The 72,089-nt window shown below is 40.8% G+C and overlaps 1 long non-coding RNA gene across 1 annotated transcript; it reads left to right on the forward strand.

Annotated features, from left to right (window-relative positions):
- The first annotated feature begins 495 nt into the window (after positions 1-495).
- Positions 496-37,773, forward strand: LOC118967626 (uncharacterized). The gene is made up of 3 exons (XR_005054832.2): positions 496-754; positions 30,233-30,374; positions 37,465-37,773. It is a non-coding gene; the product is annotated as an uncharacterized lncRNA (long non-coding RNA).
- The last annotated feature ends 34,316 nt before the right edge of the window (positions 37,774-72,089 follow it).

Here is a 72,089-nt window from a genome sequence, read left to right on the forward strand (position 1 = left end):
AAACACTGAGTCAGCAATGCTGCAGCCAAGGTGGAGGCTGGGTTTGCTTTTCCTCTCCCTTCACATCATTGAATGGCCTCTGCTTTGTTCTTGAATGTCCCCTGAATGTCACTGGAGATTTTCCATACCTAACCTACCTACAATTTTCTTAGGCAAAAATTTTCATAGTTTAATGTAAAATATATGCATACGTATATGTACATACATTCTTGTGTAAAGCTGTGAATCGTCCCAGTCAGACCATAATTTCCTGCCCACTGTAAGATGATGAGAATCATGTCAGTTCTTGGCCACCAAAGCCAAGTCTCATAGAGTCATCCTCTATGTTACTAAGAAATATATTTCTTGGGTTAGTGACAAGTGTCCAGGCAATCCAGTACCCTGAGTTCAAAGTCTAGTTCTGTTTTTTAGTAATTGAATGGCCTTGGGCAATCCCATCCTCTCTTTATGCCTTGGTTTCCTGTTATGGAAATTCTAACTCAGAGAGGCCTCCTACCAACAGCTGCTGCTTAAGGGAAACTTTTACCATGGCAGCTGCAGTGGAAATGCTCTAATACATTAGATCATTTAATCTTCCCAACGGTTTTTTGAGGCAAGTATTCTTATCCGACCGCTGTAGTTCTCCAACCTTGCCCAAGGGCACATGGGGAGAGCCTGCACGAGCTGCAAACGCAGACGCCCCTCTCTGGGCTCCCAAGCCCCTGCATCAGGGCAGCTGTAAGACTGCCTCGCCAACTGGAAAATGTTATCAAAGGTAAGACATTTTCTTTTGGAAAAAGGAAGAAAGAGAACAAGGAAGGTGGAGGGGAGCAGAGAGGACAGGGGACAAGAGAAGGAATCCGGGAGCAGGACTAGAGCAGGGCCTCTTGTTTCTGTGTTCACGCCCTGCTCACAAACTTGAGGGAGGTGTGGGTGCTGGGCAATGCCCACAGTTAGGTGTGTGTGCATGTTCACAGTGTGTTAGGATAGTTTCCTCCAGCACCCCCTGGGCACCTCGGTGGGCAGTTAGCCTCTGTGGGAAGGATACAAAACTCTTCCAGTTAATCTGGATCCCAAGCTGCTGGGCGCCCCCTGCTAGTGTCTGGTCAGTTTGTTGTAAATTGGCCACCTTGGCCAAAAATTCTAAAGATTCTTGCAGATTACTCTATTAAAATTTTCTTGTGATCTGCTTAAATGTTCTTTGCCTTCTTACACTTTACTGATTACAAAGACCCCTACCTAAGTGTTTTCTCTGCTTTACTTCTCACTCCAAAAGGAAGTGGTCCCTTGAAAAGTTATTTCCATTTATAGAAGGGGGGGGGGGATTTTTGTTTCTCTCCATTGCAGTTCAGGACCACATCAGTAATCAAGCCTTAACAAGCTGAGTAATCAATTGTTAACAACTGGGTATTTTCTGTGCACACGGAGGACCTAACTGAACTGCAGCATTTTACAGAGACTAGGAAGTTATCTGACAATAACAACTAATAACTGATATTTATATAATAGTATTGAATTTATAAAACATTTTTACAAGTCTCATGTATTTTTGCTTCCAGAATTTGATATGATTTTAAAAATAGCTAACATTCCATGAGTCTTATTATGTGTCAGTTATATTAAACCCATTCCATGCATTATTTCATGAATCCCCAAGGCAAACTTATGCTTCCTTCATTTCATAGATGAGGAAACCGAAGCTCAGAGGAGTTAATAACTCACCCAGTCAGTCATCAGTGCATGTGGCCTGCTGTTTCTTCACACCCACACTGCCTGCAGAATTCTCTCATTGAATCATTACCCACCAGACTAATTCCCACCTCGATATATTAGGGTTGCCTTGAGGGCAGTGAAGAGTGACAGGCGTCCTTTGCTTGTTTCACCGTGTTCTGTGAACAGTCAGTTCTGCAGGGTGCCAGGTGTTGTTTGGAAAAAGGTTTTGTGGTCAAGAGAGTTGTTGAACTATTTATTGTATTAGATGAAAGCAAACAAGCATTTTTGCTTTTTAAAAAACTTGCTTCTCATGAGAACTCTGGCTTCCCCAAACAATTTGGGTGAATGTAAACGTGATTTATTCCCCAAAAAGAAAGAGGCTCTAAAGGCAGAGCTACAGGGTGAGTTCACTTTGGTCTCCCAGAGTCGGATTCCTCTTTCTATCCTAAAGGATACTTCGAAAAATATGGAAATGAAAGTGGTTTCACTTAAAGAGAGTTAGTTTAAAAAGGTTGCTGCCCAGAACCGTGGGTGCATAGTGAAAGCCTAAGCCAGACACTGCTGCCGTTCCCGCTCCAGCACTGGCCCCAGGGCCCTGGGCCAGAGCTCTCTGCTGACCAGCCCTCCTGGGACCAGCGGGGGGCGCGATGTGGGACGCAGAAGGCCAAGGGCTTTGGGATCCAGTCCCATTTCTACCACCCTCCAGTATAATGACTTTAGGTATGTTATTTACCCTCTGTGCTTCCATTTCAATATCTATAAAATAGGAATAATAATATTTCATATAGTGTTTGTGCAAATTAAGATTATATAAATAAGGCAGCTAGAATGAAGTCTGGCACTGGGCAGGTCATCAATGAGGGTAGCTGTTCTGCCAAGCTAGAAATAGGGCCTTCAAAATAAAAGCTGATCTTTGCTAAGGCCTTGGCCCTGGCATACAAAAGGTTTTAGTAAATATATGCTTTGCTGGCTCCTGCTTGCCTGCAGTGTACTTGGAGTAGCATTCAGCAGTATTTTATATTAGCCACAAATCTCCATATTTTCCCTTAGCCAATAAATTAAAAAATGTAATATATTTCTCCCCTGCCCCCTAGCAGTAGGCTCATAGTGGGAAGTCCTATGGGAATCCTTCTGCATGTCCTTAGCGTCGTAGTGTATTGAAGGGAATGCAAGAGGAATATGAAGTAGAACAATCCCACAGCACCACGCCATTTGTAAGCACTTTCCATTCTCAGAGCCACACCCTACTGGTTCCTTCTACGGAGGTGAAATCTCTCTCCCATGGAGCCTCATCCTACTCAGGGTCTTCAGGGAAAGGCACTGAGCCCTCTCAGGATACACCTTCCCATGTCTGACAACTGTCATGCTCTCCCCACTTGCAGCTAGAGCTCTCCCCCACTTGCAGCTAGGAGGACACCTGGTTATTAGAATGTTTCCTCGCTAACCATCCTACCTCCTGCACTTACACCTTTTATACCTTTTGCCATATTGGAGGCATTTTTCTAGGACAAAGAAAAGCTCTGGCTCTTCTGGATCCCTGTGGCCCACTGAAAGAAAGCAAATCCTTGGCAGAGTCTGCGCAGTTTAGTCACAGCCTTTCAGATTACTCCCTCAGGCCTGCTTCCCCTCCCCCCCCTCAGCCTTACCGACCACAGTAGACTCATTCTTTCCCCTCTGAATATGGCATATATTTTTATGTATTAGTGTTTTCTTCAGGCTGCATTCTCTGACAAGATTATTTTATTCCCCTTTTCTTCCAGGCATACTCCTCTTCATTCAGAAAGCTCAGCTCAAAATTCGTATCCTCCAGCTCTTCCAGGCAGTTATTTGTGTCTTCCTTGTATATCACACCATAGCATATAAACACATCACAGCAGGACGTTATAGAACTTATAACACCCTAACTCAGTGATTTGGTTTGTGATTGGTCTATCCCACTAAATGTGAGCACCTGGAAGGTATGGGCAAAGACTTACTCATCTTTGTACCCCAAGCACTTAGTGCAGTGTCTGGGACAACTTGGTGGATGCTTCATAATTACTTGGTGAATGAATGAATGAAGGGTGGAGGACTGAAAACATCCTTCAACCTCCTTAACTGACCAATTCAGCAGGGGCTGGTCGGTGTCAGCAGAGGCTGATTTGAGACTTGCATGTTCTGAGTGGAATCTTTAACGGTAGATAATTGCTTCCCAGATCTAGCAATACCAGGAGAATTTGTGGGTAGAAGTAAGAAATGAAGGGAGAGGTGATTATGTCCTGTACCTTATCTTTGCTGGCTGGGAGGATGAGGAGGAGGGTCAGATGCTACCATGAGGATGGGTACAGAGTGGTGGCCACAGGAGTATTGAAGCTTTTTGAGAATTAAGACTTTGGGGCTCTCTTATGCTGCACAGCCTAGCCCTGCAAATTTCTGAGGACTTGGAAAGTAAGTGAGCCCCCAAAAGATGAGCCAGACAATCAGAGCAGAAAGCTCACTGACGTGGAGAGGAAGTTACAGGGTTCCCTGCGAGAGGGCCAGTCTCCCTGGGTCGGCGCACCGTGGATCTGCACATTCACCCCAGCAAGTGATCCTGGAATTTGAAACAGCTCCAGCTGCTGCAGAACAAAGCAGGTTTTGAGGGACCCAAGGGCACCTGAAGAAATGAGGAGAAAGCAGTTTCATGGGAAGTATGTAAACAAACTTTCTCATGTGATGAATAGGCATGTCTCCAAGTGGTCAGGCAGGGGGATTTGTTACCTTGGGGGACGCTGTGGAATTTTCTTTCCTGGTGATTTTAACAGCAAGTTACATTTTTATCTGTCTAGAATTGTTCAGTTGTGCGCCATCCTGGAAGCGGAGACGGAGTGGCAGCTAGGAGAGATTAGCCTCCCCTTAATCATGGAAGCTGCTGTCTAGGAGGTCTGAGGGGAACTGGGCATGGTCTATAGATATATTTTTACCACAGGCAAGTTTTCCTTTGGTTAGACATAGAGAAGCAAATCATGTTCTATGATGACTCAGAGTTCTTGGGATTTGGCACATTAAATAAGCTCCTTAATCAGTATCCAGAATAGTACGAGTTCCGGAAGATGAATAGATAGATACAAACCAAAAGAAGTTGCTTTAGCTCATCCTGTAGACTAAAAAGAGCTTTTAAAAAGGCTAAATTGGTAAGATTCTAAACAGGTTGTTAAAATAAGTAACTATATATTTAATGTGAGAGGCAGCATGGAGCCAGACTTTAAGGTTCAAATCTTAACTCACTCATTAGCTGTTTGATCTTGGGCAGGTTTCTTAACCTCTCTGTGCCTCAGTTTCCTCTTCTATAAGAAGGAGAAAACAGTAGTTCCTACTTCATATGGATATAATGGATATGGATATAAGTTTTATGCCTTAGTATAATGCCTGGAATATAAATAGTATGAAATAAAGTAAAACATGTTACATGCTGTTGTTTGCAAAAATATTCATACATACTACCCCTCTAGTGTTTTTTCCCCCTTTTTTGTTGAGATATAATTGACACACATCACTGTTGTAAGTTTAAGGTATACAACCATTTGATGGTTTGACTTAAAAATATTGTGAAATAATTGCAGCAGTAAGTTCAGTTAGTATCCATCATCTCATATAGATATGATAGAAAGAAAAAGAAAAAAAAGAAAAAATATTTCCTTGTGATAGGAACTCTTAAAGATTTTCTCCCAATAACTTTCCTATATGACATGGTAGTGTTAAGTACAGTCAACCTATTATATCCCAGTACTTATAACTGGAAGTTTGGACCTTTTGATCCCCTTCCTCCAAGTCCCCCTCCCTCACTACCTGCTTCTGGTGATCTCAGTGGGATCTCTTATTCCACGAGTTTGTTTTACATTCCACATGTAAGTGAGATCATACAGTATTTGTCTTTTTCTGTCGGACTTATTTCACTTAGAATAATGCCTTCAGGGTCCATCTATATTGTTTAAATGTCAGGATTTTCTCATTTTTTATGACCAAATAATATTCCATTGAATGTATATACCACAACTTCTTTATCCATTCATCCATGGATGGACATTTAGGTTGTTTCCATGTCTTGGCTGTTACAAATAATGCTGCAGTGAACATCTGGTAACAGACATCTTTTAGAGTTAGGGTTTTGGTTTCCTTTGGATATATTCCCAAAAGTGGAATTGCTGGATCATATGGTAGTTTTATTTTTAAATTTTTACTGTTTTCCATAGTGGCTGCACCATTTACATTTCCACTACTAGTGCACAAGGGTTCCCTTTTTTCCACATCCTCACCAGCATTTGCTACCTTTTGCCTTTTGAGGATGGCCATTCTAACACATGTGTGCCTCTATGTTTGTGTGGCCAAATCCAATTTGAGTATATTAGAAGTATGGAAATGATTATCTTAGATTCCTACACTGAGTAAAAAAGTCATCAGCCATGACTAAGTGATTGGTCAAATTTTGGTAAGCATAACTGGTAAGCATTTGTTAAAAAAAGTCCAACATCTTCAAATAAAGCTTCATATCCCATTCCTTCCCTTGTTGCCTTATGAACTTCAGTCTGATTGGGCTGTTATTTTCCAGGTGGCATCATACCCTTTTCTTTCTTCAGTTCTTTTTTTCAGTTTATTCTACCTTGGAATCCCTTCGTCTCCTAACATATTTCTCTGCTTATTAAAATCTCACCTATCCTTCAAGATCCCCTCAAATCTTCCTCCTCCTCCATGTAGCCTTCCCAGATCTCTCCAAGGAAGCAGTTTCCTCTGCCTCCACATCTAATCATCTTTTTATATATTTTTAGGGAAATAAAATATATTTCTTTCTATATTATCTTACAGTTTATTTCTGCATTTGTCTAATTTTTCCTACTAAAGGGCAGAAGCCTGTGCACATGGGCCCAAATGTAATACTGTATCATTCTGGTCAGTATATTTTGACACTGGACATCCAAGTAGGATATAGTCTAGGTTAGTGTCCTGGGGCAATAAAGGGCCTATCTCTTCATTGGATAGAAGGGAATTTCTGGACGTTGGAAATGTACAGCCTCAGTGAAGAAGGCTCTTAGTGCCTTCAAATATTTGAAAAGCCATCGTGGTAATGATGAGGGGATACCCTCTGAGATGCTCTAGAGGACCAAGCTGGAACCGATGCGTGGAAATCACCAGGAAGCAGACTCAGCTCAGGGCTGGAGCGCTCAGCCAACTCCTGCTCTCCATCCGTGGGAGGGGCTACCTTGAGCAGTGGGAAGCTGCCCAAGGGGAGGTTTTTGAACTGAGGCTGGACAATCTCCTGGCTGTGGGAGTACTGTATGGCAAGTTAGGTGTCATGACCTCCAGGGCCTCTTTTACCCCTAAGATTAATTGATTTTATGGAAATCTGTGTCTGTGCAAAGGGTGGTAGGATAAATATCCTGCCTTGTATTGCATGTTGGATGCTGGCTAAGTTAGGGATAAAGAAGTCAATGGCTTATTTCTTTGCCTTTCACACAGAAAGGAATATAAGCTTTCATTCAGGGATTTTATAAAATCCTTTCTAGTTTGATTTTCTTGTCTCATGGCTTAAATACAAGGTGGCACTAGCCAGATTTTCTACTTGGTGGCAGGCTAAACTGTGTTGCCGCAAATTGTTTCCTGTGAATCTTGTTTTCAGTTCATATTTATAGGTTTTCCTTCATACTAAGAATGCTTTCTAAGGCTTGAAAATTAGTGCAAAGATGCTCAGGCTCTGCCTGTGGCGGGAGGACAGAATTGTTTGTAAACTTGTTCTCACCTGAATTGTCTGAGTGACTCGAACGGTTTTCACGCACTTTCTACTCTCCTACAGATAAGACGGATAAGACGTTGCCAGCTGGCTCCCATGCTGTTAATGTATTCATGTGTATTTTGTTTAAGACGAAAAGGAGTGCAGTGTGTTACTGAAGTTGGCTCTTCATTTCCTCGTCCTCGTCTCCCAGACAGCACAAGTCCTTCCTGCCATTGATAAGGACTGGGATTTGCACTTTCAGAGTAATTAGCAGATGATTCTGTTGCATTTTTTTCAATACTGCTTGCAGCTTACTATCACACCATCAGATGCAGAGCTTGTGTTTCTACCTGATATTGACTAAATCATGTACATCTGGAACTCATGAGTCCCACTATAACCTTACTGCCGGACAGTCTGTACTAGACATCTTCCCATTAGCCAGGTTATTGGAAAAGTGGGAAGCATTTCCTAATTCTGATTTAAAAGAAAACCATGTCCCACTCTATCACCAGCTCTGTGCTATCTCTGGGCTCCCTCTTGAGTGAGTACAAAAACAGTAAGAATATTGCAGAAATGCTGGGGGCCTCAGGACAGTCGGAAACAGGAATCGGCTTTAATTAAATTTAAACACAAGCAGTCTGTTGGCAGAAGGGTGTTGCCCTTGCTTTTCACCTGCAGCCATGCAGCATAGCAGACCGACTGCCCCGCCCCCCTTAATCCAGGACAAGCTTTGTTGCTAGCAATGTTCTGATTTAATTGAACTGAATGATCCAAAATGACATTCAGTGCATTTAAGTAACAATGGGGGATATTATATATATTAATAATATTTGTATTAATTTATAGTATATTTAGAAGCTGTTCTCCTTAAAATAATAATTACTGAATTTTATGAAAACAGCTGTTGAACAAACAAAAACACCTCAAACTATAAACCCAGAAGGTTAGGCCGAGGGACCAAGAGCCTGTGGAACCACCCACCGATTACGGCTCTCCGTTCTCTACTCTTCTTGGGAGTGTTTTTCTTTTCCTCAAATTCACTAACAACAAAAATAGGAAGAAAGGATGTTTTTTTCCCCCATCTCCTGCTTAAATTAGTGAATAAAAGTTGCTGCAAGAAACAGGCTTAATTACCTAGTTCTTCCTCAGGATTAGGAGCTAGCCATATAGCACATTTCTTCTCTCTGCACTTACATTTTGTGCTGTACTCAGTGTTTTATTTTGGATGTGACTGATTTCAAATACCCTCAGACAGAGCAGAAAGATCATTTCCCCAGGAGGTCTCCAAGCTATTAGGATATTATTATAGAAACAGTCTGTCAGCACTGACATTCTCACACATCAAAATTTATTTATATAGAAGATGAACTATATAAAATCATCCTGATTGCTTGTTCCCACTAACTTAGCCATTGTCTGATTTGCATTTTGGTGCCATTTGCACAATTATTTATTGCAATAAATTAAAACTGGTAAGTTTCTCTTCGCTTATACATTATATTTGCAGCGTGTACTAATGCAGTCTGCATACAGAAAACTTGAAGAGTCTTGCTCAGCTTCTGTAATGTGATAAGAAGTGCCATTAGTTTCATAAGTGTTGGATTATGTTACCTGAACTTCACTTAGATTTTTATGAACAAAGTTGGAAGCTCAGCATCACCAACTTAAATCCTTGGAGGTCAGGGCTCTCATCCACATGGTGTCAGTGAGTGTTTGGGAGGCAGGTTATCATCTTTGCAATAAAATTCATAAGGCTTTAGAAACTATTGGTTTAACTATAAGCTCAGATTTATATGCTTACTAAATCATGATGGCTTTCCCAGTGTCAATGTGGTTTTAATATCTCTGACTAAGGGAAAAATTCAAAATGAAACTTTGGAAGTGAAAGATGGAGCAGATAAGGGCAGGTGAATTAGGATTTCTACCATCTGGTTTACAAAATCTAAGATGTTTCTTAAAAAGGATGATGTCACTATTCCTTGTTTGCTGAAATATGTTTTTTTCCCAGTGACTTCTCTTAGCATTTTTAGCATGGTACCACATTTTTGGCAATGGATATTCTGCTTTGTGAAAGTTAAGCTTTTGGCAGAGACTGTACAGTAGACAGAAAGAGGGGATCTCAGGGAGAGAATGCTTCCCACTGGAATTACTGGCATACTTAGAACTCTGTAACAGTACCACTCTTTCTGGTTGACATTGACATAACAGCACAAATAGCTAAATATGTCATACACAATAGTTGGGTCAATTTTTCCAATGATCAACTCAAAATACATGAAAGAGAGTTTTTCTGACCCCCATTTCTAAGATGCATATCATCTGTAAGGAAGTTGACACCATCCAGGCCTCATTTAATCCATTTATCCTAAGAGTTTTTGCTGAGAAACTGTCAGCAGTTGCCAAGTGTCACTTTTGCAGTCAAAGTCTGAATTACTTGTTGCTTGAGGTGGGGCAGGTGGTTTTGAGGAACAAAGGATGTCAAGATTAAGACCTTTCATTCTTTGTAGAGTGTGAACACCAAGGACCTTGTAGGTACAAGAAATAATACTAGACATGTGCACAGAGAATGGCTCAGAGAATGTTAGGGAGAGTATATGAGACTAAGAAGGAAAACCTAAGGGATGTCGGAGAAGAGGACCCAGGATACTACAGGTGGGGACAAGCAAAGGAAGGCAGGGCACATCCAAGATAGAGCTGCCAAGGTTTAAGTAGCAAGAGAACTTGGCCCTTGTTTGTTCTCAGTGAGAACCACCCTGCAAGCGGTGATGTCGGCAGTGTTTGTCTGCGGTGTCTCCACCGGCCATTTCCATGCCCTTTCCTTTCTTTGGACTGGGATTCCTCCCTCTGGTGGGCTGTTCCTGGTGTCCCAGTCCAGTGCTGTCAGCTCTCCTCTGCCCCCGCGGCTTTCCTCACACCCCCTGGGGGAGGTGGGGGAGCAGTGAGGAGAGGGACTGGTCTCTGCCCTGCACTTCTTTTCCCACCCCACTCCTTCCCCACCCCTTTTTGTTATGTTACCCTGTTTTGTGAGGAGATTTGGAGATTCACAAATTCTCTAGGAAGCCCTTTCTTGTACCTCTCAGAAGTCCCCCTGTATTATCAGGGCTCTCAAGAGAATAAAACTAATAGGATATTTATTAATTAATTATAGGAATGGGCTCATGTAATTATAGAGGCCAAGAAGTCCCATGATTTGCTGATTGTAAGCTGGAGAAGTTGGGAATCCTGGACACCCACCCTGAGTCAGAAAGCCTGAAAACTAGAAGCCCCCTTGTCCGTGAGCTGGAGGAGATGGTGTCCCTGGACAAGCAATGGGAGTGAATGGCCCCTCCCTGTGCTTTTTGTTCTGTCAAGGCTCTCATTGGATAGATGATACTTGAATTGGTGAGGGCAGTCTTTTTTACTCTGTCTACTATTTCGAATGCTGATCTCTGTGGAAACACTCTCACAGACACATCCAGAAATACTGTTTTCCAGTTATCTGGGCAGCCTAGTCAAGGTTAAAAATTAACCATCACACCATCCTTCCCCTTGAGGTTGAACTCTTTCCTTCAGGGTTTCTTTGATGGGCCTTGTACTTCTTTGATGACTCCAGCAAATTTTTATAGTTCCCTTGTCTAATATCACTTTTGTACATAGTCATCAAGGATTGCAACCTTAGTCTCTTTCCCCACACTTTTTCTGGGCAATCTTTACTACACCGACCATGTTTAGATGTTTTTCTCTTTGGTGAAGATTTCCCTGATACATATCCAACTCCTAGTTCTCTGCTAAACTTAGACCTGTGTTTCATGTTGCTGGGCAGATATACAACAGGTGAATAAATTTGGAAAATTCCAATATTAAACTCTCCAGCTCCCCACCAAAAACTATTTTACCCTAATTCAGTGGCCAGAATCAATTTCTCAGGAACCAGGTAGTCATTCTGGATTCTTCCCTAGATTCTTTTATTCTGGCAATATCTCACTTCTGTTAATTCTAGCACTGCCATGGTTTGAATGTTTGTGTCCACCCAAAATCCATACCTTGAAATCCCCAATGGGATGGTATTAAGGGGTGGGGTTTGGGAGAGGTGATTAGATCATGAGGGAGAAGCTCTCATTAATGGGATTAATGCCCCTAAAAAGAGTCCCCAGAGGATTTAATGTGCAACATAGTGGCTGTAGTTAAAAATACCTTATTGTACATTTGAAAGTTGCTAAGAGTTCTCATCACAAGAAAAAAAATTTATAACTATGTGAGGCGATGGATGCTAATTTGACTTATTGTGGTGATCTTTTGCAATATTACATATACTGAGTTATTGTGTTGTACACCTGAAACTAATACAATATTATATGTCAGTTATATCTCAATAAAACTGGAATGAATTCAGAAAAAAAGTAAAAGATTGAAATAGAAAAAGAACTCTACTGTTTAATATTACATAGATGATGAAGTTAATATTGCCTTATACCATTAATAATGCCTAACACCATTAAAATAAATTGGATCTTTATATATTTTGAATAAATGTATTTATAAGAAAGGCTTAATAAGCTATTACATTTATATAAAAAACTGAGCTAATAATTTTATTAAAAATAAAAAAATAATAATAATAGGAGAAATGTGGGATCAACATATAAATCAAGTACAAAAATCAAACGAATATTCATATTTGACCTGATTGTTTATAGGTCATAATGCATGATCAAAACCGAAAGTTTCTGTGATGAATGCCCTTGTACTGTTCACCATGTAAGAATTTATTCACTATGTAAGAATTAGTTCACCATGTAAGAACTTGTTCGTTATGCTTCAGAAGATTGGAGACTGACGAGAATTAGGCTTGAGATGGATTAATGATTGTACATTGAGCGTTGACCCCCCTATACTGAATTTTATTGTTGTTAACAACCATTTGATCAATAAATATGAGAGATGCCCTCTCAAAAAAAAAAATAAATAAATAAATAAAAAATAACCCCCCCCCAAAAAACTGAGCTAATATCAACAAAAGTTTATAAATATCTTTAACTTTTCACATTAACAATTGTTTTTACAACTTATATAATTGAGCAATGCTTCAAAAGCAATGTCTTAGTTGAAACTACTAAAGCAAAGGAATTTAACAAATAAATGGAATAGTCCATTTATTAACACAAGATGAATTTTTCAAGAAAATATTGCTATATTTGGGATCAGTCTGCTCTACAATATTGTGGGGAAATTTTTTGTCACTTCGTTTATTTTCCCTTTGCTTTCAATTTTTTCTGGCAGCAAAACACTGTTCAGAAGCTCACTATCAGGAAATATTTATTTCTGATCTTTTTCTTCCCTGAATCAAGAAGAGCTTATATGTTCCTCTCTGACATTCCCTTCTCTTAAAGCTCTATTTGTAGCCTCAATTTCCTTACATTTGAATCAGTTTTTCTAAGGCAGAAGTATATATTTTTCATTTCTGCACACATGCAGTCCTTTTCCAATATATGAAGAAGCTCTTTCATTTCATTAACATTTTGGTTGATACAAGGAAACTCTTAATCACTAGCTTTTTTGTTATGAAATTTACAAATTTTTCTCCCTCAGATTCTCCCACTATGTTAAAGGATAGTGGGTCTCTACCTTTATTCTGAAATAATTTAGTATAGTACATTGTTTGTAATAATTCTAACATTGTTTTACTAAGAAGGCTTGGTTGGTACCATCATTAAAATATGAAAAGTGATGTTTACAGGTAGCTGCCCTGTAATGGCTTTGATATTCATTTAGTCTTGATATTTTAATATTTTAAATATGCCTTTTAAGGTATTTCTTTTATTCAGCTTTAAATTATTTTTTGTATTGATAAAGGTGTAAAGCATTTTCTCTTAATTTAAGTAATATACCTCTTGTCTAAAGCAGTTGTAATCTCCTGCCATCTCAGAGTTATCGAAATGAAAACTATTCTAACAGTTTTTGCAGAGAGAAGAATATTTTCAAATAGGCCAAATTAATTTCAGAATGGAAATAAGCTACTACAAACATTTAAACATTCAATATTACTTTTCAGAAATCTGATGAAACCTCAGCAGAGGGGTTTCTCTTTAAACCTCTTCTCTTTAAAAAGTGGGGATATTTAAAATTCTTCTCTAATAATTGGCGGTACTAAATTTTTTTTAATGAAAGGAACATCTAGTGAGGCTTGTTACGATATGTTAAAGATATGCATCTGGTTTTTGCAAAATCTACATCACACAATTACATAAAAATGCTAATGTAGAAGATGCATATTCCTGCAATTCAGTTGGCCTGACCCTTAAAAGCTTCAGGGCTCACTCATTACCAGGAATTTGGCTGAACCAAACTTTAACTGCTTACTTACACCTGGGAGTACATTGATAAGGGCTAAAACTTTCCTTGTGGAAATGCTTGTAATGTTCTTCCTAGGAGTTCCAAGCATGGCCAGATGTGTCTTTCCTCAAATCTTTAGAATATCTATAGAGATGCCTTATTTTATGGTGATACAATATCACTGCAGGGAAACATTTTTAGCTTTGGGTTCACAAAAGAGAGAAGATGCAATTTGTAGCTCAGACAGGGTGGGGCTTGGGATATGACCAAATGAATGTTAAACAGAAAAGGAAGGCAGTGTGTCGAAAAGTGTTGTTAACATTATTTTTATGATTATTTTTACATCAACTCGTGATTTCTTCCCTAAAACTTACTCCTCTCTTCCCTATCCCCACTGATGGACTCCATCTCACTAACACATACATACGTACAACCTTGTTTGAGTTACCACTGTCTTCTTTCTTTCACATCTCAATCTAATTCACCAACAAATCCTATTGCAGTACCTTCAAAATATATCATGAATTATCCATTCCTTACCTCTTCCATCTCCACCTTCCTCGTCACCATAATTGTTTCACCAGGACGACTGCAGTGGCCTCCTAATCAGTATTTCCTATTCCGGCTCTTCCCACTTCCTAGCTTTCTTGTGCCACCCAGCAGCCAGAGTGATTCTTTTAAATGGAATTCAGATCATTTCACTCTCCTGCTGAAACCTACCACACCTTCCCATATTTAGTACAAGGCTCCACATCAGTGGTTCTCAAACAGGATGAGAATCACCTGGGGAATACTGACGAAGTGGGAATCACTGCAAGCCAACTGAAATCAGATCTCTGGGGTTAGGACTTGGACGTCGGTGAATTTCTTCAAAAACTCCCCAGATGTTTCAGAGGCGAGGAGGGTTGGGAGTCTTCTCTGACTGTCTCTCCATCACCCTCCCGTTTGCTCCCTCCAAGGCAATCCCACTGTACTGACTTCCTTGTTGCTCCTCAATCTTGCTAAAGAGACTCATGACTAGAGCCTGTGTACCTGCTGCTCTTCACTCCAGCGAGCTGCGCAGCTCATTCTCTCACTCCGTTCAGATCTCTGCTCCTACACCACCTTCTCAGAGTCCGTTCCTGACCATTCTGTCTAAAACAGATGAACAGAACTCAGCTTACTCTGTTTTATTGCCCTCTTTACTTTTCTTAAGGGAGGTTTCAGTATTGTGTTACAGACTTTTTTCCTTCTGTCTCACCACTAGAACGTGAAATCCAGGATGCCAGGGGATTTGTCTAATTTCTTCATTGCTATATTTCAAGTTTGTAGAACAGTTTCTAGCACATAGACATTATAGGAGCTTGATAAATATTTATTTATTATTTTTACTTTTATGTTCTACTTTTTTTAGTTTGGGGAGTGGTAGGAAGGATGTCACAGACCAGGGATCTGTGGCTTGAGTATCTGACCTTGCCTCCTTCTGTCTTCCTGCTTCATTTTGACCTTTCTCTGGAATTTCCCAATGTCCCCTTGGCTGTGGAGCCAAGCTTCCCCAGACCTGTGTGAGGGAGTCGGGGGTAGGAGTTAGGCCACAGGAAGGACTCAGGAGAAAAGCCCTATAGTTTTAAATCCTGTTGTTGCCCAATTATTTCAAGATACTGTTCAAAATGCAAGGGAGGTAAAATGGAAATTAGTTGTGTTTGCTTATAATGAGGTATAATTGACAGACATTTTATTAGTTTCAGGTGTACAACATGATGATTCCATATGTGATATTGTAAAAGACTAGTTAACATTCATCGCATCACAGTTACAGTATTTTTTTTCTTATGATGAGTGCTTCTAAGCTTTACATTCTTAGCAACTTTCAAATATACCGAACAATGTTAGTCATCATGCTGTTAATTATATCCCCAGGATTTACTTTACATCTGGAAGTTTGTTTCTTCTGTATCTATTAGTTCTTCTTTTTTTTAGATTCCACATATATGAGACCATACAGCATTTTTCTTTTACTGACTTATTTCACGTAGTATAATGCCCTCAAGTTCCATGCATGTTGTCACAAACGGCAGGATTTCCTTCATTTTTATGGCTGAATAATATTCTATTGTAAATACACTCCACAACTCTATCCATTCACTGCTAGGTGGACACTTAGGTTATATGCATGTCTTGGCAATTGTAAATAATGCTGCAGTGAACAGGAGGGTGCATATATCTTCTTGCATTAGTGTTTTCATTTCCTTCAGATAAATATCTAGAAGTGGAACTGCATCATACAGTAGTTCTATTTTTAATTTTTTTGTGGAACCTCTGTATTGTTTTCCATAGTGGCTATACCAATTTACATTCCCTCCAAGAGTGCATAAGGGTTCCCTTTTCTCCATATCCTCACCAACACTAATGTTTAATCTTTTAGGATAACAGCTATTCTAACAGGTGTGAAAGGATCATGAGATTTTGGTTTGCATTCTGCTGGTGATTAGTGACATTGAGCACCTTTTCATGCCCCTGTTGGCTATCTGTATGTCATTGGAAAAATGTTTATTCAGATCCACTGCCCATTTTAAAATAAGATTATTTGTTGTTTTTGCTATTAAGTTGTATAAGTTCTATATATATTTTGGATAATAACCACATATCTGATAGGTGATGTGGAAATATTTTCTCCCCTTTGGTTCATTGCTTCTTGTCTGCTAATTCTAATATCTGTGTCAGTTTTGGGTCAGTTTCATTTGCCTGATTCATCAAGTACTCATAGTGGATTGTATTTTTCTGTTTCTTTTCCTGCCTTATAACTTTTGATTAGATGCTAGACAGTAAATTTTGCCTTGTTAAGTTCTGGATATTTTTGTTTTCCTATAAATATTTTTTATTACTATTATTTCTTAAAATTTTGGTATTATTAATGTACAATTGCATGAGCAACATTCTATGGTTACTAGACTCCCTCCATTATCAAGTCCTCACCACACACCCCATTACAATCACTGTCCATCAGCGTAGTAAGATGCTATAGAATCACTACTTGTCTTCTCTGTGTTGCACTGCCTTCCCCATGTCCTCGACGCCCACACCATTTGTGCTAATCATAATGCCCCTTTTCCCCCTTATCCCTCCCTTCCCACCCATCCTCCCCAGACCCTCTCCCTTTGGTAACTGTTAGTCCATTCTTGGGTTCTGTGAGTCTGCTGCTGTTTTGTTCCTTCAGTTTATTCTTTGTTCTTATACTTCATATATGAGTGAAATCATTAGATACTTCTCTTTCTCTGCCTTATTTCACTGAGCATAATACTCTCTAGCTCCATCTATATTGATGCAAATGGTTAGGATTTGTTTTCTTCTTATGGCTGAATAATATTCCATTGTGTATATGTACCATCTCTTCTTTATCCATTCATTTACTGATGGACACTTAGTTGCTTCCATTTCTTGGCTATTGTAAGTAGTGCTGCAATAAACATAGGGATCCATATGTCTTTTTCAAACTGGAGTGCTGCATTCTTAGGGTAAATTCCTAGGAGTGGAATTACTGGGTCAAATGGTATTCTATTTTGAGTTTTTTGAGGAACCTCCATACTGGTTTTCACAATGGTTGAACTAATTTACATTCCCACCAGCAGTGTAGCAGGGTTCCCCTTTCTCCACAACCCCACCAACATTTGTTGTTGTTTGTCTTTTGGATGGTAGCCATCCTTACTGGTGTGAGATGATATCTCATTGTGGTTTTAATTTGCATTTCTCTGATGACAAGCAATGTGGAGCATCTTTTCATGTGTCTGTTGGCCATCTGAATTTCTTCTTTAGAGAACTGTCTATTCAGCTCCTCTGCCCATTTTTAATTGGATTATTTGGTTTTTGTTTGTTGAGGTGCATGAGCTCTTTATATATTTTGGACATAAACCCCTTATTGGATATGTCATTTATGAATATATTCTCCTATACTGTAGGATGCCTTTTTGTTCTATTGATGGTGTCCTTTGCTGTACAGAAGCTTTTCAGCTTGATATAGTCCCACTTGTTCATTTTTGCTTTTGTTTCCCTTGCCTGGGAGATGTGTTCATGAAGAAGTTGCTCATGTTTATGTCCAAGAGATTTTTGCCTATGTTTTCTTCTAAGAGTTTTATGATTTCATAACTTACATTCAGGTCTTTGATCCATTTCGAATTAACTTTTGTGTATGGGGTTAGACAATGATCCAGTTTCATTCTCTTACATGTAGCTGTCCAGTTTTGCCAGCACCAGCTGTGGAAGAGGCTGTCATTTCCCCATTGTATATCCATGGCTCCCTTATCATATATTAATTGACTATATATGTTTGGGTTAATATCTGGACTCTCTATTCTGTTCCACTGGTCTGTAGGTCTGTTTTTGTGTCAGTACCAAATTGTCTTGATTACTGTGGCTTTGTAGTAAAGCTTGAAGTTGAGAAGTGAGATCCCCCTGCTTTATTCTTCCTTTTCAGGATTGCTTTGGCTATTCAGGGTCTTTTGTGGTTCCATATGAATTTTAGAACTATTTGTTCCACTCCGTTGAAGAATGCTGTTGGTACTTTGATAGGGATTGCATTGAATAATCTGTACATTGCTTTAGGCAGTACAGCCATTTTGATAATATTAATTCTTCCTAGCCAAGAACATGGGATGAATTTCCATTTATTAGTGTCCTCTTTAATTTCTCTTAAGAGTGTCTTATAATTTTCAGGCTATAGGTCTTCACTTTCTTGGTTAGGTTTATTCCTAGGTATTTTATTTTTTTTGATACAATTGTAAATGGAATTGTTTTCCTGATTTCTCTTTCTGCTAGTTCATTGTTAGTGCATAGAAAAGCCTCAGATTTCTGTGTATTAATTTTGTATCCTGAAACTTTGCTGAATTCAGATATTATTTGTAGTAGTTTTGGAGTGGAGTCTTTAGGATTTTTTATGTACAATAGAATGTCATCTGCAAATAGTGAGAGTTTGACTTCTTCCTTACCAATCTGGATGCCCTTTCTTTCTTTGTTTTGTCTGATTGCTGTGGTTAGGACCTCCAGTACTATGTTGAATAAAAGTGGGGAGAGTGGGCATACTTGCCTTTTTCCCAACCTTAGGTGAAAAGCTTTCAGCTTCTGGCTGTTAAGTATAATGTTGGCTGTGGGTTTCTCATATATGGCCTTTATCATTTTGAGGTACTTGCCCTCTATACCCATTTCATTCAGAGTTTTTATCAAGAATGGATGTTGAATTGTGTTGAATGCTTTTTCAGTATCTATGGAGATGATCATGTGGTTTTTGTCCTTCTTTTTGTTGATGTGGTGGATGATGTTGATGGATTTTCAAATGTTGTACCATCCTTGCATCCCTGAGATGAATCCCACTTGATCATGGTGTATGATCCTCTTGATGTATTTTTGAATTCGGTTTGCTAATATTTTGTTGAGTATTTTTGCATCTATGTTCATCAGGGATATTGGTCTGTAATTTTCTTTTTTGGTGGGGTCTTTGCCCAGTTTTGGTATTAGAGTGATGCTGGACTCATAGAATGAGTTTGGGAGTATTCCCTCCTCTTCTATTTTTTGGAAAACTTTAAGGAGAATGGGTATTATATCTTCTCTAAATGTCTGATTAAACTCAGCAATGAATCCATCTGGCCCAGGGGATTTGTTCTTGGGTAGTTTTTTCATTACTGATTCAATTTCATTGCTGGTAATTGGTCTGCTTAGATTTTCTGTTTCTTCCTTGGTCAGTCTTGGAAGGTTATATTTTTCTAGAAAGTTGTCCATTTCTTCAGGTTATCTAGCTTGGTAGCATATAGCATTTCATAGTATTCTCTAATAATTCTTTGTATTTCTGTGGTGGCTGTCGTGATTTTTCCTTTCTCATTTCTGATTCTGTGTATGTGTGTAGATTCTCTTTTTCTCTTAATAAGTGTGGCTAGGGGTTTATCTATTTGTTTATTTTCTCAAAGAACCATATCTTGGTCTCATTGATTTTTTTCTATTGTTTTATTCTTCTCAGTTTTATTTATTTGATCTTTATTATGTCTCTCCTTCTGCTGATTGTGGGCCTCATTTGTTCTTCTTTTTCCAGTTTCAATAATTGTGACTTTAGACTATTCATTTGCAATTGTTCTTCCTTCTTTAAATAGGCCTGGATTGCTATATACTTTCCTCTTAGAACTCTCCCACAGAAGTTGGGGCTTTGTGCTGTTGTTTTCATTTGTCTCCATAAATTGCTTGATCTCTGTTTTAATTTGGTCATTGATTCATTGGTTATTTAGGAGCATGTTGTTAAGCCTCCATGTATGTGTGAGCCTTTTTGGTTTCTTTGTACAATTTATGTCTAGTTTTATACCTTTGTGATCTGAAAAGTTGGTTGGTAGTATTTCAATCTTTTGGAATTTACTGAGGCTCTTTTTGTGGCCTAGTATATTGTCTATTGTGGAGAATGTTCCATGTGCACTTGAGAAGAATGTGTATCCTTCTGCTTTAGGGTGTAGAGTTTTGTAGATGTCTGTTAGGTCCATCTGTTCTAGTGTGTTGTTCAGTGCCTCTATGTCCTTACTTGTTTTCTGTCTGGTTGATCTGTCTTTTGAAGTGAGTGGTGTGTTGAAGTCTCCTAAAATGAATGCATTGCTTTCTATTTCCTCCTTTAATTCTGCTAGTATTTGTTTCACATTTTTAGACGCTCCTGTGTTGGGTGCATAGATATTTATAATGGTTATATCCTCTTGTTGGACTGACCCCTTTATCATTATGTAATGTTGTTCTTTATCTCTTGTTACACTCTTTGTTTTGAAGTCTATTTTGTCTGATACAAGTAGTGCAACACCTGCTTTTTTCTCCCTATTGTTTCAATGAAATATCTTTTTCCATCCCTTTACTTTTAGTCTGTGTATGTCTTTGGGTTTGAGGTGAGTCTCTTGTAAGCAGCACATAGATGGGTCTTGGTTTTTTATCCAATCTATTACTCTGTGTCTTTTGATTGGTACATTCAGTCCATTTACATTTAGGGTGATTACTGATGGATATATACTTCTTGCTATTGCAGGCTTTGGGTTTGTCATTACCAAAGGTTCAAGGGTAGTTTCTTTACTATCTAACCATCTAACTTTAACTCTCTTATTGAGCTATTATAAACATAGTCTGATGCTTCTTTATTTCTCTCCCTTCTTATTCTTCCTCCTCCACTCTTTATATGTTAGGTGTTTTATTCTGTACTCTCTCGTGTTTCCCTTAACTGCTTTTGTTGATAGCTGACTTTATTTTTTGCCTTTAGTTAGTATTTGGTTGCTCTGCTTTCTGTGTTGTGATTTTATTTTCTCTGGTGACATGTATTTAGCCTTAGGAGTGCTTCCATCTAGAGAAGTCCCTTTAAAATGCCCTGTAGTGGTGGTTTGTGGGAGGCGAATCCCCTCAACTTTTGCTTATCTGAAAATTGTTTAATCCCTCCTTCAAATTTAAATGATAATCATGCTGGATACAGTATTCTTGGTTCAAGGCCCTTCTGTTTCATTGCATTAAATATATCATGCCATTCTCTTCTGGCCTGCAAGGTTTCTCTTGAAAAGTCTAATGATAGCCTGATGGGTTTCCCTTTGTATGTCATCTTTTTTCTCTCTCTGGCTGCCTTTAATACCCTGTCCTTGTCTTTGGTCTTTGCTATTTTAATTATTATATGTCTTGGTGTTGTCCTCCTTGGGTCCCTTGTGTTGGGAGATCTGTGGGCTTCCATGGTCTGAGAGACTATTTCCTTCCCCAACTTGGGGAAGTTTTCAGCAATTATTTCTTCAAGGACACTTCCTATCCCTTTTTCTCTCTTCTTCTTCTGGTATCCCTGTTATGCAAATATTGTTCCATTTGGATTGGTCACATAGTTCTCTGAATATTCTTTCATTCCTAGAGATCGTTTTATCTCTCTTTGACTCAGCCTTTCTGTATTCCTGTTCTCTGATCTCTATTCCATTAACAGTCTCTTGCACCTCATCCAGTTTGCTCTTAAGTCCTTCTGTTGATGGTTTCATTCCTGTAATCTCCCTCCGGACTTCATCCCTTAGCTCTTGCATATTTCTCTGCAGCTCCATCAGCCGGGTTATGACTGAATTCTTTTTCAGGAAGATTAGTTATATCTAGCTTGCCAGACCCTATCTCTGGCTTTGTTTGAGTGATTTTGGACTGGAACAGGTTCTTCTGCCTTTTCATGGTGGTAGAAGTGATCCCTGGCAAGTGGCACAATTGTGAGCTGGAGAAACAAAGTACCTTCCTGCTTGCCAATCACCTTGCCCTTCTCTGCTGCTTGTGCTGGTTGCCCACACACAGCAAGCAGTCTCTGGGTTAATCCCCTGAGCTGCTGTGGGCAGGGCGGCCCTCAGGATTGCCTAGTGCACTGCTGGGGGTCGCAGGTGCATGGCATGTGTTCTCCTGTGAGAACAGTGTCCCTTCATGCCTTCCAGACTTTTCCCCAGCTTCCTCTGCCTGTGCTAGGCAGCTGTGTGCCGACAGCAACCTCTGGGTGTGGCCTGATTAGCTGCGCGCTGGGAGAAGACTCTGTGTGGTTGCTGTGGGTGGGGCTGTTCCCTGGCTGGTCTGCAGCAAATGGCGGGTCAGCAGTTTGCTTGCAGTGCTGACCAGGGAGAATGAACAGCAGGCTGCCTATCGCTGCGAGGGCTTTGGAGCTATGTTGCCACCCAGGCGGTTAGGGCACCTGAAGTTCTTTAAGATTCCCAGCCTTCTGGGCTAGGTGTGCTGGGACGATTTTGTCCACTTGTTATACCTTTGTCCCTTTAAGACTTTTAAAGTGCTCTCACATTCCTTTGTCCCAGGGGAGCCGGCTGTGGAGACCTGCTCACAGTTTCTGTTTCGGATTTTACTTTTCCGTTTCTCTAATGTCCAGTACACCATGCAATGTGTGTCTGTGCTCCCGGTGCAGATTACTAGGGCTGGTTCTTTAGCAGTCCTGTACTTCCACTCCCTCCCCACTCTTTCCTCCCGCCAGTGAGCTGGGGTGGGGGGAATGCTTGGGTCCCGCTGGGTCACAGCTTTGTATCTTACCCTTTTTGTGAGATGCTGAGTTCTCACAGATGTAGGTGTAGCCTGGCTGTTGTATTGTATCATCTGGTCTCTCTTTTAGGAATAGTTGTATTTGCTGTATTTTTAAAGTATATATGGTTTTGAGAGAGATTTCCACCACCCTACTCACACCACCATCTTCTACTCTCCTCCTCTTCCTATAAATATTCTTGAGCTTTGTTTTGAGTAGTTAAGTTACTTTGTAACAGTTTGATCCTTTCAGGTCTTGCTTTTAATATTTTTTAGGCTGCATGAGAGTTGTGTTTAGCCTAGTGCTATTATTTCCCTAAGAGGCAAGACCCTTATAAGTACCCTACCAATTCCCTGAGAGTTAGGTTTTCCAGTGTGAGTGTTGGGAATAGACACTATTCCTGGTCCTGTGTGAATGCCTATTCCAATTCTTTCAAGTGGTTCTTTTTCTGCTAGTTTTCACACACACATGAGCTGGTCAATGCTCAAGATTTGAGCTTTTAGACTTCTGCACGAACCTCTCTCTCCTATCTGGTATTTTACTCTGCAAACTCTAGCCTCCCTTGTCTCCCCAGACTCCCACCTCTGTCTCTTAACCTCAAGGAGTCCACTAGACTCCACCCAGGTTCTATGTCTCTGTACCACTGCCTGGAAATTCTCTCAAGGCTGTAAGCTGGTTAATCATAGGGCTTGCTTCATTTGTTTGCTATCTGTCAGAGATTACTGTCCTTTACTGCCTGATGGCCAGTGTCTTGAAAACTACTGTTTATACATTTGCTTAATTTTTTTGTTTTTTTGGTGTGGTTTCAGGTTTGATCACAAATTCATTTCCTCCATCTTAGCAAGAAGAAGTCTATTATTGGTCTTTTGACATATTATGGTATATTGAGATGCACTTCTCATACCTAAAAACTATACCTTGTTATCATACATATATAGCATGTATTGGACTGTGCATATTTACAAAATTATTTCTATGCTGTTTTGACATCCAAATAGAAACATAAAAATATTTGAATTAGATGAAAGTAGTCAGTAGAAGACATAGAGAAAGGTAAGTTGTAGGAATGATCTGGAATTGGCAGTGTAAGAGATGGCAACAATAAAATGATGAGAAGGGAGGAAGACATATTGTAAGGACAATATACAGTGAGGTTGTAATGTAGGAGGAGGAATGGAAATAAAGATGAAGAGGGACATGATTATTCTTGGAAGGCAGTTCTTATGTGATGAATACGTCTTTTCATATAGAGAGAAATAAGGCTTTTGTTCTCTCTCTCTCTTTTTTTCTGTGTTTTTAACTCACGTCTGTACACCCCTTTCCTACATGCATCTACAGGCATACAGCTCTAAATAGAGGATATGACAAATGAGGACAGTCATTCATTCCTTCAGTAAGCAGTTTTTATTATATGCTCTAATCAAGGCACTGGGGTATGATAAAAGGTGTTAAGTTTAACAAGGCAGACACAATTCTTTGTCCCAAGGATGATATAGTCTAACAAGGGGGACAGACACAGGCCATAAAGACAAGAGTTAGTTGATCAGAGTAAACAGGACACTAGCAGAGCCATAGAATGCCACCTATCTTGGAGCTGGGGTGAGGCTACTCAGTGGAAGCATCTCTGAGGTGAAATTTGAAGGATGAAGAACCAGCTGAATAAAGGAGGGAAGAGAGAAAAGGAAGGGTATTCCAAGCAGGACCAGCAACAAGTCCAGCATCAAGAGAGAATGATTTAGCAGAATGGCAACCTCAGTATAGCTGGAACATGAACTATAAGGGGAAAGGGAACTTATTGGGAGGTTTGAGAAATATTGGGATAGATTTGTTCTTTTTCGGGTGTTGGTATGATGGCTACAGACTAAAGAACACCTATACCTAGGGATTCTTGGTTGCATATTTCTTGGATATATAAACCTGTCTGCAGAAGAGGCACAAAGTGAGAGTTGAGATTTCTTCCCTGATTTGTTTTCCTGGGTGAATCCCTCTCATCTCTTATAGCCAGGGTCATGCTTATTACATAGAAAGATGGGAATTCTCGAGGACTGTATTCTGACAGATTGTAAAAAATCAAGAAAGTGCTTCTTTTTGCTCCAAATAGCTGGGTATGTTGCCTGTGACTTTCATAAATAAATAAACAAAATGAAGACCAGGCAGAATGAAGCCATGGAAAGGTAGCTACATCTTGGTAGTTTTATTTTCAGAAGAATATTGGTTGTCTTTTGAGCTTCAAGGCAGGGCAGCTGAGTGCCGTGAACACTTGTGCCTTGATCTGCAGGCATAAAGAAGAGAGGGTGAGATAGCAGCCATGGTATAACAAGCGAGGATGTGTTATAGCGACCCACATTTTGTCATTTTAGAATGTAAACCCAGAAGTTTTTAATTGTCTAAGTACACACAGTGCAAGGAACAGGCTAAATTACCTTCTTCTATCCCTTGAGCAGTTATAAATCACTGATGAAATTTTTGAAGTACTGTTTGTTATTTACAGAAGGCTGATAACTTTTAATTTGCATAATACCTCACAATAGTTCACTGAAAAATGATGCACAGTGTAGGAAGCAATATATCATTTAAATTACTTGTAAGTAAAGCCATTCACCTTCACCAGACCTGTGTTTTATTAGAATAATTTTGCTCATAAAATAGTATTTTCTTTAAGAATACTTGTATGTACACTTTTGTATTTGTTTTCAAAAGATGAGCGGGGGGAAAGGAAAAAATAACTTTAAATTCCTTATCCTTTGGTGTTTGTTCTCCTACACAACATAGAGGCAGTATTTGTGTGATGATCTGGATTCAAATCCCGGCCTTGCAACTCTAGCTGTACAAACTTGAGCAGGTTATCTAAACTCTCTGAACATCAGTTTGCCACCTGTGAGATAATTATCTCAATATTTTGATCATAAATTGCATTGAGAATTTAGCTCATTTATGCTAGTACTAGACACCTATTAAAGGCTCAATAAATGTTGGCTATTATTATTAACCTTTAGGAAAGGGGCTAAATGCTTTGGTTCCTTTTGAAATTTTTATGAAAATTATGAATGCTCCCTTAGAAAAAATTACTTGTATACAGGACATTTTGCATGTATTTTCAGAGTCTCAGCACTCCCATGAGGCTTTTTCATAATTAAGAGCAGATAAGAGGGGGTACAAGAATAAGGACAGTTGATATTTTTGAAAAAATTGGTAAATTGGATAATGGGAGGATATGGAATTTTCTTTTGTTTGCATCTATTTTCTCATTGAAGTAAGAAGCAAAGCCATTGGTTGAGAATGAGGAGGGTAGAAGTATTGGAAGCTTAAGAGGGAAGTTGTGAATTAATTCTCTGGGAGAGTGAAAAAATGAATTGCTTGGAGGAAATGTAATAAGATTTCCAGGTAACACTGGGACCCACTTGAGGCTTATGATTGCAAATTGAATTAGACCTGGCAAGTGCTTGAGCACAAATGCAGAGCAGGATACCTGAGTGTACCTGGTTTGGGTATTACCGGATGAGCACCAAGGAAAGAGAGGCAAGGAAATTGCTGTGTGTGCTACTGTTTCTCATGTGACTTTGTCCCTGTCCCAGCCTCTGGAGAATCATGGGCCGGGCTGGGATGTGGCAGGAGACTCACCATGGGAGAGGCAGGTGTTCCCTCCCCTCCCTTCACCTCCCCAGCCCCTCTTCCTTATCAGGAGCTACAGGACTCACATCTTCTTTTCTGTTGCCCTGTCGGGACGAGGTACCTTCTGAGACGGGGCAGAGAGGGAATCTGTCCTCTAGACACCCCTGCCTCCTTCCACTGCTTACTACCTTAGGACACTGAATTGATTCTGCCGAGTCCATCTCAGGGAGCTGCACTTCTGACAGTAGAGTGTTCTGTTGGATTATTGAAGCATTCTTTGACAATCAAGGTATTTATGCATTTAATAAAGAATTCTCCAAGAAAATTGTACTTTGTGCATAAAAAGTCACATTCATAATGAATTTATGGGGGGAAATATGTGCCTTATTTCCCTTGCCTTAAAGGCAGGAACATTTTTAAAAAAATGAATTTAAGGGGTGTAAGTTTCCTTGCTCTTTTTGAAAACATCTACTAGACTTTCCTACATATATGCCTTCACTCGTAGCATTTCATTTTCTCCGTCAACTTAATTCTGCTAAGCCCTTGAGAACAGGAGTTGCTAGCAATTTCCTTCCCATTACACCCAGAATCTGCATTGTGATGAAACATGACCAGGGAAGCCACAGACAAGAAGAAAGGCCAGTGATTCCTGCCTCCTCTGCCTCCACAGGGTCTGGGGTTCTCCTTGCATGACTGGGTTCCAGGATTTCTTTCACTTATATATAGACCTCTGTTTTTCAAGCAAAAGCTATTTTACCAGCTGGTGTGAGATCCAGGCCAGACCTTACTCGGGCAGGAAGTTAGTAAGAGTACGTACTCTTTTCTGCTCTTTACTGTACAGAGGCAGCAAGAGGTAACAGTGGGAAAACATACGTTTTCAAAGTCAACCAGATCCAAGCTGGAGTACTGAGGCATTGCAAGTTGCAGTAATTTTTCTGAGACTTAAATACAATGGAAGCTTTGAGTTTCTCTTCTTTTGTTTTCTCTCTTCCTTTTCCAGGGTGTTCTATCTATATATGGCAAAAAAAAAAAAAAGAAAAAAAAAAGAAGCTGGTTTCAACTATAAGGGTTTTACTGGTTTTTGAAACTGGGAGCCCTAGGTAGGGTGGCTTCTGAATGACATAGAGTCTGTGGTCCTTGCTCCCTATATTTGTATTTCTTTTTTTTTAATATTTGTATTTCTTTAGCTCTTCTGTCCTTAGTGGATTTACTTCATTCCCAGGTTGGCAGCTGTTCTGGGCCTTGCATCACAAAGAAGAATTTTTGGGGAATGTCATAAATGCCTCCCAGAAAGTGGAGAAGAACTTGTGCAGAAGCCCCGGGGAACCTCTCCCTGGGCTCAGTGGGTCATGTGACAATTTACCGACTCCTGGAAAGGAGGGTGGGGCTCTCATAGACGGTTAAGACCTGCCTTAAGAACTGAGGACGAGGTCGGCTTTCTCTGAGGCTGCATAGGGAAAGAGACGTGGGAAGAAATTGAGATTTTGTTAGGAAAGAGGAAGGAGGGAATGGATTCAGGGCAGACGGCCAATAATCCGATCTGTCCAGAGCTGGTGCGCCACTCTCCTATCTCCTCTCCTTACCTAGAGATAAGCTCCCCAGAGTCCCCTCTGCCGTTCAGAGGAGCATTTCCCGGGAAGTCCCTTCCTCTGCACATATCCTGCCCCGCATCTCGGACTCTCTGCCTTCTTCCTTTGCCACTTTTTTTTTTTAAAGCAAAGTATCTTTTTACTGATACGTTTTATACATTCATATGCCCAAAGCTGTACATTTCCATTTAATTCCCAATTCCCCTTCCCACAACATGCACCAATTGGATACAAACTCTGGGAAACATAAAATGTACCAAACATATAACATTTCAAAAGAATGCATTAAAATATTTTTAAGAATTGTTTATTTAAAAGGTGAAAAAATATAAACAAGGAACTGATTCACTCCCTTACTTCAAGCACCCATCAACTAAATGGAAAAGAAAGTTTAAATCAAGAACAAACTACCACTGCAAGTTTTTGTAGGTCCATTTTCTCTGTATATACAAAGTCCTTAACTACTGAAGGAAAAATAGAGTACAATCTATGGTGTCAGCTGATTTAAAGGGGAGAAACAAAGCTGTCATTAGATGAATATTACATTTTTATACCCATATTTGAGGTGCTTTAAGAAATGTCATCAGTGATTTTGAACTGCTAAATTCACCTCTCCCCTCTGTGATTTTCACTCATTCCTGAAATATGATGTTCCATTAGCAATTGACCCAAACCTGTCCTACTCCTCTTATTTTATACTAAACCCACTAAATGCAGTACTTCTGCTTTGTCACTCATTCTTTCTTTGTGCTTTTGGTGGCCTGGCTGTTCTGAACAGGGTATTTCATTTTCTTTAATTAACCCTCTCTTTGGCCCCCTCCCCAGCTGAGGTTTCCGGGTTCCCATCCTCTATTCCTGTGCTCTGCCTAGCCAACCGTCTCTCCCAGGAACTCCATCAGGTCTTTTTTTGTTACTGACTTTGATATCAGCTTTGGAAAATCTAAAACCCAACTGTGTTTGATTAATTTCCATCCACTATATACCAAATTGTTTCAATTTCCATTTTATTTTCATTGTCATCATCCAGGGGCATGAACTGAGTAGAGGAGAAAATGTAAGGATAGCAGCCTGGTCCTGTTTAGCACCAGCTGCTGTTGAGAGGGACAGTTAATGATTTTTTTAATGCAACAAGAATGTGAAGGGCAGCTGTCATGACTTGCAGGTGGGAGCCTGAGGCTCCACGGCCCCCGTCTGCAGCAGGATGAAAGCGTCTGCCTGCTCTGTTCTGGGGAATTGCTGCCACTGAGAAAAAGGGAAAGTATTATTCCCTTGTAATCACATCTTCACCAATGAATAATTTCAGAGAATTCTAAAGCACAGTCACAATTTTTCAAAAACACAAATTAAAAACTGATTTACAGCAAGGTTGTTTGTCACTCCTGACAGCAACTATATGTCAATCTGTCAAACTCTTTCTCTCCAGGAAGGAATATGGGCTGCGATGAATGAAGAGGGTGAAGTGGGCTCCTTTCCTGTATTTTCTTCCTGAGACAATACTTTTCTTGTTCCTCTGAGGGAAGAGTGGCACTAACTTGGCCCTTACAGATGCAAACTTTAAGACCTTTTATGTATGTTCAAGACTCTTACAAAAGGGTCAAGGATCCAGGTGACATCATTATCATATTAGCCAACTTTAACTGAGTACATACTATGTGCCAAGTATTAAAATATAGTGGCTTATTTAGTTTTTACAAATTGTTATGAACTTAAGTGCTATGATTAATTACCCGTTGAAGCTACAGCCCACAGAGATTAAGTAATTTATCCAAGCTAACCAAGGTGTTAAACAGTAGAGCTGGATTCAGATTTGACATTCTGTCTTTAAAGCTCTTGCTCTTAACCATTTTCACCTTAGCTGGAAGTCTGTTTGCCCCCCTTTTTCAACACATTCCTTGCATGCCAGCACAGAGTGTGACTTCTCTTACTTTGACGGCTGCCCCTTGGTTGTCTCTTTCCTTGGCTTATTTTCTCTCTCTCTGCTTCTCATGATTTCAGTGCCCTTCCCTTGTGCAGGGAAGTTCATGCCAGGAAGAAGAGGCCTGGCCTTGGGGTCTGGGCCTGAGGGAAGGACTGGCCAGGGCTCATCTGATAGATGGATATGGGACTGGATGAATTCCGTGAGTAATAAGTGAGTCCAGGTGGTTGGGAAGATCCCAAGGGCCTAGAGTTCCATGTGAAATGATGCTAGGAGGAGGCCCCTGATTTAAAATTGAATGAGACTTTCGTGGCTGCCTGTGATGGGATGCTATGTTTGTCTAACAAGCCCTGTCTAACAAGACTCTTATGTTCCCACAGTCTTCGGCTGTAGGAGATCTGAGGCAGAAGACTGTAAGAGCAGAGGTTTCAGAGGCAGAGGGCACCTGACCTAAATGCATCCTGACAGCAAACACTGTCTCACCTCCTCACAGGTGCACCTGTGTAGAGCAGCGAGGAGGGGGTAAGTGCTGGGGGAAGGCTGTGGGAGGTTAGAGATTTGCTGCTGCACGTTTTTATATTCTGGTGAAAATATACAATTACATAGTGTGCTGATTTAAATTCATTTTAGCATCACAGGTAAAATTCTCAGAAGTAAGATTATCAACTTGCTTGTTCATTAAAAATTAAGCAAGCTGTGGCTGAAACTTGCGGGTTCTCTCTCACTAACTCAGTGCGTGCGTGCCCTGCTGGTGTGAGTGACACCTGTCTCCCCTCTGGCCTCTGCCCCGCCGGCTCACAGCCGTCATCCATTCTCAAGGGAAAGCTGTGAATGAGAAGGTCGTCCCTTGGAAGCCCGGGACTGATAGTCTGTCCCTTTTGGTCCTAATTCTGAAAAACATCCACGAGTAAACCAAGCCTGCCTTTTTGCCGGTGAAACCAATGTGAATCTCATGTTTTCATTTTGGTTTTTCACCTTACGGAGCCTCAGTTTCCTTATCAATAAATGGAGAAACTAGATTCAGTTTCCTCACAGCTCTAATCTCCTACGGCATCTGCGATCTGACTATTCTGGGTGGAGGACAAACAGAGACCACCAGTGAGTGGAGCACCTCATTTTAAGCAGCAAATGAGTTTCTGAGAAAACATACATGCAGTAAATTAAATTTTAAACATGCCAAAAAATGGTTTTTGAAGGCAATTTTTAGTGACCTTCTTTGGAAAGTTCTTTTCTCCAGCTTTACCTAATTTGATGTGTTTTGATAGCTTGACTTAAACACCTGTTGTTTTCTGTCTATAAAATATGTGCTTGTTTTGCCATGTGCTAGTTAAATGATAGATGTGCCAGTGAAATCCTCAGTCTCCGTGGTGCTGTGTGGAAATCATCTGAAGGGAATGTATAGTACTTGCCTCTGGGACAGTGTGTGATGCAGCCACTGAGTGTATAAATAAACAAAGGACAAAAACCAAGTTAAATTACAATATTTTAATTGAGTGCTAGGAACAGTAAATATATCAAGTGATATATGGGGTGAATTTTTGTGCAGTGGAAGGAAGAAGCCATCATCATCTCCTACAGTAAATTAAAGAGCACAGCTTGAAGGGCATCAGAATTTATAAACCACAAGGGGAAGGGGAGCAGCCACATCAGCTGTGGGAGAAAAAGGCTCAGGCATTTGGTGAAATCTGGAAGACATATGCGGGCTTTGCTCATTTGGAAGAAGATCCAGTTTTCTTTTCTGTAGTAGGTGGAATAATGGCCCTGCAAATGCTCATGCCTAATCCCCACAGAACCTGTGAGTGTGTTGCTACCTTTTGGCCAAAGGGACTTTTGCAGCTGTGATTAAAGTTAAGGACCTGAAACGGGAAGGTGGGCCAGCCTAATCACATGAATCCTTAAAATCAGAGAACCTTTTCTAGAGGTGTGTTCACAGAAAATGGGTCAGAAATGGGACGTTGCTGGGTTTGAAAATGGAGGAAGGGTCTGTGAGCCACGGGATGCTGGCAACTTCTAGAAGGAATGAAACAGATTCTTTACTAGAGCTTCCAGAAAGGAATACAGTTCTGCCAACACAGGGATTTAAGCTGACGAGACCTGTACTGGAGTTGTGATCTGCTGAACTGTGAGATCGTAAACTTATGTTGTTTTAAGCAATTAAATTTTGTGGTAATTTGCTACAACAGCAATAGAAAAGTAAAACACTTAAATTTATACTTACATAAATAAAAACCCTGACATCTCAATGTCAAATGACTTTCCAAAAAAAAAACCAAATCAAAATTTCATGTTATGCTCCAACAAGAAAGTGTTTACATCCTGCCATGTTGGAACTAGATCAAAATAACAAGTGGGTGCTTCTTCAGTTTCTTTGACCACCTATGGTCTTCGCTCAGTGCATACAGGCTGACCTTTAGTTTTTTTGCCCTTTCCTTAGAACACGAAGCTGTCTTTTGGGGATGGTGTTTCTCTGACTTTCGTCATTAACTTGCCCTAAAATCCCTTCAATTTGTACCTTGCCATTTGAATTATTTTTGCTAACTGTTGCAAGATATTAATGGAGAATACAACATTCTGATCTTTTCCTTGAGAATTCCTGCTTTAATTTACGCTTATTATTTTTAAATGTATTTTGAATGACCTCAGTTTGCTGAGCCTTTGTTCTTGCTCTTTCTGACCACATACTCTTGGCTTTGAATATTGAATATTGTATCTGTCTCAGTTGAGAACATTTTGTGTGATTTCATGTGTAAATAACTAGTCATTATAGGGAATCCCAGGTATAGAGGCCTCCAGGCAAGTATTTTCTCCAGCTTTCTTCCAGGTCTACCACTACAGGGAATTTGTGCAAACCCATGTTACCCCTCCCTCTTGATGTAAAACAGGAAAGAGAGCAAACTGCTTGTCCTGACCCAGCTTGCCATATCAACTGAATGCTAGGAGCACGGAAAACATCCATAGGCCATAGAATTCCATTTCTGTGATATACACAGACCATCCAGTTCAGTCACAGCTATTTTATATGGTCTGAATATTTGTGTCTCCTACCCACCAAATACATATGTTGAAATTTTAATGCACAGTGTGATGGTATTAGGTGAGGCCTTTGGGAGGTGATTAGGTCTTGAGGACTGAGCCCTCATGAACAGGATTAGTGCATTTATAAAAGAACCTCCATAGAGCTCCCTAGCCTTTTCTACCACGTGAGAACACAGTGGGAAGTCTGTGACCTAGAAGGGAACCCTCACCCAACCATGTTGCCATCCTGATCAGGGATTTCCAGCATCCAGAACTGTGAGAAGTAAATTCCTATTGTTTTATAAGCCACCTAGTCTATGGTATTTTGTTATAGCAGCCTGAATGGACTAAGACATCGTCTCAAACTATCTCAGTTTTAAAAAGTGATAAGGTTACAGAGACATCTTACAGAAGTCCTGAAAATGCTGAACCTTTTCCTGTCCTTGGAAACACGTCCTTGGAAAGAGCAGGCACTGTGGTAGCAGCAGGGAGCTCAGCTATCAGCCCCTGGGCTTTCTGCTATTTCCTCTCTCAGCGGCTTCCTCTTTGTCTTGCAACAGTCTGAGACTCTTAGCATCCCAGTGCAAATTTCTAGAAGACTGTGATTTCCTCCATCCCCACCCAGACCCCGTGGTCCGTGGGAAGTGTGGAATAAGTGTGGCCATCTAGGGCTGGCCCGTTATCGGGGGCCATGGTTGGGAACAGCTCCTGGAGAAGGTGCTTCTGTTGAGCAGGACACATCTGGCTCACCGATTCACATGACCCACTCCTACTGTTCTCTTTGTACCTTGGCCCATATTTTAGTGTTTTGCCCCTCAATTGGCATATCATTTTTTTCTTTGTTATCCTACTTTAACTCTATCACCCTTTTCAGGATACAACTTCAGATTTTCTCTGTAGCAATTTGTGACCACAATCAAGAGACATCTGGCCTATGTTTCACCTTGGATCATATGTACGAACAGACTGGCTGGCCCTATTTTTGTCCTTAATACCACCAGAACTATAAGGAGCAGGTGACATTTGATTCCTTTGTTTCTTCTAGTAACAGCTCCTCCATTCTATAGGTTATGACCTATTTTGCATCATAAATTGATTTTATTCACTGCTATGTCATGAAGGTAAGCCATAAAGGAACAGGAAACAAAGTAGTGTGACCATCTTAGAGGTTACGGCAGTGATCCAGAGGAGAGGATTTAAATAATCTGTGTGTAATTCCTAAATTTATGACTCCAGCCCAAACATTTCCTTTCAACCCCAGAATCATGTAAATAACTTCCTCAACATCTCAACTTGGGCATTTGCAGGGCATCTTGAACTCTTTACTCCACTTTTTGAGCACAGCTTGATATTTTAGTGAACTTTAAATATTCTCTGTCTTTAGATTATACTGGGACCCTCTCTAAATTTCTTAGACTTTTAGTGATATAATCTCACTGGCTAGGGTTTTACTTTAGCTATTATATGTCAGATTTGGTTCATCCAAGAAATGCTGTTAGAGAGCTTTATTAAAAGTTTCTCATCCAAGGCTCTCCTATAACTAGTCTTCTGAAAGTGTGCTCATGTAGAAGTAATATAATTGATGACATGATGTAGTTAATACCTTCACCAGCTGATTCTGGTAAAATATAAATCTCTTCATTGTGACTGTTGGGGTTGGTAATAGATATTTGATAATCTCATTGTGGGGAAGTAGGGGTTCCTACGGCCAGGATCCTCACTGAACTTAAATCACCTGCTGATGTAATTGGCCTGTTGCTGGGCTACCGCTTCCACACCTTTGTGCAACAAGCTATTATTGCACTATATAGAGAGCTTGGCCCAGTGCTCTGGGTAGAGGCAGAGATGTTAGTGCTCGACCTACTACCGGGAGAACAAGCTGGGTAATAAACCCTTTCACCCCAAAGAATGTTTTACTGTCAATTTCTTTGGTCACATTGAATCCATAGCAAACTTGCCAGGGCTGAAACCCATTGGCCAGACAATTGGCATAGTAGGCAGGGTTCATTGTTGACCAAGGAAAAAGACAGGTGGCCCTTATGGGAGGGGTGCTTCAGCAGGCTGCCCCTGTGAATGGGGAGACAGTGGACTGTCCCCCAATGGGTTTGTGTCTGAGGTGGCTTGCCTCCTAGAGGATTGAGCTCCACCCCAGGACTGGAGGCAAGTGGAGGTGACACCTGAGGCAGAAAGGGTGGCCCTTGGTATAGTAAGTAGGTCTTTTGAGAGACACAGTGCCCGTGAGGCAGCGGGAACTGTGGGTTGACTGCTTCTCACAGTATTAAGAAAGTCTACAGAAGAGAAGGACGTTCTCCTGAAAAAGACACAAGAAATGGCAGCACCAGAATATGAGCTGCAAACTCCTGTGGATTCACTGAAGAAGGAAATGGCATTGATGTGAGAGGAGACAGCATGAGAATGCCAGCAGCAAGGTGCCATTGAAGAGGTAAAAGATTCCTTACAGAATGAGACAGCAGTGCTACCAGGTGCTCTGAAGGAGGAAAAGGCCATCAAGGAAAAAGACAAACTCCTGAGGGAAGCACAGGAGGAGGCAGCACGAGAATGTCAGCTGTGAAGCATTGAGGTGAAGGTCAGAGAGCTGCTGAAGACTGAGCTGGCATTGCTGCAAGGCACTGAAGAAAAGGTAAAGGTTATAGCAGAGGAGGCACTTGGGGGAGTGGAAAGGTGCCATCAGCCCCAGAAATGGAGGAACTGGGGAAGGATGAGGGGGTGGTGCCAGAGTCACTGAACCCTCCTGTATTGACAGCACACCCACTGGTTGTAAAGAAAATAAAGACCCAGCAGCTGAAAGTTCCCCCAGGAGAGGAGCAGCCCCCTCCCAGGTCATGGAGCACTCTATGCTCTGCCCCTCTACTCAGGCTGAGCTGGTGGATTTGGGCTCCCGGTTTAGGCAGAAGCTCTTGGAGTCAATATCAGCTTGGCTCCTGGTCTGTGGGACTTAGGGGTGGATGGAATTGTTCTGTCTGGGTCAGAGATGGGAAAGTTGGCTTCCCTGACAGTGCAGCCCACCTTAAGGTAGCAATTACAAAATGCACATCAGACCCAGGGAGTCACTCCCTCCTCGATTGGCTTATGGCTGCACTTCATGCTGTGTGGCCCAATCTGGGTGATTTACCATCCTCTCCTGCTAGATGGCAGACAAAGGCTGAGCTCCAACAGGTGTTATGAGAGCCACCTATAGTCCAGAGAATCATGGCCCAGATGAAGAGCCTTTCACTACTGGGATGAGAAATATTGTGCTTCAAACAGTTCCCACATCGCTGTTTGGGTCTCTAGTGGCCATTCTTGCCCGTCACTTAGGACAGAACATAAGTGAGGTGACACGTACAGTAGCAGACTTAGGAGAGGGTGAAGCAATGACAACACAGAAAGAAAGAAGGTCTGCTACTCTCAAGAAGAATTTAAAAGGCCTCACGATGGTTATGAGGATGCAAATGTGGATTGATTTAATAGGGGCAGGAGCAGACACAAGGAAATTAGATGTACAGTAGCAGACTTAGGAGAGGCTGAAGCAATGACTACATGGAAAGAAATAAGGTCTGCTACGCACAAGAAGAATTTAAAGGGCCTCACGAAAGCTGTGAGGACACAGATGTGGGTTGATTTAATATGGGCAGGAGCAGATGGAAGCAAATTAGATGGGAAGTCACATAGGATCTTACTAGAGCTATGGAAACAGCTGAAACTAGAGCAGAAGTTCCAATCATTAAGACCAAAGATGCAGAGGTCAGAGACAGAGCCACGAGTCCAGCCTGTGTGTTTGCAAGACTTCCTGCTGGAGAGAGAGCCAACCTCACTTGAGCCCACACAGGAAGGTGATTGGGGAACATGGTTTCACTGAGGGGAAGGTTGAAGTATATGTCCTGAGGGACCAGGGGGGCCTGGAGGCCACATGTTGAAACAGCTATCCACTGGACCCCAGTAAACATACAACATGTCCTGGCTCTGGTGGACACAGGGGCTGAATGTTCACTGATTCATGGTAACCCTGAGCAGTTCCCCAGGACCCCCACTATCATAGATGGATATGGGGGTAAGGCTATCAGAGTGAAAAAAACCCAAATCCCTTTGGGAATAGGGCATCTACCCCCAAAAGAGTATACCATATACATATATCCTATCCCTGAGTATATTTTGGGGATTGATATCCTGCAGGGTCTGTGGTTGCAGACCACTGCAGGTGAGTTCAGACCGAAAGTATGTGTGGTGAAGGCAGTTCTGAGGGGCCATGCTAGGCACCCGCCCATAGCTTTGCCTGTGTCTCAGCAGGTGACTAAAACCAAACAATACAAACTTCCTGGGTGGCATAAAGTGATTGGAGAAACTCTCCAGGAGCTGGAAAGGTGGGTATTATAAAGCCCACCCATAGTCCTTTCAATTCCCCAGTGTGGCCAGTAAAAAAGCCAGATGGCTCCTGGCGTGTGACTGTGGATTACAGAGAACTGAATAAAGTCATACCCCCTGTGCATGCTGCTGTCCCCTCTATTGCAGGCTTGATGGATACCCTCAGCCATGAGTTAGGAACATACCATCATGTGGTAGATCTTGCTAATGCTTTCTTTTCTATTGACAAACCAAGGAAGAATCACTGAAGCCAAGGTTTGGTCACCGGAATATTTTGCTGCCAGCTCCAACTGCAGTGAACCCCAGAGACTCCATTGACTGGACATGGCCTTGGACCTTTCAACACATGGACCAACAATGGCTGGCTCTCCTGGCACCTTCGGGACAAGCCTCCTGTGTATTCCTGGAATAATAGCAGAGAGGCCGCAAAAGGTCACAGTACTATATCCTGAACGTCCAGAAAGTAGGAGCATCTTACTGGTGAGTTTTGTTTTATCATTACGGCCAGTGCATACACCTCCAGTAACACTATATATATAGACCCTTCAGTAACCCCCATAGGGAAAGGAGTAAAAGTATAATATACTAGACCTGGTAGGGACCCCCTTCCTGCTGCAGTCCTATCATAGGACCACTCTCTTGCATGCATTCTACCTGATGGACAAGATTTGCCTATCTTGGTGTCATTAAAACATGTGTTTTATCGCCCCTAAAGTCTTTGTGGATTGAGAATTTCCTCTGGTTTGAGGATTATAATTTTTGTTATTAGGAACCTCCTCTGGCTTGAGGATTGGTATAATTTTTGTTACCTGTATCAAAATCTTGTTGTATCTTAATTTTTGTTATTATCTCTAAATTGTTATCCTCTGTTGCTATTGTGGAATCTGGTTACACTGCTCCAGCTTTCTCGCACAGGGACCATTGTGGAGGATTGAAAGTGTGTAGATTGTAAGGTGAAAATCCTGAAGGGGTGTAGTGTGCGTAATTTGGGGTTCCTATGGCCAGGATCCTCACTGAACTTAAACACCACTTTATGATGTAACTGGCCTGTTGCTAAGCTACTGCTTCCACACCTTTAGGCAATAAGCTATTATTGAGCTATATAGAGAGCTTGGCCCAGTGCTCTGGGTGGAAGCAGAGATGCTAGTGCTCAACCTACTGCCGGGAGAACAAGCTAGGTAATATACCCTTTCAACCTAAAGAACGTTTGCTCTCAATTTCTTTGGCCACATTGAATCCATAGCGAACTTGCCCGGAGCTGAAACCCATTGGCAAGACACTCGTCAAATGTCCAGATCTAGATCTGCACTCAATTTTCCTCTCTTATTTATATACTTTAATATTGAATGAAGTATTTTCATCATGTGAATCCCAGGAGGCAGCATGATTGGTAAGAAGTATTTTTTAAAAATTAATTTGATAACTTTTCTTCATTATAGATGCACCATCCTGTTCATATTTGAATTTCACAAGGCTTAAGTTTAAGATAGATTTCAAAATATGATTCCCAGGAGGCACCCTATTTGCCAATGTTGTGGGGGAGAATCCACATATTCCAGGATTCAAATTCCAGTTCTGTCACTTACCAGTGTGGGCACTTAGGCAAGTTGTTTAATTTCTCTAAGGATCAGTTTCCTCTTCTGTATTAAGGAGAGAATAACTGCTCTTGCAGTGAGGATTAAATCAGTTGGAGTATGTAATAGGCTAGCACACTGTCTGGCACTTGGTTCTTTCCCTTCTTTTTCTACACCTTTGTTTTCTGTGCAAGTCCTTTTATACTGAATTCGTCAAATTTTCATGTGGAGTTTCTTAGAAGATATTTGAAAGTAGGTATCTACTGCCTGCTGTTCAGCACTCCTCTTTTTAAATAGTATCCCAATATTTTTGCCAAATAATAATTAATACACATTTAAGATACCTTGAGTAGAGGGGCTCCAGATTAAATCTAAATTATTTCCCCCTAGGATTCAAGGGGGTTTTGATGGAGCTTTACTTTATCAAACCGAAGACCTCATAGGAAAGAATTCAATCTATGAGCCGGAGAGATGGGGGTAAAGTCTGGTTTCAGGTCGGGGGGCTAGGGCTCCAAGGGGCCAGGAACAAGCTGTGTATGGAGCTGTGCACCCGGAGCTTGGTTTCAGTCAGGGAAGAATTTAGTCACTGCATTTTTTTTAAAAGTTTTTTTTATTAGAAGGAGGGTTTCACATGTCAGAAAAGTTTGAATACTACTTCCCTTTGGTATATAATCTTGGCTCCTGAAGATAATGTAACTCACAGTCAGAATGAATAATCCTTATGCTAATATCATGCTTCTCTCCTCACATGCCTAATGTTTGACAGGATGTAAGACATTTCTTATCTAACATTTGGTAGGATTCTTGTTTCTGTTTAAATTTATAGGTCATGACTAATGTTTTTCAACCAATTAATATGCACACATGACCTTGAAGATAGTTGAGTTCCTGTCCATACTTACATACTTATATGTATTTTTAAAGGGATCATTAATATGCAATCTTATGAAGGTTTCACATAAGCAACACAAACTTACATGTTTTATGATTAACCAATGATATTTACATTTTCATTAGACACTGTTGCTGCGTTAAAATGACTTTCTTGCATGTGCGACAGTTTGTGTTTATTTTCATTTTCCATTATTACTTCTGAGAAAGCATTCTTTTGATGTAATATCTCTACTTATTGTGAAACCATTTCTTTGCTTCTTAACAGTTGCCTGGGTTAAAATATCCTACTGCTTTAGATATCTATTAGAAATATACACAGTTCCTCACATATAGGCCAATGTATCAGATACATACTCAGAAACTGAAAAGATAAATTAGGCTGTACAATGAAATTCATCAGGAGCAGAGGAGGACCTGCATCCTTCAATACTAGCCCTCAAAGCAATTTAAACTTACCAGTTGTATTCACAAAGTGGGATTAAGCAACAGGTTCTCATGTTTCTTTTTCTTGAATGAAATAGAGTCTTGGTGACCTCAGGAGGTGAGCCGTGTTAATTGATATTGACCGAGGTCACCATGTGCCTACTTTTATAAGAAGAAGGGGAAGCAAGGGTTGCATGAGGTCCTGGGAAATCCTAGCTACATGCTTTAATACTGTGGCAGAGTTGTTTCCCTCACTGAGGTCTCTCCTGAGTAGCAATAGTTCTCAACGCTTACGGCCTCCTGTGGAGCTTCTAATCAATACTGATGCTTGTGCTGTACTCTGAGCAAATCAGAATTTAAATCAGAATTTTCCTATATAATCCTAATATGCTGCCTGGCTGAAGGGCACTAAATTTATGGGTTGAATTCAACATTCATTCATTTCTGAAGAGAGCAGGTGAATATAACTTACAGGGCAGCTGGTGGATTTTTCTACATCTAGCCTGGTTGCTTGCCTGAGAAATTCAACATTTTAAGCAGAGATGGTTCCAAACACTTATTAATGGATCTGCTGAAATATTAATTTTAATCCTAAGGAGGGCTGCTGCTAGTAAAACAAATATAATTCATAGCTTTTTTTTTTGGCATCTCATTCACTTGGTGAATTCAGATTCACACCTTTGACCGTTCACCCATACAATGGACAACTGGCGAGAGAAAACTCAAGTTATGTGTTCAGTTAACAGCTGATCTGGATTCTGGCAGTTTCTTCAAGCTGCTCTGGAGACTGCTGTGTTCTGTCACGGGGGGTTTTTCAGCCAAAGATGTTAATTACAGCTCATTAGGAGAGTCAGAATGGGCTGTCTGTTTTGCTTCCACCTTCACTCTCTTGCAGCTCCATTAGTTTTACAGTCACACAGTCTCGGCAGCCAGTTCCTGACTCTAACTTTTGTTTGCTTACCTTTCTGCTCCTGTCTGCCAGCTTCGCCCCAGCGGAAGTATGTGTGCCGCTCAACAGCTCACCGCGCGTGCGCAGCGCTCCGGCCCTCCCCCTCCTGCACTATTTCCCAAACTTAGGACCCCATTCTGCCATTCTTGCTCCTGTTGCTCGCTTGCCGACCTCCTTATCTATCCTGACACTCATCTGTTCTGATGTCCCTTTCTCAAGCCCCAGTTCTGTGTCTATTCCCTCCCTTTACCTCTACCCACCTCTGCTAGCCTCCATTCACTCAGGAGACCATTATCAATTTCTATCAGATTATGTGAAAAAAGGTTGGTTTTCCTTTCCTAAAAGTTATTTTAATTGAGCTCTGGTTTTTGCCATTGCTGTGAAGGCCTTTAATATCTATGCCTGCCCACGTTTTGGTAAAGTAACCCACTGGCAGATAAATGGAAAATTCTCTATCGTGTAACTAGAGTATAATGTAAAATTACATATACTCAGAGAACACTGGGGCTGCACGGAGCAATCAGCATGCAAAATATAACCTGCAATTATAAGTAATAATAATTACATATAGGAGTATTTAATTTTTCATGTCTTATAAAATACAGCAAGGAAAATAAACCTGAAGCTGAAGTGTTAGGTCTGTAAGAAGTTACATCAACCTTAATAAGCATCAGTTTTTGGATTATTGAAACTTCTAATAAAAAGCCTAAATCAATGAACACTTCTGCAGACTAAGTACTATTTTCTGCCCTTCTGAGCATCATTTCTGTCTACTGTACGGCTATATCAAACTCAGGCTTGTGGATAGATTTGAGGAGCTCTGGTCAGACATTTTATCAGGAATGTAATGTGCAGTCTGGCTGAGAGAGGCAAAGGCATGCCTTTGTAGCTCAGATATTGTATATCTGAATTCCAAAACATATTCAATTATGTATAATTGGAATTAATGGCTTTCAGGGAGCTTGAAGGAGCAAGGACATTTGACCATTTAAATTTCTGAGTAGTGAGCATTCACATAATAATCAGAATATGAACCATCATAAAGTAAACCCTTTTTATTTACAGTGATGCAACAAAGTCTGTGTGTCTTTGACTAGACGGATAACTAATAGAATTGGAAATACAGCTTAGGAAAGTTAAAGAATAACCTTTCCAAGGCAAGCTATGGCCCAACATGAATATTAAATAAACCTATTTAAAAGTAAAAAAAAAACCCTCATGTTTTTATAGAAGATTTTCTTAAGCCAGGAAAACAAGGCAAAACCGGGTCCCTTTTGGTACTTGATATAAGGTGAGAACAGTATTGTTTTATTTTGTTTTGTTTTCCCTGCAGGGGTAGACAGATAACAGGGCAGTCTCAGATTCTCAACAGGGACTCTCCTCCAGATAACTGAAAGAAGCACACTCCTCTTTATCCAATTCTCAATCACTCTAAAAGGGGTGTCTTGATTTTTGCTTTGTTGTGATATTAAAGGTCAGTTTAAGGTAGAATAATAGAAGTCCTACAGCCTGTTGATTTATTGCATCATTAAACTATCAGCTCTTGAATGGAAAATGATCATTCACATTTTATTCAGAAGTCTCTGATTATTGGAATTCTTAATAAAAATTCTCTGCCTTCCAGAAACAATTTTCAATGCCTATAGTTTATGATATTAAGTTGTTCTTACAACTTTTTGTAAGCAAGCATAGGGAAATACCTTTTTCTAAGAGCTTCCAGGAAATGGTGGGCAAAACACTTAAAGGTACCAACCAACTGTGGGTAATTATCAAATTATTCAGGGCATTTCCATATTGATCTAGACCAGTGTTCTCAAAGTGTACCCTCCTCCCCCATCAAGAGCGTTGGCATCACTTGTGGTTGGGAGGGGGTTGTTAGAAATGCAAATTCTCAGCCCTTGTTCGAGACCTATGGAATCAGAAACTCCTCAGGTAGAACCCAATAATAGGTAATTTTAGCAAGCCCTCCCAATGATTCCATTGAGCAAAAAAGTTTGAAAAATGTATTGCTGTGTCTATCAATTCATGCATTCATTCAACAAATAGTTATTGACACTGTATATGTACCAGGTAGTGTTCTAAGTTGCTATGAAGGAATGGAAGGCAAAGAACATGATAGGGAAAAGGAGGTCACAGTTGCATATCTGGATCACCTTTGGAGATTTGTCAAAATAGAGATGCCCAGACTCCATCTGATACTCAGTGAACCATCACTTGCCTTCTATTAGCCAAGCCTCCATCCAAAGAACAGAGGCAGGCAGAACGGTGAAAGTTTTCCTAGCATCTGATGAAAGGACAAAATACGATCCCTTGTCTGTAGACTAAGACTGTACACAGAGCGAGAGAGGAATATTCCCCACTAGAGGCATCATTTGGTGGCAAGTCTATTTACTACATTTGCAGGAAGGGACAGGAAGCAGAGGAATTCTAAGGAATGGGAATAAATTTCTAGGCATCACTCGGATCAGAATATATTTTTTACTGCAGATGTTTACAAAACTCTTCCCATCGCTGAGGCGCAAAGCACAGGGCTCCGGCTGAGCATGCGTGGAATTTCAAAAGGGGAGCTTAGGTTCCACCAAACTGGACCATCAATTCTTCCTGAACGCTTCCTAACTCCTCCCATTTATTAAGCTTTGACCAACTTCTTTCCACCACCTAAAATGCTTCTACCTTATTTCTACTTGTCAAAATCCTGTAAATTCACCAAGGCACAGTTAAAAAAAAATCCAGGTAAAAATGCTAGCCTAATATCCCCCTCCCCTCCACCCAACTTAATACAGTATCTCCTTCCTTCAATTTCCTTACATTTGGCATGAACCTTTGTGTTGTGGCACTATTTACACAGTGTTTCACGTATAGAAATATAAATGGTTTCCTGCGGATGAATCTAACTCATCAGCCACCAATCAGCTGTAGAAAACACTTGATTTTGCACCTTCATGCTTACTCAATTACTAGTTGCACATGATTTAAATCAGTCACCATACCGGAGTTGGTGTCCCTTCATATCCTCATCCCTTTCAGCGCCCAGAAAGGAAGCTCAGGGCCTCATGGTGTGGAGCAGCCCATGGTGCCTGCTTGGCCTTCTGTGAAGTCTCGCTGTGTCTGTTCTGGAGGTTTCTCCGGCTCATGTTGCTCATGGTCTATTCTCTGGCATGGCCGCAGTATCTTTCCACCATCCTCTCCCTCGACTCCACTCCCGCTAGTGCAGCTGACCCTCTAGGGCTCACTGGTGACCCGACAATCCCCTGGCCTTGGAAACCTCTGCTCGGGGTCTCCTTTCCCCATGACACGGAATCCTGGAGGAGGTTCTTCACACACGGGGGTTCTCCATTCTCAGGTGCCTTCTGTGCCCCTCAGAAAGGGATCCGGAGACGTGATTTTCTGGACTGTTCTCTCTCCATGCTAAGAGGAGGGAGCTTATCTCAGACTCTCTTGGCCTGAACACAGCTTGCTGCCACCTCTATTCTCCTGGCTCATGGTGGCACAGCTCGCTGGGTGAGTGTCCTCCGAGGGCTCCAGAGGGAGTGGTGCGCAAGCCTCCTGCACCCTAGGATTGCCAGTCCCCTGTGTCTGTGCCCTCCTTTCCCGCCCCATCCTCTTCAGCCCCAGGAGCGCCCAAGGTGGGATCATTTAGCTCTCAGGCTCTTCTTTCCTAAGTCTCCTCCTCCGCCATCAGGATGGACTTCCCTCAGCTCCCTACCCTTTTTCCTGCCATCTCCCTGCTCTATGTTTATAACTAAAACTGTACAATCCAGTCCTCTATGCTTGTCCAGTTGGTATTTCAAAGCCCATCTTTGAGAATTCTGACAAAATGCTTTCTTATCAAGTGTCTAACTCTTGCAATTGAGAGCTAGAGGTTTTCATGTCTATTGAGAACCCTCTAAATTAAAAAATATATATATTATAGTGTGGTTATGATTTCTTTATTCCTGGCAGATTCACCCTGCCCCTAAAGGAGATGAGTGGTCCAGCATCAGCGTGTGGAGGTCCCCAGGGTGGCACTTTTGGGAATGAAAAATAGAGACATTGAGAAACAAATGAAAAATATTTTTTCTGCTACACCTCTTTTGGTTTTTCACATTCTGCTTTTTATCACACTTAAATGTCTTCTTGTTTTCACATAGCCCTTCCACTTTCTACTAACTCTCATTCAGATTGTCAACTTGAGATAAACGTGGGGATAAATCCCAATCATCTCTACATTGTCTTCATTTCCAAATGTGACGTCATCTGTGTCATTAGACCTGGGAGTGTTTGCTGCATTCTACTGAGTTCATTCTCAATATTTTATTTAAACTTTCTCTCTTAAAAATAGCTATTTATTATTAAAAAAATTCTCCTTCATCTCCCTCTTCTCTTTGAGGTGCTTTTTTAACTCCTGAGTAGAAAATAAAATTCTCTCAGGAATTACCTCTGATTCCCTACACCTTATACTACCTTTACCTATAGTAATGATACCAAAGCCACCACCCGGATAATGTATTAAAAAACAAAGTCACCAGCACTCATTAGCTTTGTTTAATTAAAAGAAAGCTCAAAGCTGTGAATATACAATAGGGAAAAGACAGCTTCTTCAACAGTTGATGTTGGGAAAATTGAACAGCTACATGTAAGAGAATGAAACTGGATCACTGTCTAACTCCATACACAAAAGTAACTAGAAATGGATCAAAGACCTGAATGTAAGTCAGGAAACCATAAAACCTATAGAAGAAAACATAGGCAAAAATCTCTTGAATATGAACATGAGCAACTTTTTCCAGACCACATCTCCTCAGGCAAAGGAAACAAAATAAAAAATGAACAAGTGGCACTACATCAAACTAAAAAGCTTCTGTACAGCAAAGGATACCATCATTAGAACAAAAAGACATCGCATGGTATGGGAGAATATATTCATAAACAGATTATCCAATAAGGGGTTAACATTCAAAGTATATAAAGAACTCACATGCCTCAACACCTAAAAAACAAATAACCCAATTAAAAAATGGGTGGAGGATCTGAACAGACACTTTGCCAAAGAAGAAATACAGATGGCCAACAGGCACATGAAAAGATGCTCCACATCACTAATCATCAGAGAAATACAAATAAAAATCACAATGAGAATCACCTCACACCAGTTAGGATGACCACTTTCCAAAAGAAAAGAAACAAATGCTGGCAAGGATGCGAAGAAAAGGGGAACCCTCATACACTGTTGGTGGCAATGTAAATTGGTTCAATGGCTGTGGAAAGCAATAAGGTAGTTCCTCAAAAAACTAAAAATAGAAATACCATTTGACCCAGGAATTCCACTCCTAGGAATTTACCCAAAGAAAACAAAGTCCCTGATTCAAAAAGACATATGCACCCCTATATTTGTTGCAGCACTACTTACATAGCCAAGATATGGAAGCAACCTAAGTGTCCATCAGTAGATGAATGCTTAAAGAAGATGTAAATATACACAATGGAATATTATTCAGCCATAAAAAGGAAAGAAATTCTGCCATTTGCAACAATGTGGATGGATCTAGATGGTATTATGCTCAGTGAAATAAGTCAGGTGGAGAAAGACAAATACCAAATGATTTCATTCATTTGTGGAGTATAAAAACAAAGCAAAACAGAAGCAACAAAAAAAGCAGTAGACTCACAGATACTGAGAAGGGATTAATGGCTACCAAAGGGGAAGGGTTGGGGAAAGTGGGGAGGGAGGGAGAAGGGAATTAAGGGGCAGTATGATTTGCAATCACAACATAAGTAGGTCACTGGGATGGTAGTACAGCAAGGAGAATACAATGAATGACTATAACAACCTACTATGTTGATAGACAGTGACTGCAATGGAGGGGATGAGGTCTTGATAATGAGTGAAGGCTGAACCACTGTTTTGTGTGTGTGAAATCATTAAGAGATTGTATATCAATGATACTTTAAAAAAACAAGTGCTCAAATATGATTCTCACAGCTGCTAACTACCTCTGCGTGTGGTCTTCTCCCCAACCCACTTGGCCTGAATGTGCATTATGGAGGCAAGGGCATAGGCCCAGAGAAGTCCTTAGGCATGCTGGTGTCTGAGGAGTGAGTCCAGGCAGGCATGACAATAAGGAAGGCTAGATGGCTTCTTATTTGGGACTCATGTGGCCCACCTTCCAATGAGACCCATAAGAACTCTGCCTCTGGTCCCTGAAATCTGCAAGATGAAAAGAATGGCAGCAGTTTTTCTTGGAGTATGTAACTCCATGAAGGGGAAATCCCGAGGCAAAATACCTTTGAAACCAAAATCAGTTAAAGGGAGAAATAAAGTTTAAGAAACCCATTTATTGCTAACAAGCAGCTGTCCCACATCTCTCTACCCAGCAGTGTACTGCACCCTACCTCCCCAGTCCCTCCCTGGCCTTTGTAATTACCTATTGATATGGAGATGGATTACTCCTCTCCATCCATTGGAAACACCTACTGATATGGAGATACACTAAAGCCAGAGAAGAGATTTTGGAAATATTGCAATTTTACCCACAGCCTATCCCTCCAGAAATCTTGCCTCACAATCTACTCATTCCCCATCTTCTGCAATGGCCCCTGTGTGAGAAAACTGTAGCATTGTAACCAGACTAATAACATAAAATCATGATAATCCTCAAGATAGAGGATTCAGCTAGGTTCAAAGTCCTTAAATCCATAGCTCGCCCATTCCACAGGCAGTCAGTGGCTGAACAGGTAGGGAGTTCAGTGCAGTCATCACGTGGCAGCTGCAACCAGGGGACGGGTCCAGGCCACAGGGACTGTAGAAGAAAATAACCTTATGGGTGATAAGATACATGTTTTAATGACACCAGCATAGGCAAATCTTATCCTTCAGGTAGGATGCATGCAAGAGAGTAGTCCTGTGATAGGGCAGTGGCAGGAATGGGATCTCATCCTGGTCTAGTATACCAAACTTTTACCCCCCACCCTGTGGGAGTTACAGATGGGTCAAGCCTTGACTGCCTGCTTGGCAGCAGTAAAAGCAGCTGCACATGTCTCATCCCAGTCTCACCTGATGCCCTTTCATGCCAACTGGTGTAAAGGCTTCAGAATCTGTGCCAAGTGTGGAATGAACACTCTCTAGTAGCCCAAGACCCAAAAACTCTTGTAATACTGCCACAGTGGTAGGGGTAGGGAAAGCCTGGACCTTGTCTATAACTGCTTCAGGAATAACTTTAGTTTTACCAGACCAGACAACCCCCAAGAATTAAACAGACAAACCAAGTCTCTAAACCTTGGTGTTGTTCACAGCCCATCCTTTCTCCTGTAGATGTTGCAGCAGTCTAGGGACTCTTCCTTCTAAATCTGAAAGAGAATCAGACATGAGCATAATATCATCAATGTACTGATGAGGCTGTAGCCTCACTGTTTGCAGTTTCTTCCATTTAGCCAAGTCCTGGGCTACAAGTCTGTGACAAATGGTGGGACTGTGGAGATATCCCTGTGGAAGGACAGTGACTGTCCACTGCCAGCCTTCCCATGTGAAGGCAAACTGTTCCTGATTTCATGTACTGTGTCAATAGAGAAGAAAGCATTAGCAAGGTATACAACATAATGATACATCCCCAGTTCATGACTTAGTGTGTCCATAAGGGCTGCTACTGAGGGCACAGCAGTGTGCAAAAGGGGTGTGACTTTGTTCAATTCCCTGTAGTCCACAGTCATACACCAGGAGCCATTTGGCTTTTTCACTGGCCACATTGGGGAATTAAAAGGACTACGAGTGGCTTTATGATGTCCACCTTCTCCAACTCCTACAGAGTTTCTCCAATTTCCTGTGCTCCCCAGGCTATTCATACTGCTTAGTATTTGTCACTTGCCTAGGTACAGACAGAGCTACAGGTGGGTGTTTAGCACATCCCCTCAATACTGTTTTTACCACATGCACCTTCAGTCTGAACTCACCTGCAGTGGTCTGTAACCCAGGCCCTGCAGGATATCCACCCCCAAAATATATTCAGGGATGGGAGAAATGTACCCCCTTTGGGGGTAAATGCTCTATCCCCAGTAGGATTTGGGCTTTTTCACTCTAATTTCTGTACCCCATAGCCAATCTATAAGAACAGGAATCCCGGGAAAATGCTCAAAGTTGACATAAATCAGAGAACACTCAGCTCCTGTGTCCACCAGCACCAGGACACATTGTACATTCACAGGGGACCAATGAGTTGCTAATTTTACATATGGTCTCTGGTCCCCACCACATCTTCCCAAAGTAAGGAACTTGACCCTTGCCTCAGTCGAACCGTGATGCCCAACTGTTATCCTGTGGGGGTGAGGGCCAAGGCAGAGCCTGAGTACTGTCACCCAGGAAGTCTTGAAGGGACACAGGCTGGACATGAGGCCTTGACTCTGGTTTCTGTGTCCTGGACCTCAGAGGCTGGAACTGCTGCTCTGGCTTTAATTGGTGCCACAGTTCTAATAAGATCCTACTGGGCTGCCCATAAAGTTTTTCTTCCACTACCCTGGCCTTTTCAAATCAACCCACATCTGGGTCCTCAAGACTTTCACGGGTCCTTCGGGACATCTCCTTTCAGTCTTAGCCCGTACTTCCCTCTGTGACCTTACTGTGTCAACCTCCCCCAGATCTGCTAAAGTATGAGTAGCCTCTCTTATGGGTTGTCCTGGTGGAGGGCAAGAGTATTTGCTAGGGACCCAAAGAGAGATGTGGGAGCTATATGCAGCACCAGGTTTCTCATTCCTACAGTGAACACCTCACTGGGGCCCTAGGGGCCCATATTATAGGTGATATTTTTCATGTCCAATTCCTGCAGTACATTGGAGCTCAACACATGTTTTCCACTTAGTGGGTATGATAAATCACTCTGATTAGGCCAAACTACCCTGATGGCAGCTCTCAGCCCATCCAGAAATGTCTGATTCCCTAAGGCATGATGGGCACTTTGTAACCACTGCCGGAGGGAAGGGTGAGTCATCAAGAGAAGACAGTCTACTCATTTCAGGACCGGACAGAGCAATGTTTTCCACCCCCATATCCCAGAGTGCAAAAGCTACGTAGGCAGAGGTTCTGGTGGCTTCTGCCTATACTGGACACTCATGCCCACCAGCTCATCCTGGGTAGGGGGGCGGAGCATGGAGTGCTCCACAACCTGAGGAGGGGGCAGCTCTTCCCCCTCAGGAGAACATAGTTGTTTCATTTTTATTTTTTAATTACAGCCAGGCACGCCTTGGCAGCAGATCGGTTTCTGGCCCCTACCCCCATCCTCTCCCCATCCCCCCGGCTCCTCCACCATCTCTGGGGTTGAAGGCACCGCTCTTTCCTTCCCCTCCCCCACGATCTCCTGTGACACGAACTCTCCTGCTGCCTCCCCACCTCCTGCTGCTAAAGAATCTTCCAGGAGCACGACCTGTCTTCTCAATAACTCTCTCTCTTCTTTAAGGGCATCCCACAGGTCATTGACCAGCTCCTCCAAGTGATGTTGAAGTCTGTCTCCTTGATAACCTTTTCCACTTTCGTGACGAAAAAAGGTCCTACAATCCCAGCTGCTACACAGCCACTCAGGGCCTCTAAGCAGTCTTCTCTCTGACGGAGGGCTAATTCCACAGCTTCCGGTGTCCCCACCCTTCCCCAATTCTGGGAAAGGCCCCACCCTTCTAAGAGGTGCTTTATCTTAGACCAATTCCCCACTGTGGGCTCCCCAATTAGAAGCCCCACAGGTAGGGGCTTCCCAGGTGAAGCTGCACCCTGTACTACTGCAGCCACTGGGGCCTCCCCACTATCCACAGGGGGTGGTCCGGGCATCTCCCTACCATCTCTAGGGGCTGCCCGCCCAAGAACTGCACCCACGTAGACAGATTTCAGGTTCAGAGACCCTGCTGACTATGCCAGATGTAATTCTGGGGAGGGGAAATCCAGGGGCAAAACACCTTTGAAACCAAAATCAGTCAAAAGGAGAAATAAAGTTTAAGAAACCCTTATATTGCTTACAAGCAGTCGTCCTATGTCTCTCTTGACCCAGCTGCCCCAGCAGAGTAAAAAGCTCCCAGTCCCTCTCTGGCCCTCTAATTACCTACTGATATGGAGATGACTACTTCTCTCCACCCATTGGAACACCTATTGATGTGGAGATGCACTAAAGCCAGGCAAGAGATTCTGGAAATATTGCAATTTTACCCACAGAGTATAACTTTAAAAACACAGGGTTTTATTATTCAAACTAATAAAAATATTTGTGTGTATGAAAAGAAATACCTACCTATCTGTAGCATTATAGATATACCTGCCTGTCTATGGTAGTTGTTGTCACTTTATAGATCAGGATCTGCATCTTGATTGCATCTTACAGTTATTTCAACAAATATGTAACCTGCATGTTCAGTCAGTTTTAGTTCCAGCTGACTTGAGAAGAAATGGAATGTATTAAAAGGGTAGTGGGCCATGTTGAGAATTGCCAGAAGTCCAGAGAACCTGGCTGGGGCTCTTTGGTCCCTAAGCACCTTGTCACCACAGTGGCATAATGTCAGGGGCTGCACCTAGGCTGTCAGAGTGGACCCTGCTGGCATGGAGCTCTGCAGGCTGCCCACACAGCTGCTGCCATAGCCACCTTTCTAGAAGTGGGCTTCCCCTCCCTCCAGCAATCTTTGCTCCTTCATGTTACTAGCTGGAGGGGGTGCATCTGATTTGGCTTGGTGCCAGCATCCTAGGGGCAAGGTTGACTGGAAGACTGAGAATCTGACAAGCTTAGCCAGTATCTTGGGAGAGAGCTCTGCCTCCCAGAACTCACAAGAGGATTTTCTCAGACAGAGGAAGAGTAGGAGGGGGTTCAGATGAATGGTGGTGAATAGACGAGATATGTGGACTCCATTGTATTTCGAAGGCTGGTGCGGGGTGGGGGGGCATGAATGGGGGTCATTTGCATCAAAGAGGCTTTTGCTTACCCAGAGGAAGCTATCTATGCTTTTGTCAGAATATAACTTAGAAAAAAATATTGTGAAGAAACAAACGCCTTGGCAAAATCTGGTATCTCACTGAGTACTAAATATTTTTATTTCCTCACTATTTTCCTTTTTTTCCCCCTCAGTGTTCCAAAGAGAAAACGTTGGGTTGAAGCCCCCAATCTTATCTGTAGATATTGGCTTCTCTTGGCATAATCTCCTTAAACATTTTGACTTTATATGCTACCTCAGTATCTCTCTCTCTCATCTAATAGAGATAATATATAAAGCCCACATTGTTGAAGGAATTGCCAGAGAAGGAAAAAACTGGTTCCTTTTTGATTTCTTACCATACCTCTCCTGACTTCCTAAGTGTAAGAATGTATAATTTATCCTCCTTTTGCCCCATGGTCCCAAGCACAGAAGCTGGTGAGAATTATGCCCGGGCTTGCCTGGACTTACCCCGCCTTATCTCTAAACATCCCGACCCTTCCCCAAAGCAACAGGACCAGCGGATCTGCCACAATAAAAGGCACCACGCTGCTGCCCTCTCTCTGTCTCTGTGTGTCTGACTGTCTCGCTGCTCTCTGTGTCTCTGTCTGTCTCTCTGTTGCTCTGTCTCTGTCTCTGTCTCTCTGTCGCCCTCTCTCTCTCTCTTTGTCTCTGTCCTGCTGCTCTCCCTGCTCTCTCTCCCTCTCTCTCTCTCCCTCTCTCTCTCTCCCCACCCCCTTCTGGGGGCAGCCACTTTCTCCTTCAGATAATAAAATCTCTTGCGTGGGCCCATGTCTCCTGAGTCATTCTGGGTAAGGAGGGTCGCAGCGAGATACCCTTTCACTAAGTATTAGGCATCTAATGAAGGAAATAAATCATTTGGTAAGAATTCATGCTGAGAATATAAAGAAAAACAAATATGACATGCTTTTTCTAATTAGAAGAGAATAGTTTCCTATTCTCACTTGAAAACATAAATAAGAATCTTTCCTGTACTAAGATGATTGCTGATGCTCCCTTAGTTATGATGGGAAGCAAAAGTAACAACATCTCTGACCAGTTCTCCTCTAGACGTTCCTATAAAATAAGACCAATAATAACAGCAGCAAAATTACAGGTGCTCAGCTGTAATCCAGCCAGGAAATATCTGAAACTACAAACTGTGATATATGAAGATGGCAAGTAGATGTTTGAGTGTTCAGCTGAAAAGCAGATAGGTCCGAAGTAAAGAGTTTGCATGGATTTAGAGGAGGTTACCAATGAGAAGCTGGGGGATGTATCCTGCCAGATTCCAGGGATCCTTAAAAGTTGGAAGCACCAGAAACCACACAGGATGCCAGACAAGAGGCTGAAAACAAGAGTTCTGTTTGTTTAAGGAACAGTTGGACCCCAACCCTTCACCTTCATTCTGAGAAGTTTGATGCTTACCCCCTCCTATATCCCAATAAGAGTTGGGAGATCCATTTTTTGGAGAAATTTCAGAAACAGTTTTTGAAGTTGTGAATACCAAGCACAAAGGAGGGCCGTGATTCAGTTCTGGATGGAAAACAGGAAATATAAGAGACTGCACATCTAGAAAGTAGGCACCCTTTTGTTTGTGGGCAGCTGTGTCTGGGCAGGTCTCTCCCTGTGCACTAGGTGAGACCTCAACCTGGACGGGGAGGGTTCTTGGCTCTGATGGAGAAAGAATTCTCAAACAGGTCAAATGAGTGTACCTAAGGAAGGAATTCATTAAAGCAAGATAGCAGCAAATGGCAGCAGCCATGCAGGCAGCAGAGAGCAAGGAAGAGCAGAGGGAGGAAAGGGAAGTACATTAAACTCCTGCTCGGCACAGGGCAGATCCCTTACCAACTCCTGAAGCCAGAGTCAACTGGCATCCAGTGTCCACTTGAATCTGCATAGTGTGGGAACTAAGCCCCCACCACCCCAGGATCTGGGGGCGCTGCAGAGCACTGGATGGAGCATGATCCTACAGCTGCAGTCCTGTCCAGGCCACCCAGGTGACAGGAATTTGCAAGCCCAGGTCAGACATTTCAAAAGCCCTTCCGACATGTCTGGAATAGAACAGGGGGAGTGAAGGCTTGTGTTTAAGTCTAGTAAATAGAATGAAATAGCGAAGTAATGAAGACGCTCATAACTGGAAGAGTGGAGAGACAAGACACAGTTAAGTTGAGCTATGAGAAATTTTTATTTAAGGCAAAGTACACACCCCCAAAAAAGAAGTGGGGGCAACCTCAGAGAGGAGGCAAGCTTATAGGCTTAGGATTCTGTCTCTTATGGATTTCAAGGATGGGGCCAACAGTGCGTAGGCTTGCTGCGTGGTCTCGTGATGTCTATATCCAATGAAAGACATATGTCACTGTCCATAGTCTGTCCTCTAGATATTCTATAAGATAAACCTAACACAAGAGTTTCTTGATCCTGTTCTTCTCCAAGATAGTGGTTAACCTCAAGCAGTGGGGCCTTATCATTTAGGACTGCTTGCCTTGTCTTAAGACAGGGTAGGTTATTGGGTGATTTCCGTGAAGTATGTTAGGAATCTTACCTCCTAACTCCTGGTTTTAAAATGGAATCTTAGCCTTAAGATAGAGTCCCTCCTATTCTTACTGTGCTATTTATATCTTGGCATTTTTCATCATAGGCAGGAAAAATTAATCATGTTGCTTGTCTCATGATCCTGCCCTTCCTTGCTTCCATCACCTAACTTGAGAATCCAGCAGCCAGACTGATTCCAAGGAGGGACTGAAGGATTCTTGGCCTAGGAAACTCAAACTGACAGAACTACAAATAAGGATATTGTGTAAGATGAAAAAACTGGATATGCTCTTGATATGGTGACAGTGAGCCTCACTAGTTGTCAATCCCACATAGCAAAGCTTCCAATCAGCATTTTAATGCCTTGTTCTTAAATTTAGCGACAAATGACCAGACATTTAAGGAAAGTCCCCAACATTAACAGTTCCCTCCCTTACAAACAAAAACAAAAACAAAAACAAACCCTCACAGGTAATATAGGCAATGTAGGGAATTGACAAAATGCTATAAATTAACTCTAGTTAATATCTTTTATGAAATAGAAATACAAAGTATAGTCAGAGTAAAAAGCACTTAACAAATTTAAAATGGTACTTCAAATTGAAAATATTCATCACTGTTTGGAAGATAAAGTCAATAAAAGCACCCAGGAAGAAGAAGCAATAAATAAGAATATGGACAGAAAAGCAAAGATGACTTAGAGGCTTAACCAAGGAGGTTCAGTATCCAAACAAATAGGACTTTCATACAGAGAAAACAGAGAAAATCATAGAGAGGACATTGTCAAAGTAATAATAAAAGAAGATGTCGTTGGATATGGGTCTCCAAATCTAAAGGCTCCATCATATACCAAGTACAATTAATGAAAATATACTCATGTTGAGCACATCATTCATTGTAAAGTAAAGCATAAAAGATCTAATTCTTAAGGCTTCCAGAGAGAAAAAACAGATGCATGTAAAAGATTCTGAGTCAGAGTGTTGTTACCAGCTGTCTCAACAACACTGCAAACCAGAAGAAAATCTTCAAAATTCTAGGGGAAGATTATTCCCTCCTTAGTTGCAGATTCACATCTATATTTTTCCTCAACTCTGCCATTCTTGACCCAGTTCAATTATTATTCAAGTGTAAGAATAAAGCTGCTTCAGACATACAAAGCCATAAAAAAATTACTACCATACAGCTTTCCCCTCCACCAACTCCTGAAGGGCATGATTCACTAAAGGAAGAGCAGACTGAGAGAATTTCATGCAGAGGGATCCCGAAGGGGGGCAAAGGGAGTCCCCAGGGCTCTCGCTGTGTGTGCATCTGGTCTGGAGAACAAAGAGGCTAGATGGAAACGGGAGGACGGAGAGCTCCAAGAGGGTGGCTCCCGGGCCGTTTGCCAGGTTCAGTTATTCAGAAAATTGCATGAGAAGCATTTACAGAGTTTTGGAGGGTGTACGAAAATTTCGCCTAGTTTCAAGTAAAAGCAAGCAGATGAAGAAGAGGTAGACGATGAGGAGATAGCACTTAAGTCCAGGGGAAAACAGCATAAGAGGAGAAATCACAGTATATGACTCAGCAGTGAATGATACTTATGTATTTATATTATTTATATATTATGTACAATATACACTTATAATATGTTTATATTATAAATAATACATATATTATGATGTTATAATAATGAAAACATTAAATTAAAAATTGTGATATTACTGTTAGGAAGGTGAGAGAGCAGGTGGGCATTATAAGAGAACTAGAGAGCCTCCTGACCGTAATAGAAAGTCAATAGGTTTATATATTTTGCATTAAGAGATAGTGATATATATCTCATATAGATAGATAGATAGATGATAAATAGAAATAGATAGATATACATCAGCACCAGGTGTTTTTTGTTTAGCTCTGTTTGACTTCTTAAACCATGTGCATGCCTTGGTTATGTATTTGACAAGAGAGTTTTCGAATATCTACTAGATGGAAATTTAACAGCTGTAGTTACACTGAAGAAGTTAAAAATGATGGATAAAGAGATTCAATCCTAAAGGATCTTCCAAAAAGTAATGAACATATTTAAAAACTATTAATTTGTAATTATTTCCTGAATTATAGTCTTTTTTAATAATGAAGCTCATGACTGAATGACCTTAGATATAAACATTCCAATAAAGTAGCCATTAGCCACATGTGAACATTTAAATTTAAATTGATTAGAATTAAATAAAATTAAAAATCCATTTTTTCATTTACACTAGTCACATTTCAAGAACTCAGTAGCTGCAGGTGGCTACTGGCTACCATATTGGACAAGGCAGATAGAGACCATCACATAGAAAGTTCTGTTGGACAGTGCTGCCTTAGACCATCTGCATTTGCCCATGGATCCTGAATCACGTAGGGCAAAGTTCCGGTTTGCATTCGTACGTTTGTTTGGGGACCCAAGGAACAGGATTAGTACAGATACATCCCATCACTTTGGAAGCAAGCTTCAGAGCAGTTACTCTTACAGAAAAGTCTGCTGAGTCCTCACACGAAGTATGCTGGAAACTTGGAAGAATGAAAATTGTTCCCCAGATTTCTGCTTGAATGGCTAGGCTGCTTCTTCTAATTATACAACTGCCGGTGAGCTAGACCAAAGCCCCATTTATAGAAAGGAAGACACTTTTAGTATGAACTCATTTTTGGGGGGAGGAGGCGGGAGTTTGGAGGCATAGAATGAGGTGGGAGGAGGGAAGATTAAAGAGGCAATCTACGTGTTTTAATGTTTCTGAAAGACTGGTCCTCTTCCATCTGTGTCACAATCTCCTAGTGTGCGTAGGTAGTAGTCTTGGTACAGGTGTAAATGGTGTGTGTGCATTTGCATGTGTGTGTGCTTGTGTGCGTTAGGGACTGTGAGGTCATAGCTGTTTTAAAAAAGCTTATTATAGGGTCTCATTCTGAACTTAAAACATTGGAATTCTGGTGGCCAGTCTAGACATGAAATCTGTATTTTTAAACAAATTCCCCAAGCAAATCTCTGTATGGCATAGTTAAGGGTCTATGCTGTGCTCTTATTGAGAAAAAACTAAAAGTGGCTTTCAGATTCAATGGAACTGTGTGCATAGTGATTACTTTTATGCTTTTTCTTATGTATAAAATACTCTATTAAAACAGTCTTCTAATTTTTGATAACATGTTAAGTATTAATTTAAACTTAACTATGAAATATGGCATCCAGAGAAAATAGCCTTTTTTAAAATTAAGGTATTATTGTTATACAATCTTATGAAGGTTTCACATGAGCAGTATTGTGGTTATTATATTCACCTATATTATCAAGTCACCCCAACACACCCCATTGCAGTCACTGTCCATCAATGTAGTAAGATACTATGGAGTCATTACTTGTCTTCTCTGTGCTGTACTGCCTTCCCCATGCCCCCCCCACATTATGTGTGCTAATCATAATACCCCTCAATCCCCTTCTCCCTCCCTCCTCACACAACCTGCCCACCCCTTTTCCCTTTGGTAACTGCTAGTCCTTTCTTGGTGTCTGTGAGTCGGCGAGTCTGCTGCTGTTTTGTTCCTTCAGTTTTGCTTTGTTGTTATGCTCCACAAAGGAGTGAAATCATTTGTTACTTGTCTTTCTCCTCCTGACTTGAGAAAATAGACTTTTAAGATTTTTTTGAAATGAAGACTTGCCCTTTTAGAGGCTGTTAGAAGTTTTGCTTTTAGGATCAAAATTAACATATAATGTTGGGGCATACTGTCCTTTTATTCTGCTCCTTGAAATAAGTCACCTAGGTTGGGCAAAGCCCTCCCTTTTCTTGGGGAGCAGGGGGAGGAACGGAAAGTACCTGAAGACTTACATTCTGTTGATGGGTAGGATTAAGGGGTATATCAGAGTTATTTCTAAATTTACATAGGATAAAGCAATCTAGTTCCTTGCCTTCAAGATTTAAAGTTATTAAAATATATTTGATGGACTGAGGGAAGGGTCCACTGAAGCTAGATTGTGGGAAAGGATAACAATGCCCCACAGAGAAAGCTTACCACTAGGGAGAAGGTAGTCTAGCTGTATAATCTTGAAAACACTTTTGACTCAGCCATCACTGTCACTTGGACATGTCTTTGAGGAAACAGACTAAAATGGAGGGACTGCAAAAGCTGTGATACTAGGGCCTAAGCAGTTTCAATTTGGTTAGTCTGACTTGGGTATAACAAGAAAAAAGGAGCATTTTCTTTGAATTTTCAAGAAGCACTGGTGGATTTGCAGCTGTCAGTAAAAAAATTTATAAACACGTATGCTGGGAGTTTAGCTGTGGCATCCATTCAGACCCTGTCTGTTTGGAAGAGCAGCAGCGAGGAGGTGGTTCTGAAGCTGTGATCTCCTGCTCAGTGGTAGCAGAAGAGGTAGGAGGAGGATGGAAATCTGCCGTCCTTTGGTACACAATAAGCACATAATAAGTGCTCAATTAATTTTTGTTGCGTAATGAAAGTACACAGATATGAAGATGGATGGTGTTGTAAGGGATAACAACAAGGCATATGGCCATTATACATTTAGTTGGACTGATTAAAGCTTTTAAAACTTTCACTTCAGGTTCTGCAAAAATTCTGTAATCTCAGATTCCATAGAAAGAAGTTGTTGTCTAGAGGAAATTGATCCTGAGAGTGAACTGTCAAAGAGAACTGATCATGTAGAGATTACAAAGTAATAGAAGAGATAGGAACTGGAATCCTATAAAGCAGCAATTTGCGAAGTGTACTTTGTAAATATTTCAGGCTTTCAGGCCATGCAGACTTTGTGCCTTTGTTACAGCTACTCAGTTCTGCTGTTATCTGTTATAGGGCAAAAGATCAACAGGTAATAAGTAAATGAATGAGCGTGACTATGGATAAAACTGCAGTATTTCCAGAATCTCTCTCCTGGCCTTAGTTCATCTCCATATCAATAGGTGTTTCCACGGGTGGAGAGAAGTAGCCATCTCCATAACAATAGGTAATTACAAGGGTGAGGGAGGGCATATCTGGACCAGAGAGGCTGTGTGGGGTCCCTTCTTCTGCAGCCTGGCCATGAGAGACACGGGAGAGCAGAAGCAGACAACTGTCTGTAAGAAATAAATGGGTTTCTCCCACTTTATTTCTCCCTTTAACTGATTTCGGTTTCAAAGGTATTTTGCCCTGGGATTTTCCCCCTGGAGTTACAGTGACTATGTTCCAACAAATACTAACAATTTTACATGTGAGAATCTCTCAGTTCATAGACAGTATAAAAAGAGGTGGCAGTGTTTACCAACCTGTGCTCTAAACTAGCAAAGACCAAGGAACTGTATTATCTAGCAGTGTAAAACCAATCACAGGGAGTTACAGTTTGCATGGTCGCCTCTTGCAAAGGCTACCCAGTGATCCAGAACAGGCTATGCAGATTCCACCCCAGGCCACCAGGCATGCAGTGATTAGGGCATTAGGGGAGAGCGCTAGGGCTAAGTTGGGGAAATAATGGTAATCATTTTTTGATTAAAAAAAAAAAGAAAAACAGAAGAAAGGGCACAGGGGCTTTTCTAACTGTTACAGCTGCTAAGGCCTAAAGCATTTGGCAATCGTGTTTTTGGAAGATGCTGGTGACTCAAGAAAAAAATAAGGTGAAATGGTCCTTTCGTGTTTATTAAAGGGATAGAATATAATGAACAAAGTTAACCATTTGGTTGTATCCAAGTGTTCATTTTCTTTAAAATTTTGCTTCAAATTATGTGTCAATTTATAAGAAACTACTATGATTGCCTATAACTATTCATTGAGAGTAAGGTATTCAAAGTGGAGAGTTAAGAGGTATGAATTTGAGTCCCAGTTCTATCAATTAGCGGTATGTCCTTGGCAAGTAATTTAACTTTTCTAAATCTTCAGTGTCAACTTTAGGATTAGAGATTTTACTGTATAACCTGTGAAATGACTTTTTGATCTAAAATTCTGTGTGTAGCATATTTAAAATGTCCAGGGTAAAGTACACACAAAATAGTATACCCCTTGTATTTAAGAAATTTTTGGGATATGAATATATGATAATAAAAATGGGAAGACAAAAAAATTAGAAAACAAAGGTGGCAAGGAGGAAAATAGAAGTAACAGATTGGAGATGAAGTGGGGAGAAACTCTACTTCTCTGATTTAACTAGTTCATGGGTTTGGATTTGGAACCATGTAAATATTTACATAATTCTAAAAGAAAATAATAGAAAAGCTTTCTCAAAAATTGAAAGCAAGTGAACTTGTTTATAGAGTTGGTGGCATAAAAGAGAGAAACTAACTCAAGAAACTATAAAACTCAGTAATTTGACCATATATCCTAGTGGAATATATCATGAAGACAAAAAGAACTTGAACATTTCTAAACTGTTTTCAAAAAACATATTGGTGGTCATAATTTTGGTATCTTTATTCTGAGTCTCATGTGCATATATCACATATACAGTATAGTGATCATTGAGAAGTGAGATTTTTGGCCTGGGAGAAAAGAAATACAGTTATCAGAGTAGTGAGATTAAGTACGAATGTATAGCTCAGAATTGAAATGGAGAGACTAGTATAAAATCATGATACATTCCATCTTTAGAAGTGTATGTCCTCCCTATGTCTGTTACTGAAAAGGTCTAGAAACAGCCACCTACCCAGCGGCACAGCAAGCCCTCACATCAAGGCGCACCTTGTGGGAGACGTGGGTGTTTAGGTCCATGGGAATCTCCTGGTTCCCGTGTGTGGATAGGATCTCAAACAGCCAAGAGTCTGGCTGGAGCGTCATCTAGAGGGACTTCCCATATAAGGTGAATTGAATCATCGATGACGAGGAGGGACCTTTAGACAGGGGACTAAAGGAAATGTGGACAAACTTGAGGTGTGACCTGCTAGTGAGAGTCAAGGGGGGCTGATCAGCAGGAAACAGTCACAGAGCTTTGACCTAGCCAAGAGTGACAGACCACGAGCATCAGTGCCTGACATCAGCAGCAGGAAGCATAACTCCAAGGGAGGCAAGAGCAGGCCAACCTCAGCTTAGCGGCCTCTAAGACCACTTCATAGTCAAGTGTACGAGCAGGGGCCCAGCTCCCCATCCCTGACAAAGGCCCTGAAGTTACCTGAGTCACACTTCCTTTGCCCACCCAGACATCATTTTAATGCTGAGGAGGAAAGAGCACTGAGAGACACTTCATTTTCCTGAATTATATAAGCCACATCTAAGTTCCCTATGGACACATTTAAAATTGTTGCATCCAGATTGTTGAATAGGACTAGCCAATCTGATCCCTTCTTGCAACTCGTGGAAGGTACTTATGAACAAGACCAAATCCATTATAGGTAGAATATTATTAGGCCTACATTTTTAAAAAAAATTTGAATTGTAAGCAAATTTTCCATCTCACTATATAGTCTGTTAATACAGTCATTAATGATTTTCCCTTTAAAATAAACAATTATTTACCAGTTGGTTGCTATTCCCTTAAATAGAAAGGTATTTACCTTACCAGCTAACTACAACATATATACACATTTTAGATGAATAGTTTCTCGGAGTATATATGGTAATGTGCTACCATGTGAAGGGACCAGGGACGTCTCCTCAGGGAGATGTTAAGTTAAATGCCCACAGCAACCCAGACAGGTGAGGATGGAAATGACTAAACCCACAGGGAGCCTACACCTGCCTACTGCTCAGTTCCGGGGTTGCTGGTCTATGAGAAAGCCAGAAGCCTAAACTTGTAACTGACATCTGTTTTCTAAGGTTGGCAACTGGATAAAAACCCCACTGGGAGAGCCAAACACCATGTGTTCAGGCCAGAGTTAACTTGGAGGCCTCTGGTTTACAGCCTTGGATATCGTCTAGTCAAAAGCACTTGGCTCATGGGAAATTGAGGCCTAGAAAGCCTGAGATTTTCCCAGCTACATAGTCATATCTCAACAGCTTTAAAGGTCGTATTCGTTTTGAAAAGAGTTTTTAGTTACTTGCAAGCAGTACTTTGTGAAATGGTTCATAATTCAAAAGGGATATGAGGTCTAAAAGATTATTTAATGCCCTAGGTTAACAACCAGTATTATCAGTTGCTTGTATATTTTTCCAGAGATATTCTATGCAACTCACTTATGCTCCTTTTTTGTGGTAATACTGTGTTTTTTTAAAATGATAAAAATACCTTTATTAGTGCATAATGTGATAAATTTTAGAAAATCAAAAAAATCTGTGGATAATTTATTAAAAATAGGACAGTTGAACAAGTGGATGGATATAAGGTTGTTGTACAAAAGTTAACCATATTTCTTTATGCCAGCAACAAATACCTGGAATATATCTCAAAAGCATCAGAAAATACCAAGCACTCAGAAAAAAATCTAACAACAGAAATGCAAGAGGGGGGTGGAGCCAAGATGGTGGCATGAGTAGGACAGTGGGAATCTCCTCCCAAAAACATACATATTTTTGAAAATACAACAAATACAACTATCCCTAAAAGAGAGAGCAGAAGACACAGGACAACAGCCAGACTACATCCACACCTGCGAGAACCCAGCACCTGATGAAAGGGGTAAGATATAAGCCGCAGCCCGGCGGGACCCGAGGCCCCTCACCCCAGCTCCCAGCGGGAGGAGAGGAGTCGGAGTGGAGAGGGAGAGGGATCCCAAGACTGCTAAACACCCAGCCCCAGCCATCCGCACCAGAGCGCACACACAGTGTATGCGTGGGGTGCTGGAAACTAGGGAAACAGGACAGTAAGACCTTTGAGCGGGTCCTGAAGCCAGTGCTCCTGTGACAAAGAAAAGCGAGTGCCTTTTGAAAGTCTTAAAGGGACAGGGACCCCACAGCTGGACAGAAGCATCCCGGGTCACAGTCTAGCAGCTGGAAATTCCAGGGAACTCCGGGTGCACTAACCCCCTGGGCAACAGCTCTGAGACCCCCTCATGGAGGTAAACAGCCAGATAGCCCCCCATCCATTACCCCTCCGGGGTCCCACCATAGCAGAGCAGCAGCCTGAGGCTGGCCATGCGCACAGCAAGGGAGCTTCCTCCATACCGGCCAGGCAAAATACAGAGACCCAGTCTACATGCAATTGCCCAACACAGGCCACTAGGGGTCGCAGTTGTCCCAGTAAAGAAAGGCCAGGAGCAAGTGGAAAGTCTTGGCTCTGCCAGCTGACAGACGAGTCAATAGCTCATCATTGCACCTACCAACATGAAAAGGCAAAAAAATTTGATCCAGACAAGACTAACCCAGACAGCTTTGACATCTTCTACATCTTCCCCTGAGAAGGAACCTGGGGAGATAGATTCAACCAGTCTACCTGAAAAAGAATTCAAAACAAAAGTCATAACCATGCTGATGGACTTGCAGAGAAATATGCAATAACTAAGGAGGGAGAATACAGAAATAAAACAAGCTCTGGAAAGACTTCAAAACAGAATCGACGAGATGCAACAGACCATTAATGGACTAGAAAACAGAGAACAGGAACGCAGAGAAGCTGATGCAGAGAGAGATAAAAGGATCTCCAGGAATGAAAGAATATTAAGAGAACTGTGTGACCAATTGAAATGGAACAATATTCACATCATAGGAGTACCAGAAGAAGAAGAGAGAGAAAAAGGGATAGAAAGTGTCTTTGAAGAAATAATTGCTGAAAACTTCCCCAAACTGGGGGAGGAAATGGCCTCTCACACCACAGAACTCCCATGACAAGGGACCCAAAGAGGAAAACACCAAGACACATAGTAATTAAAATGGCAAAGATCAAAGATAAGGACAGAGTATTAAAGACAGCCAGAGAGAAAAAAAGGTCACTTACAAAGGAAAACCCATCAGGCTATCATCAGACTTCTCAACAGAAACCTTACAGGCCAAAAGAGAATGGCATGATATATTTAATGCAATGAAACAGAAGGGTCTTGAACCAAGAATACTGTATCCAGCATGATTATCATTTAAATATGAAGGAGGGATTAAACAATTCCCAGACAAGCAAAAGTTGAGGGAATTTGCCTCCCACAAACCACCTCTACAGGGTATCTTAGAGGGACTGCTCTAGATGGGAACACTCCTAAAAAGAGCACAGAACAAAACACCCAACATATGAAGAAGGGAGGAGGAGGAAAAAGAAGGGAGAGAAATAAAGAATCATCAGACCGTGTTTATAATAGCTCAATAAGCAAGTTAAGTTAGACAATAAGATAGTAAAGAAGCTAACCTTGAACCTTTGGTAACCACAAACGTAAAGCCTGCAATTGCAATAAGTATATACCTTTCAATAATCACCCTAAATGTAAATGAATGGAATGCACCAATCAAAAGACACAGAGTAATAGAATGGATAAAAAAGCAAGACCCATCCATATGCTGATTATAAGAGACTTACCTCAAACCCAAAGACATTCACAGACTTAAAGTCAAGGGATGGAAAAAGATATTTCATGCAAACAACAGAGAGAAAAAAGCAGGTGTTGCAATACTAGTATCAGACAAAATAGATTTCAAAATAAAGAAACTAACAAAAGATAAAGAAGGACATTACATAATGACAAAGGGCTCAGTCCAACAAGAGGATATAACCATTATAAATATATATGCACCCAATACAGGAGCACCAACGTATGTGAAACAAAAACGAACAGAGTTAAAGGAGGAAATAGACTGCAATGCATTCATTTTGGGAGACTTAAACACACCACTCACTCCAAAGGACAGATCCACCAGACAGAAAATAAGTAAGGACATAGATGCACTGAACAACACACTAGAACAGATGGGCCTAATAGACATCTACAGAACTCTACATCCAAAAGCAACAGGATACACATTCTTCTCAAGTGCACATGGAACATTCTCCAGAATAGACCACATACTAGGCCACAAAAAGAGCCTCAGTAAATACCAAAAGATTGAAATACTACCAACCAACTTTTCAGACCACAAAGGTATAAAACTAGAAATAAATTGTATAAAGAAAGCAAAAAGGCTCACAAACACATGGAGGCTTAACAACACGCTCCTAAATAATCAACAGATCAATGACCAAATCAAAATGGAAATCCAGCAATACATGGAAACAAACAACAACAACAACACAAAGCCCCAACTACTGTGGGATATAGCAAAAGCAGTCTTAAGAGGAAAGTATATAACAATCCAGGCATATTTAAAGAAGGAAGAACAATCCCAAATGAATGGTCTAATGTCACAATTATCGAAATTGGAAAAAGAACAAATGAGGCCTAAGGTCAGCAGAAGGAGGGACATACTAAAGATCAGAGAAGAAATAAATAAAATTGAGAAGAATAAACAATAGAAAAAATCAATGAAACCAAGAGCTGGTTCTTCGAGAAAATAAACAAAATAGATGAGCCTCTAGCCAGACTTAGTAAGAGGAAAAGAGAGTCAACACACATCAACAGAATCAGAAACGAGAAAGGAAAAATCACGATGGACCCCAAAGAAATACAAGAATTATTAGAGAATACTATGAAAACCTATATGCTAACAAGCTGGGAGACCTAGGAGAAATGGACAACTTCCTAGAAAAATACAACCTTCCAAGACTGACCCAGAAAGAAACATAAAATCTAAACAGACCAATTACCAGCAACGAAATTGAAGTGGTAATCAAAAATCTACCAAAGAACAAAACCCCCGGGCCAGATGGATTTACCTCAGAATTTTATCAGACATACAGAGAAGACATAATACCCATTCTCCTTAATGTTTTTCAAAAAACAGAAGAGGAGGGAATACTCCCAAACTCATTCTATGAAGCCAACTTCACCCTAATACCAAAACCAGGCAAAGACCCCACCAAAAAAGAAAACTACAGACCAATATCCCTGATGAATGTAGATGCAAAAATACTCAACAAAATATTAGCAAACTGAATTCAAAAATACATCAAAAGGATCATACACCATGACCAAGTGGGATTCATCCCAGATATGCAAGGATGGGACAACATTCGAAAATCCATCAACATCATCCACCACATCAACAAAAAGAGAGACAAAAACCACATGATCATCTCCATAGATGCTGAAAAAGCATTTGATGAAATTCAGCATCCATTCATGATAAAAACTCTCAACAAAACGGGTATAGAGGGCAAGTACCTCAACATAATAAAGGCCATATATGATAAACTGACAGCTAATATCATATTGAACAGCGAGAAGCTAAAAGCTTTTCCTCTGAGATCAGGAAAAAGACAGGGATGCCCACTCTCCCCACTGTTATTCAACATAGTACTGGAGGTCCAGGCCATGGCAATTAGACAAAACAAAGAAATACAAGGAATCCAAATTGGTAAAGAAGAAGTCAAACTGTCACTATTTGCAGATGACATGATATTGTACATAAAAAACCCTAAAGACTCTACTCCAAAACTACTAGAGCTAATATCGGAATTCAGCAAAGTTGCAAGATACAAAATTAACACACAGAAATCTGTGGCTTTCCTATACACTAACAATGAACCAATAGAAAGGGAAATCAGGAAGACAATTCCATTCACAATAGCATCAAGAAGAATAAAATACCTATGAATAAACCTAACCAAGGAAGTGAAAGACCTATACCCTGAAAACTATAAGACACTCTTAAGAGAAATTAAAGAGGTCACTAACAAATCGAAACTCATCCCATGCTCCTGGCTAAAAAGAATTAACATCGTCAAAATGACCATCCTGCCCAAAGCAATATACAGATTCGATGCAATCCCTATCAAACTACCAACAGCATTCTTCAATGAACTGGAACAAACAGTTCAAAAATTCATATGGAAACACCAAAGACCGCGAATAGCTAAAGCAATCCTGAGAAGGAAGAATATAGTTGGGGGGGATCTCACTCCCCAACTTCAAGCTCTACTACAAAGCCACAGTAATTAAGACAATTTGGTACTGGCACAAGAACAGAGCCACAGACCAATGGAACAGATTAGAGACTCCAAACATTAACCCAAACATATATGGTCAACTAATATTTGATAAAGAAGCCATGGACATACAATGGGGAAATGACAGTCTCTTCAGCAGATGGTGCTGGCAAAACTGCACAGCTACATGTAAGAGAATGAAACTGGACCATTGTCTAACCCCATACACAAAAGTAAACTCGAAATGGATTAAAGACTTGAATGTAAATCATGAAACCATAAAACTGTTAGAAAAAACATAGGTAAAAATCTCTTAGACATAAACATGGGTGACCTCTTCTTGAACATATCTCCCTGGGCAAGGGAAACAAATGCAAAAATGAACAAATGGGACTATATCAAGCTGAAAAGCTTCTGTACAGCAAAGCACACCATCAATAGAACAAAAAGGTATTCTACAGTATGGGAGAATATATTTGTAAATGACAGATCCGATAAAGGGTTGACATCCAAAATATATAAAGAGCTCACACACCTCAACAAACCAAAAGCAAATAATCCAATTAAAAAATGGGCAGAGGAGCTGAATAGACAGTTCTCTAAAGAAGAAATTCAGATGGCCAACAGACACATGAAAAGATGCTGCACATCGCTTGTCATCAGAGAAATGCAAATTAAAACCACAATGAGATATCATCTCACACCAGTAAGGATGGCTACCATCCAAGAGACAAACAACAACAAATGTTGGTGAGGTTGTGGAGAAAGGGGAACCCTGCTGCACTGCTGGTGGGAATGTAAATTAGTTCAACCATTGTGGTTAGCAGTATGGAGGTTCCTCAAAATGGTCAAAATAGAAATACCATTTGACCCAGGAATTCCACTTCTAGGAATTTACCCCAAGAATGCAGCACTCCAGTTTGAAAAAGACAGATGCACCTCTATGTTTATCGCTGTACTATTTACAATAGCCAAGATATAGAAGCAACCTAAACATCCATCAGTAGATGAATGGATAAAGAAGATGTGGTACATATACACAATGAAATATTACTCAGCCATAAGAAAAAAACAAATCCTACCATTCGCAACAGCATATATGGAGCTAGTGAGTATATTATGCTCAGTGCAATAAGCCAGGCGGAGAAAGACAAGTACCAAATGATTTCACTCATATGTGGAGTATAAGAACAAAAGAAAACTGGAGGAACAAAACAGCAGCAGAAGCACAGAACCCAAGAATGGACTAATAGTTACCAAAGAGAAAGGCACTGGGGAGGACGGGTGGGAAGGGAGGGATAAGGGTGGGAAAAAAAGAAAGGGGGCATTACAATTAGCATGTATAGTGTGGGGGGGGCACAGGGAGGGCTGTGCAACACAGAGAAGACAAGTAGTGATTTTACAGCATCTTACTATGTTGATGGACAGTGACTGTGAATGGGGATGTGGGGGGGACTTGGTGAAGGGGAGCCTAGTAAACATAATGTCCTTCATGTAATTGTAGATTAATGATACCAAAATAAAATTAAAAAAAAAAGAAATGGAAGATCTCTAGGGAAAACATAATATGACACATGTATTTCATACATGATGAAAACTATAAATGAGACAATAAATGAAGACCTGAATGAATGAGGAGAGAACTGCTTGTGTGGATAAGAAGATTCAATATTGCAGAGATATCAGTTCTCTTCCAAATGATCTCTATATTCAATGCAGTTCCAATCAAAATTTCATTAGGTTCTTTTCATGGATCATGGTAAGCTAATTTTCAGGCAAATATATCAGCATTTTTGGTGATTTTGATAAGGTGTTCTTACCTTAATGAACAAAACTAACTTAAGCTTTATTTGTTTTTTTCTCTTTATATATTTCTGATGTACATGTTTATCATGCCTGTCCATCTGACATCTAGATTTGAGTATTTGGTGAAATAACAAAAAGGGTCTTGGAATTCTTATATCTGTACAAAGGGTGCTTGAATTCTGTCTAGTTTCGTCCTTCACAAATTACCAATTCAAGGAAAATGCAAATTCATAAAAAATTTTGGCAGCTGTATTCCCTCTTCCATATTTCCTGGAAATCCTCTTGGTCTGTGTGTGGCATCATCTGTCTCAGTATCCCAACAAATTCTGGGTAGGGTGCATCCTGCTTTGGGAGCTAGATGCAGGAATCTGTCACTCAGTTTGTGTTAAAGCAGTTTTGAGCTGTTGTTATTTTGTTTTGTTTTGTTTTCCTCATGGTCTGTGTACAAATGTGGATAGAAATTGTAGCCATGCATATTCAGAGGCATGTGAATCTCAGGTAGATAAGTTTTTCCCTTTACCTCAGCTTCCAAGAATGGTCTCAGTGGTAATGGTGGCAATACTCTGCTGCAGATGGGGACTGAGGTGATGGGCTGGGGTCCCAGGGAAGGAGGCAGGAGTAAAACCCTAACTGGACAATGGGACTCACAAGACATCCTATTATATGTTATTTTAATAGGAAAATAAAGAATTAAAAAAGCCAAAGTATCTTTTCTCTTGCTGTGAAATCTTCCAAAATTTTAAGTAGTAATAAAAATCAAGATTGTGAAGAAGCTATGTTCCCACTGCTTTCTTATCTATAAAGAAAGTTTATTGTGACTTAGAGGTTCACTAGTAAGAGGTGAACCACATTTTTTTTGTTATCATTAATCTACAATTACATGAAGAACATTATGTTTACTAGGCTTGCCCCTTCACCAAGTCCCCCTCACAAACCCCATTATAGTCACTGTCCATCAGCATAGTAAGATGCTGTAGAATCACTCCTTGTCTTCTCTGTGAACTACATTTTAAAAATAAAATATACTTTTCTAACTGTAAGAAACACAGCTTGCCAAGTACTATAAACAATATGATCCTATGAAAAAAGCTTCCATTAAATTTGAGCATAAAGATGTGTAAAGATACAAAACAATACCTTTTGAGGAGGGTGGAACTGGTGAAGATTGTGTTGGTGAGATTATTAACTTTTTAAATATATGTCTTTATTATACACTTAGTTAAAATGAATATGTTTTTCTTATAAGAATGAAAAGATAGAAATACCAATTGAGCCAGGAATTCCACTCCTAGGAATTTACCTTGAGAATGCAGGAGCCCAGTTTGAAAAAGACATATGCACCCCTATGTTTATCGCAGCACTATGTTCAATAGCCAAGAAATGGAAATGTCCATCAGTAGATGGATGGATAAAGAAGAGGTGGTACATATATGCAATGGAATCTTATTCAGCCATAAGAAGAAAATAAATCCTACCATTTGCAACAACATGGGTGGAGCTAGAGGGTATTATGCTCAGTGAAATAAGCCAGGTGGAGAAAGACAAGTATCAAATTATTTCACTCATCTGTGGAGTATAAGAACAAAGTAAAAAATGAAAGAACAAAATAGCAGCAGACTCACAGAACCCAAGAGTGGATTAATAGTTACCAAAGGGAAAGGGACTAGGGAGAATGGGTGGGAAGGGAGGGATAAGTGGGAAAAAGGGGCATTACGATTTGCACACATAATGTATTGGGTGGGGCAGTGGGGGTTTTGGGGCATGGGAAGGCAGTATAACATAGAGAAGACAAGTAGAGATTCTACAGCATCTTACTACACTGATGGACAGTGACTTTAATGGGTTATGTGAGGGGGACTTGATAATGGAGGAGAGTCTAGTAACCATAATGTTGCTTATGTAATTGTATATTCATGATACCAAAAAAAGAAAAGAATGAAAAGATAATGAACTTAAAATGAAATACCCTCTTCCCAACATTTTACTATAAACATTTTCAAACATATAACAAAGTTGAAAGAATTTCATAGTAAACATCTGTATACCCATTTTAATCCATCTTATTTTTTAATGCATTTCAAAATAATTTGTGGATATCAGTATAGTGCCCTCCTAAGTAATTAAACATGTATATCATTAATTAGAATTCTATATTTGTTGATAGTTTTTTGCAATGACATAGTTTGTTGTAGGAAGTGGAATTAGAGAAGAAGGAATTTATAATTCTATCAGTGTTTATTTGTATCAGGTATTATGCTATATACTTCACTGGCATAATCTTATTTAATCCTTTCCCAAACCCTAAGAAATGGCACTATCCCCATTTTACAAATAAGGAATCTATAGCAAGTTGCCATAGTTTCCACAGTGGTGGAGTTAGAATATATACAAACATGTCCCCTACCCTCACCCTTAACTACAGGCCATCCTACTAGCCTTGATTCCATCCCACCACTTTCAGAGATAACCACTGATGACTCCTCTCCAGACCCTTTCTAGATGTTTTTGTTTCCACAGATACAGTTTTCCACTAAAATAGGATTATATTGTGTGTTGTTTTATAACTAGCTTTTCTCCACACTTGAAAGGCTCTTCCTCCAGTGTCTTGTTAATGGCTGCAGAGCATTCTACTGAGCATAAAATAGCAATGTTATAACTACCTTATTACTGAATATTTTCCCAGGTTTGGTATTATCAGTGGTGAAGATATAAATCTTCATGCATACTTCCAATTACATTCTTAGAGCCATAGTAGAATCACTGCGTCAGAGAGTATGTGGAGTTTCCACTCCTAATACCAATTCCCAGATTTGCTTTTGGGCAGTTTTGTTTTTTTCACTGGCTTACTCCCACCAGTAGCATGTGTATGACTAGCAGTTTTCCCCACACCTTAGTCAGTGCTGACACTGAAT

Source organism: Manis javanica, chromosome 13 (assembly GCF_040802235.1).
Source record: "Manis javanica isolate MJ-LG chromosome 13, MJ_LKY, whole genome shotgun sequence".
Taxonomy (NCBI): Eukaryota; Metazoa; Chordata; class Mammalia; order Pholidota; family Manidae; genus Manis; species Manis javanica.